The sequence below is a fragment of the Malus sylvestris genome, chromosome 3 (genome assembly GCF_916048215.2).
Source record: "Malus sylvestris chromosome 3, drMalSylv7.2, whole genome shotgun sequence".
NCBI classification, from domain to species: Eukaryota; Viridiplantae; Streptophyta; class Magnoliopsida; order Rosales; family Rosaceae; genus Malus; species Malus sylvestris.
The window spans coordinates 33,100,907-33,153,139 of NC_062262.1; the positions used below are offsets into that span (position 1 = coordinate 33,100,907).

Below are 52,233 nucleotides of genomic sequence, written 5' to 3' on the forward strand. Positions count from 1 at the left end.
ATACATGAGAGATTGTATTTAAGAGATATGCTAATAACGATGGTTGTGATGGTCTCGAGGCTTAGGAATTTCTAGCGAAAGACTTTTTGGTATGAATTACAGTCTAGTGGTATTATTCTTTACTTGTAAATAAGAGGTTTTATGTTCGATTCTCATCATAGACGAAGTTGAATCATATTATTGTGAGCCTATTGTGAGGCTTAGCCTACCCCATTTCCATTAATATAAATAATGACGTTTGTGGAATTTGATTTTCATGAATTGGAGAGCTACAATGAGTACCTTTAATAATATGAATTGACGCAAGTGCACTCACAGTAGTGGAAAGATGTTGAGATTTTGCATGACGGCGTGGATTCAAACTTCAACAATGACTAATTTAACAAAATCTATTATTTGATCCCAAAAAAAAGTAATATGAATTGACGGTTGTGCCCTCAATTCAAGGCAGCGAAAGGAAAGGATTGGGATTCCTAAGTTTTGGAGAAGTGAGATAGCGGAGGACTGGTTGCCTGCACCGAGAGAGCACGGACCTGCAGCCTGGACCCGCATTACGCAAGCCTCCGTGGGTACCGTATATAAGGCATTATCATTGCATGCAGCCACTTGCTCGAATTGCGGACCCCCCACGCCCTTTGAACGAACCACGACCCGTTTGACCCAATCTACGACGGATGCCCTCAGCCGTTGATTTCAGGCGGACTGGTGGGGAGTGGGATCCCTGCTGCCGCACCACTTTAGTGGGAACACCCGTTGACGGATGCTCTCAGCCGGCCCTAGTGGGATTTTTTTAGGGTACATAAATACATTTTAAGTACAAACACTTAAGGTCGTTTGATAGTCGTTTTGTTTTTAGTTTTTTTTTTATTTAAATATCAAATACTACAAGTTGTTTGGTAGCTACTTTTTTAATTTTTGCTGTTCAAAAAAATCAAAACTGAAAGCCAAATTTTAGAAATTAAAAAAGATAATTTTTATTTTTTTGTTTTTAGTTTTCATTAGTACGTATTCGCACGATAGTCTCGAACCCTTCCATTTGATCCTAATATGAGAAGAGAGCCACTTGGCAACGGGGTACTCTTGTGGCTCCCGAGAACGGGACGTCGTGCCAACACGTCACTAGTGGACGAATTTTGCCTTGGAAATTTGGGGGTGCCACTTGGGTGATGGCCACGTGGAGGGTGAAGGGAGATACAAGTGGAGGAGATTCCAGGTAAGGACACACATATACCGGACTGGTGACTAGAGTGGTGGAGAGAATCAAGGGGCTGGTCCGGCTGGAGCTAAAACCCAGCCATGGGACGACATAAAAGCATTGGAACTGTTAGGTGGATGAGGTGGGATATGGCAGGCGCACCGCTTCTGGGTGGTGAGAGTTCCAAACAATCGACATTCTTCCTCAAAGATGGTGGATAAGGGGCTCAAATCAGTTCACGCATATTAGTCTTCTGACACATGGGTTTGTATATTAAGATAGAGCTGTCAAACAAACACGAGAAAGACTTGTATGAAACGGAGTATTACTATATTAATATTAGAAACTTATTATACGATGTGTAACTAAGTAAATATATATATGACGATGCACACTAAGTTTGTAAGGCAAGTGACAGTATATTCGCTTTATGTAGTGTAAAGGCAAGTGACAGTATATTCGCTTTATGTAGTGTAAAAGCATTTTACGACGCATGACGAGTTTGGGAAAATTAGTAACACTATTCTTGTTTCATGTAACTCTCTCTTGATCTAGAACACAATTGAATGCAGCGGGATATATAACAACTAACAAGGAACAACGAACGATATTTCCTAAGGTAGAATTCACTAGGAAATTGAGTAAACACAAATTTTTTGAATAATAGTCGAAAGACGACGATCCTAACATCACAAAGGTGTATTTAAACATAAAAAACATAAAACCAAACCTTAGAAGGACTTAAAAGTTCAAACAGAAAACAAAATAAACAGTTAACAAACTACCAAAAATATTCATAAAACTTAAGATGGTGTTTTGGGATAGTACATGAAATAAGTTTTTTTAGCCAAAATGGTCCATAAGATTTGAATAACTCTTCACTTTGATCCTTGAGATTTGAAATCAATAGAAGTAGTCACTGAGTTTGTCCACCATCAATCATTTTGGTCATTCCATGAAAAATCTCCATTAAATAAGGCTAAAATAATAAAAATACCCTCAATTTTTGTCAAATCATTTGACCCATTGTTTATTAAATTGAGGACATTTTTTTCATTTTGGTCTTTATTTAATATAATTTTTCATTAAAGGACCAAGATGATTGATGATGGACAAACTCACGGACCACTTATATTGATTTCAAATCTCAAAGACAAAAGTGATAAGTTATGCAAATCTCAATGACCATTTTAGTTAAAAAGCCATGAAAGAACTTAGCCAAAATTGCCCTATATTATGAGCGAATCGACATATATATATATATATATATATATATATATATATATATTATAGGCCTGATTCCAATGCTGAAGCCCAAATTTGCAATCCTTAGACCATGTTGTTGGTTTTGCGCTTCTCGAGCAGCTCTTCAATCCGCTCAACCATCTATCACAATTGTTCATACATAACGGAAGGTTACTGATAGGTGGTTAGGATCTTATTTTTCAACTCACTGCGTTCTAGGTTCAAACACTTCCTCTCATGGCTGAACTTGATACTATGCTGAAATTCAAATTGATGTATTTGCTAATTTTAAGATATGAAATTAATCCCCAAATTAATTAAAATACAATTTAGAGAGGGAGAAATTAAAGGAATAATTAAGCAATTAAGCAAATTAACAAAACATGAATACAGAAAGTCAAATAAATAAATGAGGCACGATGAATGTTGATGAAGCTATTGTAAGGGAATTAAGGGGATACACTTTACTATCGATCGTCATGTGTTGTTCTACTTTCGAAGTTAACTATCTTTGTATGCTTTTTACAAGAAATTTATATAAGATCTAATATGATTGATTTATGCTAATCGAACATGAGATGCTATGCTTACAAATAATGAAAAATAATAATAAACCGCAATGCTAGTTGTTAATCCGAGGGCAACCTTTAATTGCTCAATTTTTTGGGTACTATTACATTTTATGTTTTCAGTTGTTCATGGTAGAGAATTTTTTCAATGTGTTAGAAACATGTCTTGGTACTCCAAGTGTAATAATACAATTCGTTTAATTTTTTTTTTTTAAATTTCTAACCAATTGTATTATTATACATGATGTACTGCTCGGCACACTGAAAAATCTCTCGTTCATGGTAGGAAATTCCAAGTGACCACAATCATTTGGTTATGTGCCAAATATGCTACTTTCTATGTTCAATAGCTTGCATTTTACTTAATAATTAAACAGCATATTAATTACCAATAATGTCATGATATGAGTGCCCGAACTTGAACAAAGATCATTTCGGGGTCTCTGCCCTTCCCTTAATATCTGTTCTGAATTTCATCAATTTTATCCTTTTTAAAATTCCCAAATTTAGGGTTTCGAGCAACGGTAAACTTGCTTAATTATCTGAGTAAAAAGTTAACTAAATGTTATTAAAATTATTCTCCAGGCGTTTTTGCTTAAGGTTGCAGCAATTATGTGCCTAAATACGCGCACAATATTAACACATAATATTACTATATATGGTTTACTAATTTTTTTTTTGTATCTTGGTGTTTATAAAATTGTGTACAATCTGTCGAATCGAAACACCTTGCTTAAATTAGAAGGCAAATGTAATTGTAGCTAATATGCCGTTATCTGTTTCACATATTATAATATGCTGCTGATTACTATAATTCTCTTTTTGTGTAGAACATTTGCAACTTGTTGCACTTGCTTTGCAATCTGCAACTTGTTTAAGAAAATGCCGCATGAATTTATGTAATTTTTAGTTAAGTCTAATCACAACATGCTTATTTTAGTTGTTAATTTTGTTTAGGCATGAAGGGCAATTTGAATATTATGAAAGTTTAACTTTTTTTGCCTTCTTTCTATATATATAGATGATAGATGATTAAGTTTGTGCTTATTTTAGAGTTATTCTCTAAACACGAACAAACATGTCAAAAATATTTCATTTGTACTTAATTTTCTTCAGAATTAATTTATTGACGTAATTATTTTTAAGTTCATCCCTTCTAAGTTTGAAGTCTAAAATCTGATAATTTCAATAAAAATGTATATTTTGAATAATGTTAGATAGACAAAATTTTGTAAACTAAATAACATAGAAGTTAATGATTGAATTATTACTTAAGCGTTGATAAATTGCTCTTTATTTCCTATTTGTGACATATTATTTAATTTGTAAATTTTATCTACAAATTTAACCTTCCTTGCATTATTCATATATATATATTCTATATGTATTTTTATATCTTGATTATTGTGTGCAATCTGGGGAAAAGAAGCTTATGGTCGATTATTTAGTCGATCTCGAGTGGTGAGCTTCAAGACAATTGGTCGACCAAGCTGTTGATGCTTGGATTAAAAATGGTATAACAATGTTGTTAAAACACAGCTCACTGCAAAAATCAGTGTTGGTTTAACAAAATAATTTCCTTCAAGGAGATAAGACATATAATCAGACTGCAGAGACTTATATAATATACAATCGCAACTAGGGCTGGTTCGGGTCGGGATCCCGAACCGAAACCCCAAACCCGATTCCCAAACCAAAACATTTCGGGATGGGATTTTATATCCCGAAACCGAACCAAAACTATTGGAATCCCGAAATTCGGGATTCCCGAAAGTGTTTCGGGATTTTCGGGATGGGATTTTATATCCCGAAACCGAACCAAACCACCTATATTATCACTACATATGCAGGAAAGTAACAATAAACCATAAATTCATGTGATTTTCAATAATTAATCTCGCTTAAGTGATCATTAGAGTAAAACGAGCTTGAGTTAAGAAATTAGAACGAGAACAACGGAAATTCAAAATAATCTCGCAACGGTCAAACACCCAGAAGTGAAAAGTCAAACTTTTTCCAAATATTCGTTTCATTTTCCTGCATTTTCCTATCAACCAAACACGACGCAAGCCGATTACAAATTAAATTACCGAGAGAATCGATGTAATCCCCGAGCTTCTGGCACCAGAGCATGTGCGAGTCCTCAGAGAGAGGCTCGAACACCAAGTCCTTCCTCGCCACAGCTCCTCTGTTCGCGCCACAGCAGATTCCAGCTCCGCCTTCCACAAAAGCTCTTATCCTAATCTTCGGACCTTCCGCCGCGAACCCCAGGACCTCCTTCTCGACAATCAAGCTCCGTTGAAGAAGAAGTGAGATGATTTCTTTCTCATTCTCTCTCGAGGCACAGAGATGAAGCGTTGCATGCAACTGGGAAAGCTTCTAGGCCTACTAACCTGGATTTTGGGACTCGATTGGTGTCGGATTCGAGTGTGTGAGTGAGTCGATGGAGAAGCGTCAGTCCATGGAGAAGCGGCGTGAGTCAATGGACGACGAGGACCGGCATGGATTCCTTTGTTCCAAACTTGTCCGATCAGGCTGGAGTCGACGGAGGAGTGGAGCGGCGTGAGTCAATGGAGTGATGGACGATGAGGAGCGGCGTGGATTCGACGGAGGAGTGGAGCGGGGGGACTGTGAGAGTGAGTGAGGTGAGCGGCGCCGGTGAGGTGAGCGGCGCCGGTGAGGTGAGAGAGCAAGAGCGACTGAGAGAGTCTGATGATAACCTAAGTTCTAACAAACAAATGACCTAACTATGGACGGTTGGATTTGATTTTAACAAATCCAACAGTTCAAGTAATTCCTAATTAAAAATTAAAAATAAATATATATATATATATATATATATATATAAATTATTCGGTTCGGTTCGGGATTCCCGAAAGATTTCAAAGCAGTGGCCAAATCCCAAACCGAAAATTTCGGGTCGGGATCGGTTTCGGGTACCGAATGTTTCGGGATATTTGTTTCGGGAATTTTTCGGGATAATTTCGGGACGGGATCGGGACGGTTCGGGATTTTTGGGAAAAAATTCCACCCCTAATCGCAACTCACTAGAAATGTGTAGTTTAAATGATTAAGAGTATTTATACTCGAGATTTTGTGTTCGATTTCACTTCTCCAATATCGTTTGTACGAAGAAGAAAAAAAAAAAAAACCTACACTGATCGATCAGACCAATTATTCCAAACTGGTGGCAGTTGCTGATGAGTATGGATAACATACATATTCCTTCGTTATTGGATGAACAATAATCCTTAACCAGAAAATAATTTATCTGATTGCCAAACATATATATATATATATATATATATAGGGTTTTTGAAGTTAGACCATATATGTATAATCTAATCATCACGATGATAAGTGGGGTTCCAATTATCAGGCTCTGCTGCTGCTGCCAAACCCATGTGTATTGTCTTAAGGAAAATGACCCCATGGCCTTTCCTGCTTCCTCCATGTGACCCTAATCCTATTACTCTCTCTCTCTCTCTCTCTCTCTCTCTCTCTCTCTCTCTCTCTCTCTCTCTCTCTCTCTCTCTCTCTCTCTCTCTCTCTACACATATGCATTGCTGCCTCTGAGAACTTCCACAGTTCCACATATACATTTCCATCTCTCTCTCTCTCAGCTGGTGCTTAGCTTCTTACAATTATTGTATATCACATTAAAGATAAGCATATTGCAGACCCTTTTTTTACCTTTATCTCTCCCTCTTTTCCTTTAATCCACATGCATGATGCATCTAGATCTGCATAATCCCCCTTCCTACTGTTCCACTTCTGTTGCTTCTTCCCTTTTTGTTATCAGTAAGTTCAACAAACTAACAATAAAAATTCAAGTAAATATGAAGAATTAATTGAGATTAAAAATGGTAATATGAGAAACACTAAATCACGGTCGTCACTCATACATATATATATAAAAGGGACAGAATTAACATTAGCGTGTAAATTAGAAAGGTAGAATAAGTCGCACATGAGTAACATGAGAACTCCAAAATCTCGGTCATTCATACACACAAAATAAAAATGGTTGAAATCAACCTAGTACGTAAATAAAAAAAATGTTATAATAAGTCACTCGCATATATATAACATGATGAGAAATTCTAAATTTTGTTTATTTATACATACAAAATAAATGACAGGATATTATCTCTAGCACGTGCATGCACAACTGATGTTAGCACTCGACTTATGTGGTGTGATAGGTGGACCCCTACCGTCCTTCAAGTTCCCATGTTCTAGTTATATGAAGGAAATAAATCCTCTCCGGATCTCTCCCTTCAAAGCTCAAGGATCAAGTGATATGGGCTTTTAAAATTTTGATCAAACGCTACAAATTATTATTTAATAGTTTTTACTAACTTCTCTGTTTTTAACTGTTGAATCAAATTTTAAAGGTCCTGATCACTTGATCTCTGGACTTTGGAGGAAGAGATTTGTAGAGAATCTCTTTCCTTATATGAATGTGGTAAGATAACACAGTTCCCGAACCTGAAAAGTCCCATGTTCTCTCACCGACCCCCCTCTTCTGCACACATTCTTCTTCCTCATAGGCTTAAATATTTTAATGCTTTACAAATGAAATAGTTCATATCCCCCATCTACGAAAAGAAGATAGCTAGGCATGCAGCAGGACTTCTTCTACAGCAATTATTTGATATCCCTTTATCTAAAAATATGTAGCTTGGATTGGATATATAATATTGAATATTCAACTTCCTAAAATAATAAAATATTAAAAATACCTTTGTATTAATTTAATATAATTAAATATGTCTAGTTTCAGAAGCCCCCATATGCTCTGAGATATCTGTTAGTCTGCAAATTAGTTGATTGGGGGAAATGGGGACTTGGGAATGCTGAATCAAATCATGAAACCATATGGATTTCTGACTCCCATGCACCCTCCTCTCTTTCTCTCTCTCTCTCTCTCTCTCTCTCCATTGTAGTAGTTGGACCCTCTGAGAATGCTATTGTGACATTTGTTTGGATCTTAATCTGATGTCACATTATTTAATGGATATCATGGTAGTATTTCTGCTCTACATTTACTCACCCCACACCCAGGTTTTGTATTTTTGCACCCGCAATTGAAGCAATTGAAGCAACTGATAGAGATTCTGCAAGGGAAAAAATGATTCTGGTGCTAGACTTTATTCTATAAATTTGTTAACTCTAATTTGTACACTTCAGATTATATCTGCTGATTTTGTCTGCTTTAATTTTGTGTCTTTAAGCTAACTGATTGGTGCTCTTTTGAATTTGGTGCTTTGACGTCTTGGTTGGATTTTACCTAATTAGATTGCAATCGTTACTTGGTTTATGTCATGGTTTGATTTCTATTTTGTGGTATAGCACATGATCAGTCTTCTTGGTAAAATTCAAACATGTGATATTTGATCATGTTAAGACATGTGATTATAGGGTTGGCATATTTGGCACTTAGTAGGGAAGGCTTATTAGCTAATTAAATATCTAATCCGTAATTCTTCTCATTTTAATTAAAATTCTATTTGTCAGTCTCTTCTAATCTTATGTCATCTAAGAAGAAATATGAAATACGTTTCACAAATATTCAAGACGTGAGTGCACATGTAATTATCTCCACTAATAGAAAAAAACTACTTGAGCGACTAAATTTTAGGTGACTTTGAAAACTTTAGGCAACGAAGAACTTCAACGCGTAAGATGACTTCACACGACGAACTGGACAATTCGTCGCTCAATCTCTAAGAAAAAACACGGTAAAATGAAGATTTGGTATCAATTCATCGTGCGACAAAAGTTTTCTTGTGAAAGCTGTTTACTGTAGTAGTGCCCAACATATGTATGGAAGAAGAGATTTTTTGACGTATGCAGAACAAAATCATATATTGTTATTATTCTAATAAAATTATAACACCCGTTTTTGTTTTTTATTAATTAAGATACCATAGAAATAGGATATATCAACTCTATCCCCCAGACTTATTATTATAACACAAGAAACGATAGTTTATGTAACATGTATTTTGAGTACACAAAAAAATTCTTACAACTGATTGACATATTTTTTTGTTTTTTTGTTTTAGATTATAATTTAGGGAAAGAGAAAAAAGGATAAAACCATGCACATGAAATGACGTATACCTTACATTTGCATGTTTTTGTGATAGATATTGCCTCTTATTTCTCTTTGAATCATTCATAAACATTCGGATTAAACGTCGAGATCAAGCAGTCTCCAGTAACAGCCATGCATAATTCAACACTATATATGTGTTCAATTCTCTCTATATGCATGATATGTCTGTCCATTATTAAAGACAGATTAATTTGCAAATACTGTTAAGTGTTCATCACATGTCGATAAGTAGTTGATACGTATTTGTTATCAATAATTATTGCCAATCCAGACCCAAATGAAAGTCCTACATAGGAAAAAAGAATGAGTGTATTTATACTAGAAAGAGAGAGTTATATTATTGGATTACGAAAGTATTTGTTCATATTAATTTTATGACAAGCTTGTACTTTTTTATGTTGGCAAATGTGGAATGACAAATGAATTAAAACTTCGTCGTCAAAAGTTTGATTTTCGTCGCCCAAAGACAACGATGTTTCTTTTTGCCCGACAAATGGATTTCCGTCGGGAAAACACTTTTCTGTAGTAGTATAAGAAAATTGGAGGTAAAAAGTTTCATGCATATAAGCTAGTTCATGCATGGTTAGAACCTAACAGAATGCCAATATTCAATAATTCGTAGTCCTACTCCATTATTTTCAATTTTTTTCTTCAATCTAGCAAGCCATGCATGGCTAAAAAGTTTCCTAGTGCTTTGGGATAAAGTTCAAGTCTTATTAGGCTGGCAAATCGTAAGCATGCATGTGATGCCAATTGAATAAAGCAGATAAAGTTTCAGGCTTTTATAGGTCAATTTAGTTTGCTTAATTAATTGAAAGGAAGCAATAATTTACTAGAGAGGCTTGTGTATTGTGTTGTGCCAGTGGAATGAATATTGAATGCTACTATATATACCTAGCGATCATCTTATTAGGCTGGACAATATAATTAAGCATAATTAACAATTTGGATCATCCTCCCAAGACAAGGATTAATTAGGTCGGCTATTATTTCACGAGTTCATATAACAACGGATTCCAAAATCCAAATAGGAGGACAAAGTGAAAGTGAGTGTAAAAGCGAGGAGAAATATTTTTAGTGAAGCAAACTGATCACGTCATTTGTTTGTTAGTTTTCACCAGTGTTTAGACTAAGTGTAGAATCAGTGCAGGGTTGAGTGAGAAACCAAAAGATAAGATGTCTCACTCATATGAACCCAATTCATCATCTTGTGGTATCTTCGTTTAATAGTGTTTTGTCATGTGAATTCACATTACAACATAATATTAAATCAAGATGACACAATGACAGTTAACCCATTTCATATAAGTTAGCTCAAGTTAACGGTCATTTCATTAGGTGGCTGCAGTGCATGTGTCAACTTTCACAAAAGGAAATGCAAGTTATTGTGAAGATTTGGTTGGTTGGTTTTTGCTTCCCACTTTGCTTGGGAAGTGTAGCCAATCTGCCTAAAGTAATGGGGTTTTCTCATTTCGATGTATGCTCATATGCCTTCCTATCCCTCCTTCACATGCCCTCGTACTCATCTCTCTCTCTCTCTCTCTCTCTCTCTCTCTCTCTCTCTCTCTCTCTCTCTCTCATATCAAAAAAAGTAAACCAGGCTAGGAGGAGTTCGATTCATTGAAGGAAGCAAAGAACATGGAGTCATACGGTGACAAGGGGTTAAGAAATCCTTAATATAATCAAGTATATTAAGAGTTTAATACTTGGAGTTTAGCATTCCTATGAGATGGTTGATTGTTATAATTAGTTCAAACATCAATGCATCTTTTCTTATATGTAATGATGATGCAATGTATAGGAATGAGATTTAGACTGCTTGTTTAACTGGAGTCTTTTTTTTCTTCTTTCAAACTTAGCTAATTTCATTAAATAAAATACTCATACAAGGTTAGTAAATCCAAAGACTATTCAAAACAACCAAGCAAGAGTAAAGCCCAATACAAAGGAAATACAATGAAGGAAGCCCAATAAGAGGACTCATAGCAACTCTAAAACATAACTGTAGATCTGAAAATGAACAGCAGTCGCCTCCACCCAAATAGCCACACCATCGCGAAGTCGTTGCCACCGAAATGTAGAACCAACGAACCAAGATGACGAAAGGAAAACGGAGGTGGGCGAGCCATCAGCGCTTTGACCATTTCCATAATAGTGTTAAATGCACTTCAAGAGCACTCAAAGCATGTCTCCAAATGAGATTCATGGAGAAAATGCTCAATAAGCCGAGTAGCAGGGGCCGGTGAACGGTGATTTGTGGCTGGGAACAACAATTGGAAATGAAGAAAACTTAAATCTTGGATATGAGAAGAGAATCACCATAAACTGATACAAGCTTAAGGAATTTGAAACAAAACTCAAAGAAAGATGAAACTTGGCTCAAAGAATAAAATCACCCGAAATGAAGGGTTGACAGGAAATCAAAGAGAGTAAGGTAAGAAGAAATTGCAAAAAAAAAATAAAAAAAAACTAATGAAAAGAGCTTGAAAACTTTGAGTTTTAATGATAAGGACAAAATAAATGGTAAAGTGAATAGTACCATGTTTGACTTTGCAGTGTAAAAATATGGTTTTTCGTTAAAATGAACAGTATCGTGAGTTTTTCGTTAAAACTCCCAAAAAATAAAAGTTGAGGGGTTGCAACAGATCCCACCCAAGAGGAGGGGCCCGCGGCAAAGAGCTAGGGTTTGTAAGTTAAGATGGTTGGGTAAGGGAGAGAAAAGAGAGAAAAATTATTAAACTCGAGTGTAATCAAGTTGATAGCAAATTATATATTCTTTCTTTGTTTTTATAATCATCTCCCTTTACTATACTATGGCACCAAAATCAATTTATGTTCTTAGACTCTATAGAGTCTATGATTCTAGACTTTGTGTTAGACCAAGGCAGCCTATAAATATGTTTATGGGTAAAAGACTGTTTACTACCCTTATGTTTCGTGATTTTCAATATTTAGTATATCAAATTTTTTTCGTCTCAGAGTCATACCTAAAGTGTAAATTTTGGGACAGTCTCATACATCCGTTAGTCAAACTGTTAAGTATCCCGTTAACTGTGACGTGGCGCCCATGTGAACAATGACTGGACATCACGTGTCACTCACGTGGAAATTAAAAAAAAAATATATATATATATATATAACCTTCATCTTCCCCAGATTTGGAGGAAGGGGAAGAAAAAGGAAGAAGAAGGAAGAAGGAGAAGAAGGGGAAGGAGGAAGGAAGAAGGAGAAGAAGGAGGAAGAAGAAGAAAAAAAAACCAAATCTGCAACCCAGATTCGGAGGAAGAAGAAGAAGAGGAAGGAAGAAGGAGGAAGGAGAAGGAAGAAGGAGAAGGAAGAAGGAGGAAGAAGATAAAACTAAAAAAATAAAAAAATAAAAAAAAACCTTCATCTTCCCCAGATTCGGAGGAAGATGAAGAAGAAGAAGGAGAAGGGAGAAGAAGGAAGAAGGAAGAAGGAAGAAGGAGGAAGGAAGGAAGAAGAAGAAGAAAAAAAAATGTGGATGACACGTGGTGCCTAGTCATTGTTCACATGGGCGCCACGTCACAATTAACGGCATATTTAACAGTTTCACTAACGGATGTATGAGACTGTCCCAAAATTTACACTTTAGGTATGACTCTGAGACGAAAAAAATTTGATGTACTAAATGTTGAAAACCATGAAATATGATGGTAGTAAACAGTCTTTTACCCTATGTTTATTGTAACTTGCATGTTAGTTAAACGGCAAATGACTGGTTAATAGTTTTGTATATCCAATAGTTGAGTGATGTTAATGTAACATTACTTACACATTACTCAACCGCATTAGGGTTTAGGGTTTAGTTTTTCTCTTGACATTACTCGGTTCTTTTACCAATCTAGATTTATATGTCTAAACTCTTTCTTAGAAAACGGGCAAGTGTTCAGAAAATCTCACTTTTACTCTGTTTTCTTTAGTTTTGATTTAATTTATCAGCATTGCTGGTCATTTAGGGTGTAGAATCTTCATTTAAAGCTTAGTTATTAGATTTGTAGTATTGGATTAGTGTCTTTTCTATAGGAAAAGAACAATTACAAAGAGAAGCTCCTAGGGAAAGCGAAGTTATAGAAATCTCAAAACCAAGTAGACCACGCCTCAATAGGAATAGTTTGGCAACATGACCGGTTGTCAGAAGAAGTAATTTTCTTTCAAGAGCGGCTAAGTTGTCTCTCCTTAAATCCACCATCTCATGGTTTTATCTTGTTTTCCATGTCCTCCAAAGACGGCTAAAGCTATTGAACAATTCAGGCTCTTGGGGCTTTTCTATGAGTTCGCCTCAAACATTCTTATTGCTAAAGGCCAGGCTCTTGAGGATGGAATATTGCATACTGCGTTATCAAAAGGTGATGCTCGTCTAATTATGGAAGGGGATTCCAAGTTGCTTATTGATGCAATTATGGAAGCATTTTGATTCCCTGAAACCTCAAGACCTTGGTGGCTAATATCCAGAAATTGGCTTGTCGTTTTTCTGATATTATTATTCAGCATGTCTTTCGTGAAGCAAACTTTGTGGCGGTTGCTCTCTCTAAGATAAGTCAAAATTCTTCCAAGTTTCGCATTTGGTTGGACTCTCTTCCCTCGGAGGCTTGTTTGGCTTGGTTTTGGATATTAGTGGTTCTAGTTGCCCGTGGGCCTTTGTGTTGTAATCTCTTTTTTTTTCTTACACAGAAAAAACATCAAGACAATGCCAATAGAAGATGTTTCACGCTTTGATTAATTGGGATGAGTTCAATTTGACCGCTCATACTCACAATAAAACGCTTACAAGGACTGAGAAAGGCCCAAGAACAAAAACGACGGTAGGATGAACACGAATGGTTGTGACCAAAAGCTCAGGCAACAATTGGACAGAAACCTGTAAGAATCCTATGTGGACTCAACTAGTTAGGATAAAGGAGAAGTACTAGGTTGGTAATACAAATCAAATAGAGTTTGAATACGTGTAAAGCAACATCCTATAATTGAGGAATACACTTTCAACGTGCGTTTGAAAATAAGCACTAATCACAACTGCTCCATACACGGTTTGGATTGGGTGCAACGGGTGAATAACCAACCCTCCACGATAGATGGAAGTTAGCTACCATTGCATCTATATAAAATGAATTCCCTGCTCACAGAGAAAGGGTTCTACGTTCAAAGGGTCTATCACCATTAGAATATAAAGGTCTTTAAGTGAGTAGAAGAGTTCATTAACAACCACGATAGCTTCGACAGTTATGCTGCACAAATGCATTTTCCTGAAACTACTGACATGGTACTACTATTGCTGCTCTGACAGGTTTGTCTTCGACCCTTATGTCTGATTGTGGTCTAGGGTTAATGTTAGAATAGGATTTGTTCCAACATTTGGTATCAGAGCCAACTTAACATGCCCTAGATCCATTGTATAGTTATACTGCATGATTCTGACAGATAGACATTCCGCCCTCCACATTCGTGTACAACCACTTTCATATCTGAGATGGATTGATCAGTAGTAACATCAAAAGAATAGGATTTACCATAACCATAAACAAGATATATAGAATCTGCCTTCAAATTGAACAACATTTGGTCCCGTGGATAACAAGGTTCTCAAAACCCAAATAAATTTGGGAAGACATCAACGAAATCACTAATAAATCCAGATCATTGGGGTTGTAGTGACAGCGTAAAGGGTGTGTATATCCTTTGCAGTCAAACGCTATGACTTGCAAACAAGGATAAATTATTTTAGTGACTCCAATCTCTCCACAACTAAATTAATGCTTTCTAGGCAACGCATCCGAATCTCGGTCCGTAGATTCCCTTAGCAATAGGGTGGGATGGGAGTTGCTCTTTTGGTTTTATTTGACATGGTACTAAATTACTTTAGTTATTGCTGGGTTCTTATTTGTTGATAACTATATCACTTTGAGTTTTACCTTTTTTGCTTCTATACTAACAATTTGGTTTGCAATAAATGTTAAGAACAATTAAGAGCATTGTTCGATTACAGTAAAGGAAGAATATTTGTGGTTAAAACTCATGAAATGTTCACATTCTTTTCCAAAGAAGGGGATGTATAAATTGTTGGTAGTTTTAATCAGTGTATGGCATCATATAGATCAGGCCATATTCCTATCCAAAGACTTGTAATAATTGCATGATAAGATCCTTGAATGATGGCTATACAATGAAGGTCAATGGCAGTTTATATCTCTTGCCCAAAGGTGTGATATAAACATGCATTTAACAATCACTAATGGTTTTTCAAGTTTTTCATGTCTTCGACAGCCAAAATTTTTATTCACGACAGGAAAAAGAAAGACAAAGGCTCTTCTTGATGGTTGTAAAGGTTGCGTACATCTGAGCGCACCAGATGATGCCACACCCGCTTCCGCATTCGCTCCATCTCCAGTTCTCGATCTCCAAACTGTTGGTATTTGAGTTTACAAACTAATACCAAATATGTGGGTGATACTTCATTTGATTTGTTATTATTGTCACTGATAGTGTTAATTAGTGAGCCATAGATTTTGATATATTTGTGAGTTATTTAATTTGATTGACATCTGAATTTTGATGGAATCAACCTATCCCTATTTTGGTTTAATCTGATCCAAAACCCCTTAGTTTTCTTGTTATAAAGTTATCAATTGCTCAAAAATTGTGTGCGCGAGTAATTTAAAGGAAAATAGAAATACTTGGTATCGGATTGCAATGAATGTAATTGATTCATCTATGGGAGTAAGAACCATCCATGTTATTTCTATATGTGATCGATGCCCGACAAAACCCTTACAAAGTAGTCAGGTTGCCTTCGATTTTGAATGTCATTCCTGGAAAGAATAAGAAATTATTCTTAATTTCTTTTTACCTGTTTTGTTGATCTTACTGTGAAATAAAGCATTACGTTTATAAGCGATGGGTATTCACTTTTCATCTGTGTCTTCAATTATCGGTTGTCCAATGCCTAGCACTTAATCAAGGATTGTAATGGGTCGCTGATATGACCTTTATTTTGTTAAAGTTGTGGAATATTGCTATCCCAATCAATCCAAACTTGTTAATTATGTTATAAGGTACACAATCCAACTTAAAAGAACAACCCATGTGGTTTAATAAACAAAAGATAAGCTGAATACCTTGCAAAACACATGGAGGAGTTTTGCCTTTTGATATGCCACTGATCCTTAAATCAAATCGGGTGGTGAAGAATCATTGTATGTGCAATAGTATTGTATCAGATTTTCCAATGATTTGATTTGAGTAATTTTGAACTTGAATTTTGGTGACTCTGATTTACCTCGTATTTGATTTCCTTCTTATCATTTAGTTTGAGTCCAAATGATACAAGTATTGGCAATCATCTTTCTCAAAAGTAAAGCTACTATGAGCGATATTTGCTCTTACAGCTGTATAAGAGTCTACCTTAACACCATAGTTATGGGTCCCTAGCAAAATTATAACTTCCATTAGGCTTGTAGACTCTGAATACATTGATGAGTGGTGGTGTCACAGCAGAGGGGAACCATTGTAAGATGTCGATGGTCCTTGTTTCTTTTATGTGATTATAATTGTTTGCGATTATAATTGTTCACATTAATACTTTTCTTGATAAGTCTTATTCAGGAATGATGCCAACAGAAAATAACTAAGGCTGTAACATCTGGAACAAATTATCATGTTACTTTAACCATGGACAAATGTTTATTAAATCTTCACCAAAGCGAGATTTTATGGAAATTTTGGTCTAGGTGTTGTTCTCTGTTTGGCAACATATAGGATGGTAGAAGAGGTTACATTGCATGCTTGTGCTGAAACCATTTAGGAAGAGATGAAGCTAATTGGTGCTCTAGGCCATCCAAAAAAAAAATGGCATCTTCAATTTTCTCCTTCAGTCAACATGTTTATGCGTCTATAAGCGTATGAACAAGCATATATATATAAATATGTATGAACGAATCATGTAGTCAACTGGGTTCTCTTCAATTTCACTGATTTGTGATTTGTTAAGTTGCAATATAAATATTATGGGTTATTTGCAAATTCTAGTTTAAAACTTTTGATACATTTGAGTGAATGCTGAGGTTTTTTGGATATAGATGCATGAATTTGTCAGAGTCTTAGATGAGGTGCATTTTATGTGTGAGTTCATTGGTATCTAATCCAAAGGTAAATGAAAACGTGTGGATGAAAATTCTTGGTTTATGACGAGAAAATGATATATGTATGTGTGTATGTATATATGTATGTCTATTAAAAAAATAAAAAAAAATAAAAAAATTTAAAAAAAGGCTGAGGTTAAGTGGAATTTTCTCGAAAATAATGTTCTATTTATATTTAGGTAACTGAACTTGAATTGAGTTTAAAATGAGAAATATATGAATGGTTTGAGATGTTTCAAGTGTATTATTTTATTTTTTAAGAGAATTAAGTTGATTGTTTTCTTGTTCAAAGACTTGAAGTCTTGGTTGTTTTCGTAATCTCTTACATGACTGTTATACAATAAGGTTATACAATCCATTATCAAATGGTGGTTATTTATGTTTCTTGCCTAAAGGTGTAACATAAACATGCATGAATGATGGACATGAAAGATTTGTCTGTGAAAGAAGTGAGAAAAGGGTCGGTGTTGATTGAGCACGTTGATACGAAACTGATGTTAGCTGATCTTTTGACAAAACCACTGGTTTTGGGAAATTTCAAGGAACATGTCGCAAACATGGGTGTGCATGATGATTTTGGTTTTGAGTAATTAGTATTGTTTATGTTGATTACATGACTAGAAAAAGTTATCTTGATTTATGCTGTTTTCTTTGCATTGTGTCTGTAATTAGATTTTGACTGGTAGGCTCTTGCGAATCATAAATTGTCAAAACATTTTGGGACGGAAATTATACCTGTGTAAAGGTCCTCTTCAAAGCTTTGTCTATTACCAACTGGGGCGAGCTAGTTATATTTCTTATTAGGTGGTAAAGTTTTGACCGTGAACCATTATGTAGAAATAGAATCCATGGAGCTGGATGCTGCTTTTGTCTTTTGCTTGTTCACAAAATGGAAGTTTTAGGGCACAACAGTAATGCATATTGGAGTGGGAATCTATTCCTAAGGATGGATTAGGTGATGCGTTGACCAGTAGAAGAAAAACTCCTCGGCCAAACAAATGCTTGTTTTCATTGTGTCTCAGAGAAATTTATTCGTAAAGTGGAACCGTTGGTTTGTTGAAATGTGCTAGTAGAGGAAACCAATGCTTGTTTTCACTATGTCTTGTGTCACTACAAGATTTTAGTTTATTTTCTTTCAAGCTTATTTTTTACAATGTTTATGTTAATTCAGAATTTGTGATGTGCAATTAAATGACTAATCATTGTTCCAAAGAGCATATTGGTTAAGTCTGTTATGTAGGGAGCTTATAAGGTTAATGTCCAGTGGTTGAAGATGAAAACTTGGAAGTTCAATCTATGAAGGTACACTGGGTAAATGTGTGGGAGGAAATAAATGTGATATGAGTTGGAAATTACTTGCTTGGAATGTGTATGAAATGTATATCAATTGCATCATACGGTATGATTTTGAGAATTGTGATTCCAGGGTGCATGCAGTATCATTACATGCATTGTTTTCTGGAGTTCAAGTCTCAAACGATTACTGGTAGATGCGTATAAGATGTTGGTTGCGTAAGAAACTCAAGGTGATCACTAAGGAATGATTTGTCATGGACATGTTGCTTCATACCATAACTAGTTAACGTCCATGTGGGAGAATGTAAGAATCCTATGTGGACTCAACTAGTTAGGATAAAGGAGAAGTAATAGGTTGGTAATACAAATCAAATAGAGTTACGTGTAAAGCTACATCCTATAATTGAGGAATACACTTTCAACGTGCGTTTGAAAATAAGCACTAATCATAACTGCTCCATACACGGTTTGGATTAGGTGCAACGGGTGAATAACCAACCCTCCACGATAGATGGAAGTTGGCTACCATTGCATCTATATAAAATGAATTCCCTGCTCACAGAGAAAGGGTTCTACGTTGAAGGGGTCTATCACCATTAGAATATAAAGGTCTCTAAGTGAGTAGAAGAGTTCGTTGACAACCACGATGGCTTCGACAGTTATGCTGCACAAATGCATTTTCCTGAAACTACTGATATGGTACTACTATTGCTGCTCTGACAGGTTTGTCGTTGACCCTTATGTCTGATTGTGGTCTAGGGTTAATGTTAGAATAGGATTTGTTCCAACATACCATCCTCATCAATTTTATGTTAGACAAAAGGATATTCTAATATACTCTAATGTAAAGAAAAAAGAGACTCAAACTTAAGGGCGGAAGGGCAGATACCCTACCCTAATAACTGACATAGCTTGAATATGCATGATAAACACAATATTTTTAGCCTCTTACACACTTCTACTTACTCATGTCCATTTGTTCTATTTGATTTATTCAATTTAATGATGAAAAATTAAGAGGAATAAGTGCAAAATGAATTTATTGTACGGAAACTTCATATGAAGTTAATCAATGGTCAATTCTACATTCAATACGGTCAACAATGGTGCTATCGGCCCCTAGCATGTGCAACATTGAAGTAATTTAAACCCTGTTCGGCAACCATGGTAACAATTGTTTGATTGCATCAGATGATTCAGATCATCAGATTATCCAGCAGGGACAATAAATGATACTTCCATTTATGGTTATCTCGATACCACTTTGTGTTTTAACAGAGCAAAACCGATGCTGCTAGCTGCTACCTTGAATCGAGGTTTGCCACATGAATTTCAGGAAGCAAATGGCTATCCTATGCACGGTTGAAAGTGGAGCTGCAATGGTGGTTGGAGGGTCCAATGGCAGCCTCCATCGCAGGGCCGGCAATGTGCATGGACGGTGCGGCTCCAACTTCTGGGGTCATTCGTCATAAACCACCATAGACCCTATTCGAACATGTTTATGGTATATATAAATTGAGATTCTGCTCAAAGTAATTGAACGACAAGCAAAAAATCGTCTGCTATTTATCCAACTCCACACACACACACACACATATATATACAGAAAAACAAGCAACAAAGCAAACTTAAACACATGAAATAAGTCCATCATAATTCAACAAGCTATATCTTACTTGTTCTTCAATTATGATGAGATAGCAACTACTAAGATAACTTAGAAAACAAATATCATCCAAAAAACTTGTTAATAAATCAACTATAATGTAGTCTAGGAATTGGTGTCGGCCAACATCGATGTGAAAATTGAAACGATCTGTAATTATTGGGACTTTGCGGCTCCGTTCTCCATAGCCAAGTTTTTGTACGAACGTTGCATAGTAAAATATCATGCTTACGATGCAGATATAAAACATCCCCATCGTTTGGATCACCAACCAGCATCCCAGTCCAAGACCACTTCTCTTCCTTTAGCCATTTCGCTATCGCTGGATTATCTTTTGGAACCATTTCTTCCCAGGAAACCGTTTTTATCAAACACCACTCCATCAGTTTGACTCCATTAATATCACCCTGCTGTTTTTCTACTTCTTTCCACTCCCAAATAAACAAATTTTCGCCGGACTCATCTTGAAGGAACAGCCGCAGACGCCCTCGACACACCCCTAGAGTATAAGAACATAATGCGTCCATAATGTATGGGGAATCACCAAATTCAATGAAACGACATAATTCGTTGTCGTCAACAAATTTAGCAGTAGCACGGATTGTGCTGTTCATGTTGTTGAATGGATCAAACCCGAAAAGCCTGCCATTGTGGTCCATCCAATACAACATTCCATCTAAAGCAATACACGGGTGATGGACACAGATGAACTTAGAGCCTGGGGAGCATAATATAACTATCTCTCTCCATTCACCAGTCTCAGACGAGAACATCTCAACTGTGAATGAGCTTAGGTCGTCACATTTTTGAGGGATTCGCACAACCCTGTACCTGTACTCGGTATTAAATTTGACTGTAGTGCAGCCATCTTCGGTAGGGTTATAGTAAGGATTGTCACATATGAGCCCCGCGCGTACTGTTAAGTCATGAACTCGTGGGGGAGGAGGAAGCTTTATCGACTGCTTGGTGTACGGATTGCAGATACAGTAATCACGCTCATATCTACGCTCAAAACTGCGGACTCGACAGCACAAGATTAAATCGTTATGCGTCGCTACCACACGTTGCATCCAAGGGAATAAACTTAGAGAACATTGCCCCCAAGGGAAAGAAATCTCGCGTGTTTTGAACTCGTCCGAAATCGACCTCACGGTATATAATAATACATCCCTAAGGACCTGTGTGCTGATATCTAACAATATCGTATCTGAATCAGTATGTCCTTGTTGACGTACAAAGCGGTGAATAAAAGATGGATCGGAGATGACAGAGAACCATTGCTTGGACACGCAGTTGCATTGAATAACAATTTTATATGGAAGTCGACAAAGAATTTCAACCAAGAGATGATGAGGAAGATCGTCAATATACATGATTAATTTTGGTGGTGGTTTTATCAAGATATGGGGTTTAATTTACTGCCAACATGTAAAAGTCGACCAGGCAAAAATATGATCTGCGTATATATATTAGAAGAATTCATATCCCTAACCTTTTTTGGTTTCTTTAGATTTCTTGTTCCTCAAGTTAAAATCCCTTTAAAATCCCCTTGGCTTATGGACTCCTCGTTTCTTTGTGGTAATATATAATCTACATATCGGTTCTTTTTTTTTTTTTTTTTTTTTTTTTTTTTTTTTTTTTTTTAGGGACGGGGTAGGCTTAGCCTCACAATGGGCTATCAATAATTTAATGTGGTTCAAATTCGCCATTGACAAGAATCGAGCCTAAGATCACTCACTTCCAAGTGAAGAGGAATACCACTAGACTATATACTAAGTGACACATATCAGTTAGTTGATAAGAAAGAAAAAAGAATTTGTACAGAAAACAAATGGCTAAAGCTACCTACACACCCTATTTATTTATGTTATTTGAATTTTTTCAATTCATTCGATTCGATGGTCAGAAATTGAGAAGGGTGTGTGAAAGATTAAAAAAACACTAGACAATTCAGACCAGTCAAATTGAATCGGACAGTTCCTATTGACCCACCTCACACAAAGGCTCCGAGAGTTCACGCAAACCAAAACCCGGATTTCCTGTATCTTAAACTCGAAACAGTAAAATCGGAGAGAATCCAACTTCTGTGGATAGCACCACCCAAACAAATTTCCATCCATGCAGGCCAACTCCCTTGCTGCTGATGATGATGCAATGTATAGGAGACTGCTTATTTAGCTGGAGTCCCCTTTTTCTTTTTCTTTTTTTCCTTTTTTTTTTTTCAAACATAGCTAACTTCATAAATAAAATACTCATACAAATTTAGAAAATCCAAAGGCAATCAAAACAACCAAGTAAGAGTACAACCCAATACAAAAGAAATACATGGAAACAAGCCTAATAAGAGGACTCACAACAACTCTAAAACATAAGACCATCTCGAACCCTTGGCTTAAAACCTAAATTTTTATCCAGAAAATTTAGGTTTTAACCCAGAAGCAACTTTTCTGCTCCAACCCTCCTAGCTTAAAACTTTTAGCCCCAGATTATTAAACAACGAAGCTAGGCTTTTTTTTTTTTTTTTTTTTTGAAAAGTAACTTTTAAAAAATTATTATGTAGACTATCCTAATTTAATTTTATGAACATTTTAACTTTAAAATATTTAGATTTCGATAAACATTGAAAAATCACTAAACCAACACCATAAAACTCATGAAACACTATAGAAAGAATATTAAACACATGATAGAGATGTATATTAACCGTTGGATTTAATTTTGAGTCGTTAGATTTTTTTTACCGTTAGATTTGATTATATTAGATCTTAACCGTTGAATTCAATAAATTTAAAAAATTAAAAATTAAACCTTAAATCAATTAAATATGGACTGTTCGATACCAACAACCCATTTAAACGTATGCCATTAGATTACATAAAAGAGCCATTAGGCTCATCAATGAAATAGGCAAGTGGACGACAAACCCACGTCGGTGGGTACTCAAGCTGCAGCACATGGCGAGCTCCCCTTCGTGCGCACGTTGAACTTAGGCGTTTGGCTTTCAAAACCGGACTTCCACTCACACAAGTGGGCCACACCACTAACCCAAACTCAAATCTTGGCCGAGTTTGGCTTTTTATTTTTATTTTTTAACACTTAACCGCATTTTAGCACAAGAGTTGGAATAGTTGGGGGGGGGAATAGAAGGGAAATTTTAAGACTTACTTCAAGGGTTGGAGTTGATCTAAATCTGTAAATCTGAAAATGGACAGCAGTCGCCTCCACCCAAATAGTTGCACCATCGTCGTCGCCAATGTGAAGTAGAACCAACGAACCATCTCCCCTTACTATACTGTAGTACCAAAATCAATTTATATTCTTAGACTCTAGACTCTACGATTCTAGACTTTGTGTAAGACCAAGACAGTCTATATATTTATTGTAACATGCATGTTACGCTACTACAAAATTGGCTTAATGTGTCAGAGTGTGGTAATGATTTTATACGATTAGTGTCAGATAAAATATTTCCGACCACATGTTAAAATAGTGTCGGATAACAAAGCATTGATGTCGGATATAACCGACATTAGTTCAATACTTTCTGACATGACTACTGCAGTGGGCCCTTACTCCACCAAATTTATTTTTTAAAATTTTAACAAATACTGACGGATGTAGCCGACATAAATACGTGATATAATATTATATTATTTTTGAAATTTTTTATACCAAATCCTGGCAGATATAGTCGACATCAATAACTAATATAACATTATATTATTTTCAAATTTTTAAAACCAATCCGACATGATTATATTTAAAAAAAAATCATGCTTTGTTAATCACATTCAAAAGCAACAGCAGAAGCACACCACCGTCACCATTAGGCTGGGAAGAGGGTCAATTTAATATATTCGTTAAACTGGTTAATATTTAAGAAAAAAGAGGAAAGGGAAAATGAAAGATGCTTCCAACATCTTTCCCACAAAACATGAAAGCCACACGGGTAGCAGGCATACGCAACACGTATGATGAAGGGCAAAATGGTCAATTCACTATAAATCCTATCAAAATCAGAAAACGTTAAGAAAATGAGGGCCAAATTCGTCCGCACACTATAGATCAATAGTAACCCAAAAACTGGGTTTTAGTATATATAATTTAATTTATAACATAAATATTTATTTGTGTTAATACTTAATATATTTTTTCACTATAATTGTTATGAAGATGTACACTGAGAGTTTATTTTATACTTCCCTTAATTGTAACATAATATTATGTGGTATCCATTAGTGTAAATATATTAAATAAAAGATCGAATTCATTCATTGTATTCTTATAGGGCCGATGATTGTAGCTGTAAAAAATCAGCAATAATGGAGATAAAATAACCATTAAATTGTGATTTTTTTGTTTAACATTGAAATTTTTTGTTTCGTTACCTAATCTCATAAAGTTCATTTTTTGTGATTTTTGATGTATGTGATCTCATAGTATATACAAATGAGTTTGACGGTTGGATCGTTGAAACTAGTTACGTACAATGCATATCCTGTCAAATTGATAGATTTAACAAACACTTAAAGAGTTTATTTTATACTTCTATTAAGTATAACATAAGATTCTGTGGTATCCACTAGTATAAATTTTTTAAACTGAAGATCGAATTTGTTCATTGTATTCTTTCAGGGTCGAGGAGTGTAGCTATAAAAAAAACATCAAAATCAGAGCTAAAACAACCGTTAAATCGTGATTTTTCATTCCTATGAACTTATGTGATGATATCTAACAATATCGAATCTGAATCGGTATGTCCTTGTTGACGTACAAAGTGGCGAATAAAAGATGGATCGAACATGACAGAGAACCATTGCTTGGACACGCACTTGCATTGAAGAACAATTTTATAAACAAGTCGACAAAGAATTTCAACCAAGAGATGATGAGGAAGATCGTCTATATACATTTTGGTGGTGGTTTTATGGGGTTTAATTTACAGCCAACATGTAAAGTCGACCATTCGAAGTCGAAGACATGATCTGTGTATACTTTTTTTGGTTTCTTTAGATTACTTGTTCCTCAAGTTAAATCCCCCTTGGCTTATGGACTCCTTGTTTCTTTGTGCTAAGAATAATGTATCACTATCACACAAGGAAACCGTCTCCTTAATATTAAGCTGTATATAATCATAATTCAATAAGAAATAAAAGAGAATTTGTTTTCCAAATGGCTAGTGCTTGCACTATCCACACACCTTGTTTATTTATGTTATTTGATTTTCTTCAGTTCATTCGATCCAACTGCTGGAAATTAAGACGGGTGTGGAAGATAAAAGAGCACCAAACAATCCGGACCAATCAAATTGAGTCCGACAACCCACATTAACTTGTTCTACTGACTCACCTCACACAAAGACTCCGATCTCTCTTTCACACATAGTAAGGACCCATATTTTCTGGACTTAGACTTCAAACAGTAAAATTCAGAGAGAATCCAAATACTGTGGATAGCACCACCCAAACAAATTTCCATCCATGTAGGCCAACTCCCTTGCTCCTGATGATGATTTGGCAGTTGTTCTACATTGATGGAAATTTATGATAGCTATCAACCTTCAGAGAGTTAACGTGGGCTTACACATCGAAATGGTGGGAAAATTTTGGGCTAAGAAAGGCCCAAGAAACAAGCCCAAATTCTGATCGTAGGATGAACATGGACGAGGGTTGGGATTAAAAGCCTTGACAATATCAAAGGAGAAGCCGAATTCATCCTTTTTTTTTTAACAAAGCGATATTGTAACTTACTATATTTAAAAAAAAAGACAAAAAAGTTTAAGAGATCACTGAAGAAGCGAAACTAGTGAATTTAATGTACAAACTTCATATGAAGTCAATGGTCAATTCTGCTTTCAATATGGTTAACGATGGTGCTAGCTATAGCCTGTCCTGTAAACCATGGCAACAAATGTTAGATTGCATCAGATTCAAATCATCAGAGTATCCCGCAGCTGCAACTTTGTGAATCCTGCGGCCCTTCGAACCATCGATCCCATACCAGATTTACGGGTCCAATTGTTCTGCAACCAGAATAAATCAAGATGGAGCATTAGAAATTTAGAGATTGTAGCAAGCCAATTGTATTATTGCCAAGTGAAGAGATTGGTTATGGAACAAACACTGGGAGTAGAGGATCCGGCCTGCCTTCGATGTAGGGCAGCAACCTATGGAATATTAACAAAAAAAGAGCATTGCTCATCACTTTCGATCGAGTTTATCAGATTTATCATGTTAGGAACTTAAGACTTGGGACCGGATACTTTATATATGGCTCCTACTTTCGATCGAGTTTATCAGATTTCTCATGTTAGGAACTTAAGACTTGGGACAGGATACTTTATATATCGTACTCATACTTACTCTGAACATATGGTTGAAACATTTTCGGTTCTTTCGAGCTCTTCCAACTCCTCCTGGATATGCAAAGAAATAAAGAAACATCAAAATGAGATTGACTGACTCACACAACTATGACCTTCTGTAGTACTTTAAATATGATAAAAATGCAGATAATATAATGTCAATCGACACAAGTTTGAATGTGCATCAAAGTTACAAAGGTTGCATTAACTAAAAGAAGGAGAATTAAAAGACTATATATAGACAACATTAAACACGAATACGAAAAAAACTCATCTACCTCATGTGCAGAATAAATGTAAAACGCGTATCTGTTAAATTAAAAGCTGTGAAATACAGTTTATTCAAGTAATTAATCACAGAGAGCACTTAATCTGTCTAAAGGGGTGTAGCTATGGTCCATGGACGAGAAAGACTGTTTTCTGCTTATATATCGATGCCAAATTTAGCACTGTTTCGCATAAGCTACGTGTATAGAAATCTATGGAGAAATGCTCAATTGTTACAACAAAACCTAGAACAATGCAAGGGATATGGAACATAAGAAATTCCACAAGAGAAATAAAACAAGCAGAGCGGACAATTCATATGCATATACAATTCAAGCAACTTTGTGATTTTCCCCTAAAACAAGTTATATCTAGTGAGTTCACATGCAGTGTGATTTTCCCCTACAACAGCTCTTAATCCACCAATATGAAAGAGAGCAACTTTCTGTTTACCATGATGATAAATCTACTTAAGAATTAAGCTACATTTTTCAGTTTTCAAGTCAAATGTGTTGTTGACCAAGTCTGCAGCCAATTTGCTAACCTCACCAGTTGTAGAAAATCATCACCTCTCCATTAACAATTTCCCTAAATTAATACCAAAAAACAGTGAGAGAAATTGCATCCCTAAATCCCAAATTTCCCACAAAAGTGGAACTTCTCAATGTTTTGACCACTCAAATGTCAAGATTTTAGAGAGACGGACCAGCGACCCGTTCCAGTTCTTACATTCTTCAACACCAAAGCCCCAATCACAATATGCAGTAAAACCCATTTTCCAAAACCTAGAAAACTTTTCTTCCTCATATAACCAATGCCAAGAAAACATGTCTTGGCAAAAATAACCCTCATCCCATTTTCTTTCACCTTTCCCTTTTTCTGTAAAGAAAGTTACTTTCTTGACCTTAACACCCAAAGCTGCAAACTTTATTAACACAAAACTAGAATTGCAACGTCAAAAGGGCAAAAATAAGAAGTGGGAAATGTTTTACAAGAATTTTCCCGGGAAACGAACAGCATTCAGAGAAAACAAGCAAGTGGGAAAACGAAAAAGAAGAAACCTCCAAGAATTTGAGTTCTTGCTCGAGGCGGCTGAGTTCGGCGAGAATCCGATGCCTTCCTCTGTTATCAGTGGAGCCTCCTCCTCCGACTGAACCAACCGGAGCTACCAGCTGCTGCGCCTGTTCGTCCACAGACGACGCCGTATCGGACGCCATTCTTCTCCGCCAGCTCACGCACACATTACAAACCCATGTAATATATCAGCACACAGATCTGGTGGGTGGTGTTTCGGAGAGTTGGGTGAAGAAAAAGAGAATTTTCGTACAAGTTCGACTTTTCTTTATCTCTATCGACTTAATATTTTCAAGCAACAAGCTTACACCAAAAACGGAAAAGAAAAAACAAAAATAAATATCAAGACTTTTTGGCTTCATTTTGCTTTCCCACTTCCTAGTTTGTCCCTTGGGAGATAAAACATTCGTAACGGTATTTTAAATTAAGTCCGTATTATCAGAACGATATTTTAAATTAATTACATATTGTTATAACGGTATTTTAAATGAATAATGTATGTTACTAAGTAACTCTTTTGTGATATAAATGAAATCCGATGTGTACATCATTAATATTGTTCAACTAATATTATGTTAAAACTCTGATAATATTTGTATTTGAAAAAGAAAAATGAATTATGCACAAGCATTAATTCCCTAGAAAAAAAATACTTCATATAAATAATATGAGATTTGTATTATTATGTTATTATTTATTGCAGTGGCGGATCTAGAATTTGAACTTTAGAGATCTCAATGTTACATACAAGTTTTTTTAAAAGGGAACAGAGCACCAAGCGAGCAAAAAGATAATCAGTTTATTCATTTGGCGGGTTTGTTGTGCATATGTCACAGATATCGATATATTCTGAAATAATCTGATGAGTGATAATGTGATATAGAGATAATTTGGAGTTATGTCGACGTACCTGTCGAGATATACCTACCATGCATTACATCAAAAATTAGTAAGCATAAAAAGGACTCGTACCAATATTCGAAAGGTCATCGGAAGACCTTTACATGTATATTTTCGGACTCCTATATTTCCAGCCGCTCCTTATTTATTGTATTGTGATGCATACTACTTACCCCATGAATAGACACGAACACGACACAAATGTATATAAGTAAACCCGCATGACCTAACTTCCACGGACTAAAGGAGTTTGGAAGGTAAGCCGTTTTCTTCATTCATTTCATACCATAAATAATGAACGAGGTTGAAGACTCGTGGAAAGAGTGTTTCTGTTGATTATTCTTCATTAGTATTTAATCCCTGTTTTAAACTAGATAATGTGTTTCAAGTGGCACAACAACAGCAGTTAAGATGCGGCTTTGGCTTTATTAAAAAGTGTTTTTTCTTTGTGTTGGCTAGATCCCACTTGCCTTTGGGTGTCTGTCTCTTTCTGGTTGTTCATGTACTGTGTAGGTATCTTATATGTTTCAAATGAGGATCGAGAATCTCCGAGATTCATGAATTGTGTCTATTTATCATATATTAAACAGTTAATTTTTATTTTAATTTGTTTTATTTTAAATTAAACACAAACAGTACCTGACGAAAACTGACCGTACGATATACGATGAACAAATATAATTCATGGATTCCCGGAATCCTCACAAAGAAGATCTAGAGAAAATCTTGATTCCTATGTTTATGCTTGTATACATGCCACGTGTTTTAAAAATAACTAAAATTAAAATAAATTACGAGATGTGGATTGGATTTACCAAAAGCTCGAGTGTGCAACGGAAAATGCTAGGAGGACTTTGTTCATAATATTTTTTAATAAAATAATGTGCAGTTAACAGTTAGATTTCATTCAGTGGTTTGAACAAAAAAATCTAATTATCAGCTGCCCCATCATTGTGGCCTACAAATATAGTCTAGAAAAATGATCTCTCTAGTATCACTTGGGTGCAAAAAAGGGTTTTGAGGGCCAAGACTTTTGAGCTAAATGCTTTTAGAGACAATATTAAGGGAACTCTTTTAAAAGTAGGACTCTCCATTGACTCTATACCAGCTCACAATTTAACGTCAATTCTCGTGTCAATATTATAAAATATTATGTCATAAACATGAGATGACAGATGGTCCATAGAGAGTTTCGCGCTTTGAGAGAGTCTCCTTAACATTTCTCAAAAAAGAAAGAAAGTAAAGCTTTTCATTTCAACTTCCAATCACAATAACAAACTAGTTTGTCCATATTTTTCAGTTCTTATTACATTAGATTAGGAGTATATTACGTTTCTTGCAAGAAACACAACCAAATTTATAAAAAAAAAAATAAAAAAAAAAAAAAAAAGCATATCAACTTCATGGCTCAGCTTTAGGCACCTTCACAGGAAACTCTTCCATTACATAAACTAAGTTATGCTTGGAGCCATCATACTTTCACTAGTACAAAAAACACTTTGCGCGACGCGGGTCCTTCGTCGTGTAAAGTCAAAAAAATGTCGCGGAAAAATTAGCCCAACAAACTTTCGTCGCGCACCAACCGTCACGCAAGGGCAGTGACAGAAGGGTTTGCGTGACGCAGGTGGTCTCAACGTCGCGCAAAGTGTCTTTGTTAGTGAGTTTATCATTTTGATAGGGTACGCATTGTATAAAACTAATTTCAACGATCCAATCGTCAAAATTGTTTGTATATGCCTCAAGATCGCATAAGCAAAAAATTGCAAAAAACAAACATTAAAATATCAAGTAAAGGGACAAAACTTTTCAACGGTTATAAACGAAAAATCACGATTAACGGTTATTTTAACTCCGATTTTGATGATTTTTTACAGCTACACTCTTGGATCCTATATGAATACAAGGAACTGATCCGATCATCAATTTAAAACATTTACACAAGTGGATACCACAAAATCTTATGTTATACTTGATGAAAGTATAAATAAAATATAAGTGTTAGGGAATCTATCGTTTTAATGGGATACGCATTGTACAAAACTAGTTTCAACGATCCAACCGTCAAACTTGTTTGTATATGCTTCGAGATTGCATAGGCCAAAAATGGCAGAAAACAAACCTTCAGAGATCAAGTAATAGGACAAAACTTTTTGACGGTTATAAACAAAAAAATCATGATTTAACGGTTATTTTAACTCCGATTGTGATGATTTTTTACAGCTACACTCATGGATCCTATATGAATACAAGGAACTAATCCGATTGTCACTTTACAATATTTACACAAGTGGATACCACAAAATCTTATGTTATACTTGATGAAAGTATAAATAAAATATAAGTGTTAGAGAATCTATCGTTTTAATGGGATACGCATTGTACAAAACTAGTTTCAACGATCCAACCGTCAAACTTGTTTGTATATGCTTCGAGATCGCATACGCCAAAAATGAAAAAAAACAGACCTTTAGAGATAAAGTAACGGGACAAAAATTTTCGACAGTTATAAACGAAAAAATCACAATTTAACGGTTATTTTAACTCTGATTGTGATGATTTTTTACAGCTACACTCTTGGATCCTATATGAATACAAGAAACTAATTCAATCGTCAATTTAAAACATTTACACAAGCAGATACCACAAAAGAAAAAGGCAATGCAAGAACCCCAAAAGAAAAGCAAAAGAAAAAAAAAACACTTTGCGCGACTCATGTCGACCTATGTCTTCCACAGTTTTAACTTCTTGTTTACCCCTTCCACTCCTGCCTTAAAATTATTGTTTAAGGACCTATATGATGAGATCACATATTCTAAATCGTAAAGGGTAGAGACTACACCTAAAATGATTAGGGAATCGATCCTTTTAATGGGATACGCATTGTACGAAACTAGTTTCAACGATCCAACCAACAAACTTGTTTGTATATGCTTCGAGATCGTATACGCCAAAAATGGCAAACAACAGACCTTTAGAGATTAAGTAACGGGATAAAACTTTTCGATGGTTATAAGCGAAAAAATCACGATTTAACGGTTATTTTAACTCTGATTGTGATGATTTTTTACAACTACACTCTTGGATCCTATATGAATACAATGAACTAATTGGATCGTCAATTTAAAATATTTACACAAGTAGATACCACAAAAGAAAAGCAAAAGGAAAAAAAAACACTTTGCGCAACATAGGTCCACATGCGTCGCGCAAAATAGCTTTGCGCGACGCATGTGGACTTACGTCGCGCAAAGTGTTGTTTTTTTTGTTTTTTTCTAAGTTCCACAGTTTTAACTTCTTGTTTACCCATTCCACTCCTGCCTTGAAATTATTGTTTAAGGACCTATATGATGAGACCACGTATTCTAAATCATACACATGTGTTCCTACGTCACGCAAAGTTTTTTTTTTGTTTTTTGTTTTTATTTTTTGTTTTTTCTATGTTCCACAGTTTTAACTTCTTGTTTACCCCTTCCACTCCTGCCTTAAAATTACTGTTTAAGGACCTATATGATGAGACCACGTATTCTAAATCGTAAAAGGTAGAGACTACACCTAAAATGATTACTAACCACGTAATAGAATAATGGTTTGACAAAGCTGTAAACTGGCTTATTCTCTAAATCTCTAACATTCTAGTTTCCTCTTCCCAATTTGGTGAGAAATGAAATCTATCCATTTTTTAGCACACATCAATCTATCCCTAAATTAGAACAAGTTAACTGAGCAGCTTGCAGTTTCTTAGCTTTTGTTTCCCTAAACCTATCAAAATCCTTCTTACTCCTAGTCATTCATTCTACTCATTCAATTGTTTAAAACCAAAACTCAACTTGTTAAAAATAAGCATTGACAAAGATAATTAAAGAAAAAACATAAATACAAAAAAATAAAAAAATCCAAACATAAATGTAATCAATAAATAGTTAATTAATTAATCAAATAAATACAATACTTGAAGGTGATGATGGCGAGGGTTGAGAGATATGGAAAGTTTGAAAGAGAGAGGTTGAATGTGAAGAAAAAGGCCCTTGTGTGTGGTTATTTTAGAAAAAAAAAAGTCGTCGACTTTGCGCAACGCCACATACGTTGCGCAAAACAGCTTTGCGCGACGCAGGTTCAACTACGTCGCACAAAGTGGGATGGTTCAGCACCAAAATTTTGGGCGACGCTAAACACAAAACGTCGCGCAAATAGCCTTTGCGTTACGCAAAGTTGTTTTGTGCGACGTAGGTGTACCTTCATTGAGCCAAATAGCTTTTCGCAACGCAAGCCTTCGTCGCGCAAAGTGTCGTCGCACAAAGGCTATTTGCGCGACATTTTATGTTTAGCGTCGTCGCGCAAAGGCTATTTGCGCGACAAAATTTTCTGCGTCGCGCAAGTTTCCGTCCCTTTGCGCAACAAAATTTTCTGCGTCGCGCAAACATGTTTTTGTACTAGTGTTCTCTCTATGTTCCCACATTACATAGGCCTTCTCTCCATGGATGGCGTCGTCACCGACCTGCAACTGCTCTCCATTGAGCCTGAGCGGAATGAATTGCCTCAGAAGCAAATGATGCTAGTGATGATCACATTGACAGCAACCACAAACCCTAGTCCTAGGAATTGGCTTCTCATTTGCTTAAACCCTGCATTAACTTGGCCACTATGGATTCCATAGGCAAGGCCAATGTAGTGTTGCCAATTTTCGGTTAAGAAGAATATACGGCAGAGCTTTGGGTGGGCAAAGAAGTCGGCAAGGATGCCTCCTAGGCTTCCGGCCACGGCGTGGGTGTGGAACACGACCATGGTTGTTAGTGTATAAATTGATGAACTAATTAGTGAAGATTATAAGTTTTCATTAGCGTTATGCCTCAGCTCATAGGCTGAGTTTGTGTGTTAAAATGTAATGTGTTGGTTAAGTCTAATAGGGCTTAACATTGGACATATGTCTTAATCTTAGTGTAGGATGTAAAGGATGGCTGAGATTGAATTTAGGTATTTTAAATTAATTACGTATTGTCATAACGGTATTTTAAATGAATAATGTAATAATGTATGTTACTGAGTAACTCATTTGTGATATAAGCGAAATTCAATGTGTACATCATTAATATGTTCAACTAATATTATGTTAAAACTCTGATAATATTTCTATTTGAAAAAGAAAAATGAATTATGCACAAGCATTAATTCCCTAGAAAAAAAATATTTCATATGAATAGTACGAGATTTGTATTATTATGCTATTATTTATTGCAGTGGCGGATCTAGAATGTGAACCTTAGAGATCTCATTGTTAAATACAAGGTTTTTTAAAAGGGAACAGAGCACCAAGCAAGCAAAAAGATAATCAGTTTATTCATTTGGCGGGTTTGTTGTGCATATGTCACATATATCGATATATTCCGAAACAATCTGATGAGTGATAATGTGATATAGAGATAATTTGGAGTGATGTCTATGTACTTGTCGAGATATACCTAGCATGCATTACATAAAAAATTAGTAAGCACAAAAGGGACTCGTACCAATATTCGAAAGGTCATCGGAAGACCTTTACATGTATATTTTCGGACCCCCATATTTCCACCCGCCCCTTATTTATTATATTGTGATGCATACTACTTGCCTCATGAACAGACACGAACACGACACAAATGTTTATAAGTAAACCCGCATGACCTAACTTCCATGGACTAATGGAGTTCGGAAGGTATGTCGTTTTCTTCATTTATTTCATACCATAAACAATGAACAAGTTTGAAGACTCATGGAAAGAGTGTTTTTGTTGATTATTCTTCATTAGTATTTAATCCCTGTTTTAAACTAGATAAATGTGTTTCAAGTGGCACAACAACAGCAGCTAAGATGCGGCTCTGGCTTTATTAAAAAGTGCTTTTTCTTTGTGTTGGCTAGATCCCACTTGCCTTTGGGTGTCTGCTTTTTCATGTACTGAGTAGGCATCTTCTATGTTTCGAGTGAGGATAGAGAATCTCTGAGATTTATGAATTGTGTCTATTTATTATACAATATGTGGTCAGTTTTTATTTTAAATTGAACACAAATATTACCTGACGAAAATTGACCGCAAGATATACGATAAACAAATATAATTTAACGGATTCCTGAAATCCTTACAAAGAGAATCCGGAAAATCCTGATTCTTATGTTTCTACTTATATACATGCCACGTATTTTAAAAATAACTAAAGTTAAAATAAACTACCAATTGTAGGCTGGATTTACCAAAAGCTGTGTGCAACAGAAAATGCTCGGAGGACTTTTTTTGTTGATAATATTTTTTAATAAAATAATGTGCGGTTAACAGTTAGATTTCATTTAGTGGTTTGAACAAAAAAATCTAACCATCAGCCTCCACATTGCCTACAAATATTGTCTAGAAAAATGATCCGTCTAGTATGGAGAGTGGATGTTTGAGCTAAATGTTGTTAGATCCATCGTCATGGAGAGTGGATCATCTATGTTTTATATGTACATGCCCATCTCTTCCTAACACGAGGCCTTTTGGGAGCTCACTAGCTTTGAGTTCTATCGGAACTATGAAGTTAAGCGAGTTTGGGCCAAAGCATTCCTAGGATGGGTGACCCACTGGGAAGTTCTCGTGTGAGTTCTCAGAAACAAAATCGTGATGGCATAGTGGGGGTCCAAAGCGAACAATATCGTGCTACCGCAGAGTCGAGCCCAGGATGTGGTAGAGCCCAGGTTAGGATGTGACAAATGCTTTTAGAGAAATGTTAAGAGAACTTTCTTAAAAGTATAACTCTTTATTGACTTTATGTCGGCTCACACTTTAATGTTAATTTTCATGCCAATATTATAAAATATTATGTCATAAACATGAGGTGGCAGATGGTTTATAGGGAGTCTTGCGCTTTGAGAGAGTCCCTAAGCATTTCTCAAAAAAGAAAGAAAGTAGAGCTTTTCATTTCAGCTTCCAATCACAATAACAAACTAGTTTGTCCATATTTTTCAGTTCTTATTACATTATATTAGGAGTATATTATGTTTCTTGCAAAAGAAACACACAACCAAAATTAAAATTTAAAAAAAAAATGGCATATCAACTTCATGGCTCAGCTTTAGGCGCCTTCACAGGAAACTCTTCCATTCCATAAACTGAGTTATGCTTGGAGCCATCATACTTCTCTCCATCTCCCCACACTGCATAGGCCTCCTCTCCGTGGATGGCGTCGTCACTGACCTGCAACTGCTCGCTGTTGAGCCTGAGCGGAATGAATTGCCTCAAGAACATGCAAATGATGCTAGTGATGATCACATTGACAACAACCACAAACCCTAGTCCTAGGAATTGGATTCCCATTTGCTTAAACCATGCACTGACTTGGCCACTATGGATTCCATAGGCAAGGCCACTGTAGTGTTGCCAATTTGCGGTTAAGAAGAATATACGGCAGAGCTTCGGGTGCACAAAGAAGCCGGCAAGGATGCCTCCTAGGCTTCCGGCCATGGCGTGGGTGTGGAACACGGCCATGGTGTCATCTACATGACTTAGGATGCTGATTTTCTTGTGGAGAGTGTACCATGGGATGCTTCCTGACATCATTCCCATGATGATTGCTGCCCAACATTGTACCACTCCTATACTCAAAAAATTATATGACACAATTAAGTGATCATGTACAACTGAAATAAAAACGGCATACCAGTTATGTAATATGACATGACAATTTACGATTGCACCAAGAAATGCATCATTTTGAGTAGGCATGATTAGAGATGGAGGTATGAACTGGCTGAATAGTTCAAATTGGCAGCATGATATTTGATTCGGCTTTCAAATTAAAGCAAGAGAAATGAAATCTCATATTTATCTGTGAACTTTTGATTGGGCCCAAAATAATATTATTGGGCCAAGCGTAGGTTCATGTTCGGCCCAAGGCTTTTCCAAACATACTATGGGCCATCCAGTGGTCATAAGTCGCCCCATCAGGTCGATCGAGTCCTATTTCAAGAAGGATTGGACTGGATAAGAGCGAGTGGGTTGAGTCCTAGTATGAAAAGGAGTTTTGATGGAATAAGGATGCTGAGATTTGAGAAGTGAATGCGGCTGAGTAAAGAGTTTGGTTCAAAGTCCTAATGGAGGTAGGATTGGCCGAGATGTGGTTAGATTAGGATAAAGAATCTTAATCCAAGTATAGTTCTGGTTCGGCCATGATAAGGTTGGCTCCTATAAATACGAGACGATACACATCGAGAAAGGGCTCCAACTCAACACACAAACTGCCTTGCGCAAAATATCGCTCTACGCGAAACCTCTTAACAACCTTGAGATTTTTATTTTCTTTTTCACCAACACATCTTCAGTTTGGATAAACAGCATTGTGAATGCAACCGGCGAACACCTTCAGTTTGGATAAACAACACTGTTGCCGTAGAATCAGCCGACCGCAGAGCACCTTCAGTTTGTATAAATAGCACTGCGTCGAGGTCGACTGATTATCTATCCAAGTCTCGGTCGAGAAGGATTTTCGGATCCTTGTTGGCAGAGTTCATCTCATTAGCCTTCTCGGCAAATTGAGGTGTTACAGATTACTGGGCTCGGCGCATTGACGTCGAGTGTTAGAAAGTTCTTAAAGTACTTCCTGGAAGAAGCACGTAACTGGCGCTTCTTACAGAAAACACTTTAAGTGTTTTTGAAATCTAAAAATATTTTCTTTAAAAGCGCTTTCAGTTATTTTAAAAGCACATCCAAACGAACCCTTAGTATTAGCAACGTTACATTTGATATATTTATATTTATGACTAAATTTTGTATCATATATTTTGATTTTTAGTTTGTACCCATTTTAATTTGCAACCTTTTTTTGTTAATTGTGCCAATTTTCTATTTAGTTTTAGTTTGTACCCATATATTAATTTCTTTTTTTGTCCATATTTTTCAAACTTTTATTTTTACTCATATTTTTTTGACCTTTTATTTGTATCCATAATTTATTTATAATGTACCCATTTGTCTTTAAAAATGTACCACTTTGTTATATGTAAACTATACCCATTGTCTTTTTTATATATGAAATGTACCCATTATATAAAACGTATCACCTTTTTTTGTATAAAATGTACCAACTTTTTGTTTGTAAAATGTATCGTATAAAAATTACTAAATTTTATATGTAAAATTTCATTAATATAAGTAATGACAAATCATGGGTTTTATTTTTATTTAAGTATAATTTTTTTTTTAATATTTTCAACAAATTATGGAATTTATTTAAAATCTCATTAATATAAATAACTAAAAATATCAAATTTTAATTTAAAAATTATAATAACCTTCATATAAATGCATTATTGCATTAATTTCAAGGACTTCAATAAAAAACCGAAAACCAACAAAGTTTCAATAAAAAAACATTGACAAATAGGGACCGCATTTAAAGTTACCCTAAGTGTAATAATGTTGATATGTCTTATTTTTAGAATATAATAATATACAAAAAAAATTATTATAATTTGAATGAAATAATAACATTGTGTTGATGTGTTTCAGATACACCTAAACGTTACTGTAAAACTAAGGTCTCGAGACTTGGAATCATGACACTGGCGCCATTCAATAATACTTATCACTTTCAATCCAATATATAACATGTGTACTTAAATGAAACAAAATTTTGAATTATTTTGATTCTTATTTTTTTTGCATTTACTAAAATATGGTGTTTAAATTATTCCACTAAATGACTTCCTTTGTACTTTACTAACACATAGGAAATTATACCAATTGTAAGTTACATGTTCAAATTCGTAATTTAATACTTAAAAAAAACAAGAATAAAACCAGTTTGAGACTAATTTGATGTAGATAAGATGACGAAATAAATTGAAGATCAAGTTAAAAGGTGTAAATCGGGCAGCAAGTGAAACAAATGAAAGGAGCACATTTTTGGGCATGCCAACAAACTTTAGTGTTACATGGTTTAAAAAAAATAAAAAATAAAAAAGACCTATACAATTAGATCCCACCAAAAGTGGTCCATTACATTTATCAGAAACTTTTAAGGGAAGGAATTCCCTTTTTTTTTTTTTTTATAAAAATGGAGATTAGGTGTGGGATCCACACCACATCAAACTTTAACGATTCGAATTATTTATTTTTCAAGTTGCACCTCATAGATCATCCTTGCAAAATATTAGCCAAATCGAAAATGTTTAAGACATCTAATTGGGTTCAAGGAAATTAACGAATACTTTGTTATACAAGAAACAATGAAATTTTATCTTGATAATTAAATAGGCAAATGGTTTCGGATTGAATTGAATTTTCGTAAGGATGATATATGAATTGAGACTTATAAAATAGACGGTTTGGATCGTTGAAATTCGATGTGAAGTGGACCCCACTCCTAATCCCAATTTTTTGAAAAAAATAGAAATCCCTTTACATAAAGAGCCTAATCATCCTACAACTGCTGGCAGAATTGATATGGGATGGAGTACCATGCAAGAGCATCACATCTTGCAGCAAGAGATCGATTTTGCATTGCTCACTACAACTCCAAAAGTGAAACGACTAAGACATGATTTTCGTTTTTTGCATGAATAAGTTTTAGTTGATGGTTTTTCTTTTGGGATATAAACGATATTAGAAGAGTGAATAATTGAACAAGAGATTTCGAATGTAAAAGTGAATGCACGTTTTAGTTGTTATTTTTTATTTTTTATATAAATGATGCTTTACAATAAATTGTCTAATTTATTTGGAAGGAACTTCGAATTTGGCAGCAAAGAGAGAAGCACACTTCTCTAACTAATTTGGTTAAACTTAAAGCATAATTTAACTTCAATTTTAATTAAGCTAGCTAAAACATTGTACTCCATCATTTGCACTCGTCCTGAATTCTGCTCATCGTAATATAAAGTAAAATTAATTTAATGTAGACAATCATTTGTCTTAATAAAAAGTTTTGGAATTTTAATGTGGCCTTCAAAAATATGAATTAAACAAATATAAAGAAGAGAAGAGAGTAAAGTAAATTATAGCAATTGTCCTTCAACTTTGACTTAATTGGAGCAATGATCCATCAACGAAAAATTCATTACAAATGGTCACTCAACTCATCAAAACGTGCAACCATGGTCCCTCAACTAAAAATTCACTACCAATGGTCCCTCAACTTTAATCCAACTAAAGAAATTGTGCCTCAACTTTTAATCCAACTAGAGAAATGGTGCCTCAACTTTCATTTAATTAGAGAAATGGTTCTTGAACTTTAATTTAATTGTAGCAATGGTACTTCCAACATAACTCATTTTGAGAAAATTCTGACGACATTGACGAAAAGAATCATAATTACATGTTTTGATGAGTTGACAGACTAATGGTAATAAATTTTTAGTTGAGAAACTATTATTTTAATTTAATTAAAATTGGTGACCATTACTACAATTTCCTCGAATATGATCATGTTGCCGTCGCTGCAAGTAGCACCACAAGAACGCTGCGTCACAGTTCACTCGCAAGCATTTTGTTCGTATCCCTCCTCGCCAGAACCTGTGGTGCTCCTTCAACCCTCAGAGAAAAGCTTCTCCCTCTCAAGCTCAAAGCTCCCTCAACCAGTAAGCTCTCTCTCTCTCTCTCTACTGTAAAATTTCCATTTCAAGAGAGAGAGAGATAAGTGAACAGAGCAGCTTTAAAACCCCAGAAAACTGCTACCATTTGCATGCGGAATTTTGAATTTCCATTGATGTTGTTCAGTTAACTGGAAACCCGAGTGAAAGTCAGTAGCTTTTCTATCTGGGTTCTTTCTAAATTATCAAATCATGGTCTCTGCAATGCTCAATGGGGCTGAGAATCTCACTCTTATCAGAGCAATAACCCCAAATGTGTAAAGTTTTCACGTGTCGGATCTTCACGGGAAGCAGTTTCTGAAAACGGGTTTTGCTTCAACCGCAAGAATACCCAAATCTTGCGCTAGAATCAATGTGCCCAGATGCAGCAGCAGCATCTCAGCTCCTCGGCCAGCTTCCCAGCCGAGGTTTATTCAGCACAAGAAGGAGGCTTTCTGGTTCTACAGATTCCTCTCAATTGTGTATGATCATGTTATAAACCCCGGGCATTGGACTGAGGACATGAGGGACGAGGCGCTTGAGCCGGCGGAGCTCACTGATCGGAGAATGATTGTGGTGGATGTTGGTGGCGGCACAGGGTTCACCACTCTGGGGATTGTGAAGCATGTGGATGCCAAGAATGTCACCATTCTTGACCAGTCACCTCACCAGCTTGCCAAGGCGAAACAGAAGGAGCCCTTGAAGGAGTGCAAGATTATTGAGGGTGATGCTGAGGACCTCCCTTTTCGAACTGATTACGCTGATCGATATGTGTCTGCTGGGAGGTACATTGCACATACATACACTTTTCATTTGTTGTGCTTTTCCAGCTTTGCTTGATCTTCAAGTTGCAAATTTGTTATGTAATGTGTTGATTTTGTGTCTATTTAAGGGCTGGAAAGTAGTCTCTGCCTATTAGGATGCTATTATACCCAAACGTGGGTTAGTCTAATTGGCTAAGACGGTGTTTAAATCCCCATCCTCGTAGGTTTGAGTAGTTCAGAATGTCGCCTTGTCAAAAAAGAATGCTATTACTCGATTGGAGCACGAACACCATGTTTGATTTTCAAATGCATTCTTCATTTGTATGATTGAACTCAAATATGTGGTAAAAATGTGCAGGATGGTATTCGCTTTTAGCTCATGTTGAATTTTGACACACACATGCTAACTTTTGTTGTCTTTCTAATGGGACTGTATGATTGCATTTTCTCAGCATCGAGTACTGGCCAGACCCGCAGCGTGGCATCAAGGAAGCATACAGGGTCCTAAAACTCGGAGGAAAAGCATGCGTAATTGGTCCTGTGTACCCAACATTTTGGTTATCTCGTTTCTTTGCCGATGTATGGATGCTTTTCCCAAAGGAGGAAGAGTACATTGAGTGGTTCCAGAAGGCTGGGTTTAAAGATGTCCAGCTGAAAAGAATTGGCCCAAAATGGTATCGTGGGGTTCGCCGCCATGGATTGATCATGGGATGTTCTGTAACAGGCGTTAAACCTGCATCCGGGGATTCGCCCTTACAGGTATTTTCTTCTGGAGAACTCTGGTTGACCTGTTTCTTGATGGTTAATGCTCTTCCATGTTTGATTTCTTATCAGTTTAGCATTTAGAGTTGATTGAGATTCAAGCACTTCGATGAAACGAGTGGATTCTAATTGTGTAGTAGTTCGATTAGTGTATACATTGGCCATGCTACTACTGTTTATAGAAACGGAGAAACGTTATGATTTCCCGTATAAATCGTCGAAGTTCCGGTCACTATAGATCATTGAACTCGAATGCTATTGCTGTCAATTCCAAGAGCAGACGGTGGCTTTACAATTTTGTTCTTGTTTTATGATGTGTGGTGGTTCCTTTTAATCCTATGTTCTATCTTATTTACTCTTCATCTGTCGTTGTGTTTCGATGCAGCTTGGTCCGAAAGCAGAGGACGTGACAAAGCCGGTAAATCGGTGGTCGTTCTTCGTGCGGTTCATGTTGGGTGTCATGGCAGCAACATACTACGTGCTGGTGCCTATATACATGTGGATCAAAGATCAAATTGTACCCAAGGGCCAACCAATCTGAGAGAGAGAGTTGATGCCTTTCTGGTTTTACTACTGGTACGAGTAGGCAGGCATAGTTGTCGTTGTGTATGCATACAGGACGAGACAGAATTGTCGATGATCGCCATCGCTAATGAAATCCCATCAGATTTTCAATTGTAATTAAAGCTTTGTTTAGTCTCTTGAACAACTGCGCGAAAAAAAAATAACAGAATCAAAATCCCCACGCATCATCCTATAACAAAGTCGATTACTTTCAGATTACATTGCAAAGCAAACGCAAAATCTAACAAGACAGATACGCGTAGAATGCCGATGGATCCCTTCTGCGTAGATGTACATGAACTCAAGATGCCACTAGTACTGTGCCGGAACCAAGAAAAAGATTTAAGGACTGATATCGTCGTATGAAACCAACCCCCTTTGAGCAGGCGGGGAGCTTGATCTTGACCTGCTCGGAGACCTAGGAGTTCTATTACGACGCTTAGGAGTAGCATCTGGAGATATGGAATAAGAGGGCCTTGGGCTCCTTGACCTAGACTTAAGCCTACCTCTGTCTGGAGATTGCTGATCACCAATTCGGGGTCCAAGGCGGGATTTTAGTCTATCACTTACAGGAGGTCGATCGACCGGACTCAGACTACGGCTGTGGCTGCGGTCCCTATTACGGCCACGATAAGCACCAGGACTGCGGGAAATGCTCCTACTTCGACTTCTCCTGCTCCTGTATCTATATATACAAAAAAAAAAAACAATCAACAGCATGATACATTCGTGTCTCAATGTGCCATAAAAAAATAACACGTAACTTAAAAGAACAGATGACAAATCCAATCAAATGCAGGAGCAAAATACAGAAAAACTAGAATTCTGGTTAATTAAAGTGAAATTTGACAAGATCCTCTTCCAGTATTTGAAATCACCAGGTGATATAAGATGATGTGCTTCGTTCCCTAGTCATCAAAATTTCAAAAATTTATTACTATTAATTTCATCCACTGGGCTTCATGTATTGATGGATAGGATAAATGCTTCTGATTTATAAGAAGCATTACAATTTATCTTTCTCTGAGAGGACTCTGGGATGGTGCCACATATTTTTCCTTATTCAGTAATGGGTTTTAAATAAAATGAGTCTAGCTCTCTGCATGTGTATAAACAAAAGAAAAAAGACATGTCGGTCTACCATGATCGAAATGTTTGTATTTCTTTCGTCTCTAACAGAAAGATCATTTATGCTCTGACTTTACTTTTTCTCACCTCATATGTTTTGTGTATGCAATGGCTCACCTCATATGTTTTGTGTATGCAATGGCTCACCTCATATGTTTTGTGTATGCAATGGCTAAGCATGCTTTCAGGCTTGAGAGAGAGAGAGAGAGAGAGAGAGAGAGAGATACACAATGGCTAAGCATATGCTTTCAGGCTTGAGAGAGAGAGAGAGAGAGAGAGAGAGAGAGAGAGAGAGAGAGAGAGAGAACCTGGGAGGGCTTCCACCTTTTGGTGGGCTTCGCAAACGTCTACGAGGTGAGCGCTCAGAAAAATTTCTATAGCTTGAGTACCTTCAGACATGCAAAAGATAATTCATTTTAAGCTCATACTTTCTTACTCATAATTCACTAACATGATACTGAGATTACCTATCACGGTTACTTCTATAAGTGTCTCTTCCATTATTACGATAGGAATTACGGAGTGAACGCTCTGGAGATGGAGTACGGTAACGACGTGCAAAGGCAAAGCGGTCAGTGAAGCCACGTCCTTTTCTAACGCGCTTTGAATTTCCATTTGGTGAAGTGCTTCTTGATAAACCCCCTTCATGATTGGTGGTAGAAGGTTCAGGAGCTATGCGGACAGGGCTACGCGATGGACTCCTAGCTCTGTTTTTCTCGCCAGTACTCCTCGGAGGACTTCCACTAGGAATTCTATCAGGACTTGGGCTTGGCCTGCTCCTAGGGCTGTTTCTTGACCTCCTTTTGCGAGTTGGACTTCTGATGATAAAATATTCACAGAAATTGTCAAGCAATCAAAGAAGTATCAGCTGTACATGAACCAGTCTAAATAAACCCAAGGCAGTAAAAAGGACAGAAGAAAAGCAAGTCAACAGTAGAAACCTAGAGATGTTTGAGTCATCTGAGTCGGAGTTCTGATTAGCAGTTTTAGCTTCTGCATTATGCCCGTTGTTGAAAGGTGCATCATTCTTTGGAGATAATTCACCTTCTTCTTGGGATGCGTTGCCCTCAGTTTTCTTCCTACCATGATTATGCCTCTGTTCAACAACAATTTTTTTCACTAGAGGGGGTTCTTTTCCCACGTCTGGAACATCACAACAACCCACAAGTTCAAAAATGCATTATTAGATGAAGTAAAGCTACTTAAGACTTTTCCATCTTGCACAAGCAGGCGTGCACACATAAATGTTAATAACAAATATCTTGTAATAATATAGATGAGATACCATTGGTTGGAAGTTTTTTTTCTGCATGCTTTAAGTTGCTGGTTTTACGAGAAGAAACATGACGACCATCTTTATCATCATCAGAACTGCTTCTGCCGCTTCTAGAAATCTCACTTTCTGTGTCACTTGAACTTTCCGATCTCCTGAAAACAAGGTCATAATAAACATGCATGGAAAATAAAAGGAGGCCCAGGCAGAAAACAGAAAAAAGAAGTGGCAGTTAAAGTAACTAGGAAACATACCGTTTTGACTTGCGCCTTGATCGTTTGGAATACCGCCCGCTCTTCCTCTTTTTTTTCCCATCTCTTCTTTTCCTTGAACGCTGGTGCTTACCTTTTTTAACAGATTTCCTCTTCCTGCGCCTTCCATCACTAGACGAACTTGAGTCAGATAAAGAAGAATCAGAATCAGAATCAGAATCTGAAGAATCCGACTCAGACTCTGAGCTGTGGGAGTCAGATGAATAATATCTTCTTCTCTTAGTTCTTTCCTTCAAGGATTTGTTACGCCTTCCTCTAGCTTCCTCATCAGAACTATCCTCAGAGGATGGAACCTTTCCTGATTTCCTCTTTTTACCTGGACAAAAAACTGATCATATATGCTCCCAAAATAAAGTATTTACAAGGCAGATAATTCTTGTGTCTGTACTTATATATGCACACATTACCTTTCTCTTTCTCTTTCTCTGTTGCAACAGGGATTTTAATTTCTGAGAATTCACCACAATCCACAATTTTCACGGTTTCTAAAGGTTTTCCATCAGCAGTTCCCACTTTCTCAATTTTCTCAACTACATCCATTCCCTTCACAACTTTTCCAAAAACAACATGTTTCCTGACAAAGATAATGACTAAATCATTTTAAAATTATAAAACAACCCTACATAAAACATTGTCTCTTAAAGTGGTGAACAATGGAAATGAAGAAGATCTATGGCTGTAGGTAATGAGTATGAATAGCATCTCACATAAACGTACGAATAAAAAAGCAATTTAAATTACCCATCCAAATGAGGCTGGCGCCTGAAGATTATAAAGAACTGGGAACCATTTGTGTTTGGACCCGCATTTGCCATGGACAGAAGACCAGGTCTATCATGCTTCAATTTAAAATTTTCATCTGCAAGGGGAATGAAAATTATGACCACAACTAAATCGTTATGACGCATGCAAGTTCCTACACGCGCAAGAAAAAAAAATCTACCTGCAAACTTTCCTCCATAAATACTTTCTCCACCAGTGCCTGCAAACCAATCAAAGGTCGATCCTTACACGTCTGGGCATGAATTTACAAGTAAAACATAAAATTTGCATTCATCAAACAAATAATTGATTTACAGGAAGAAATTCATACCATTTCCATTTGAAAAATCACCGCCCTGTATAAAAGAGAGACGAGGTTATGACATATTAATACTTACAAGATAAATAAATAATTCAGCCCTAAATCATAGAGAGAAACGAGCGAAAAAGGTTGTCATCTCTACCTCCAACAACATCATCCCCACATCTACACAATTAAAAATTTAAGGTATTTCAAATACAAGCTTTGCATTTGCAACGCAAGAATAGGTATTGACATTGCAAAGTTTATGTACTGGCCATTTAAAAGAAGAAAATGAACATTCAGGAAAGCCGAAGTCAATAAGAGACATAAGACACAACTGTTCCATGCAACAGAGTGATTTGTCCTTTCAGGAAGATAAGTAATATTTGATGATGACGGTTCACTAGAAAAGAGGCAACATACCTGGGCCATAAATCCTTTTATTACTCGATGAAATGTTGATCCTTTGTAATGGAGAAGTTTTCCTGTAGACTTTCCAATGCCCTTCTCACCTATAACAGAAGACAGCATAAAATGTCACATTATAGGTCATTTAACCGATGACGAATGTAGGCAGAAGAAATTTGTTACCAAGAAAAACAAAAAACATGGAATTGAATACTATAACCAGATTTACACATCCAATAAAGGTAACAATAGATGGGTTTACGAACTGATTTATTTCAGCAACACCAATGTGGTTCCAATGCTCACCAATCCTATATCTGATATGTTTTCATATTTTTTCTTTCCAGACATATCTACAATAAAACCAAATCTACCTTCCTCAAACTTTTAAAGAATCAAAACTGGATACATATCCAACAAACACAACAATCAAATTATACTAAAAATAAAAATCCACTTTCCCATATACCTGTACAGAGAGCCCTGAAATTCTCTGCCGTCTTAGGAACAACATCAGCAAAAAGCTGCAAATTTTCAGGAGAAACAAGTTTAGCATAACTCTATTATATCAAAATGCAAGCTAAAAGTTTCCTTTTGAAACAGGTAAAGCAAACTACAAAATCCAACAAGGGAGAGTGTCACGATTTTTACGCACCTCAATAACAATTTGTTCCACAGGGTCCCTATCAATTGATACATCTAAGAAGACGCAAGGGTTCTTTTTCTTGCTCATATCTTCCTGTCTCAAGAACATCAGAGTAAGAGAAGTAAATAAACACATACCGTTTTACAGTGTAAGCCTGCGTAACAATCAAGCATAGATAAAAGTAAAATCTACATACTATTTAGCTCAAGAAAGTTTCTTTGCATGTAATTCAGCAAAAATACACAAATTGAAGGAATTTTTTTTGAACAAGATATAGCGAAACAGTAAGCACAGATAGAAAAAAAAAAGCAATCAGCGAAGATGAGAACCCTAGAAATCGGAAAAAGGAAATGCAGGGTTCTATTTAGTTCCAAGGGTTTGGCAACGATCTTGATATTGATCCTTTTCCATGCCGAACCCACAATTCGGATTCCGCTCCATGGTTTTCCATCGGCATTACATTCGAATGCCAAACGTGCCCCAATATCACAAACTACTCCAAGTTTAGTTCTTTCAGCTCATCATCAGAACCAAAATCTACATACCCTCAAGGGGAATCGCAAAACCCAAAACCTAAAGGTCCAATTACGAATCTTACCAACCTGAAAACCCCAATTCTAAACTCTCGGATTGCATCCGTTACTGTGAAACAGAGTGTTGCAGTACAGGAATTGTAAATCTGTAGGTGAAAGCTCGTGTGAGAAATTGAAAAGTACCTGTTGGTTGAGCTCGACTCGGACTGAGTGAACTCGGTTCCGGATACTGAAACAAAATACGGCGGCGGCGACGAGCGAGGAGAGAGTGAAAAGACGATGCCTTGCCGCTGCTTTGCTGTTTCTGGTGCTTCCGCTAAAACCCCCGAGAGAGATCTTACGATTCTTACTTATCTTGGTCTGAGCGGAAATCGCCCGCTACGCGGTTCATGGTTTTGCGGTAGATCTCTACGCTTTATTTTCTCACTGAAACTAAATTAATTAAAAATTCCTAAACTTTATTTCTCTCCTCTAACCAAGAAACAAAAGTTGCAAGGGGAGTGGTTAAATTATGATTTTAAAGGATTGTATATATTTTTTATGTGTCATATTCTTGGTCACTGCAAATCCTTAATAAAAAAAAGGATAAAAGATTGTTTACAATCCTCATGTTTCGTAGTTTTCAACATTTAGTACATCAAATTTTTTTCGTCTCAGATTCATACCTAAAGTGTAAATTTTGGGACAGTCTCATACATCCGTTAGTCAAACTGTTAAGTTTTCTGTTAACTGTGACGTAGCGCACTGATTGGACGCCACGTGTCATCCGAGTTTTTTTTTTTTTCTTTCTTTTCTTTTCTTCTTCCTTCTTCTTCTTCTTCTTCTTCCTCCGACTGCAACTTTCTTTTCTTTTTTTTTTCTTCCTCCTTCTCCTTCTTCCTTCCTTCCTCATTCCTTCCCTTTCTTCCCCTTCTTCCTTCTTCTTCCTTCTCATTCTCCTTCTTCTTCCTCCGAATCTGGGGAAGCTTTTTTTTTTTTCTTCTTCTTCCTTCTCTTTCCTCCTTCTTCCTTCTTCTTATTCTTCTTCCTTCTTCTTCTTCTTCTTCTTCTTCCTCCGAATCTGCCCAGATTCAGTTTTTTTTTTTCTTCCACCTTGTTCTCCTTCTTCCTTCCCTTTCTTCTCCTTCTTCCTTCCCCTTCTTCGTGCTTCTTCTTCTTCCTCCGAATCTGGGGGAAGATGAAAGTTTTTTTTTTTTTTGTTTGAGGAAGAAGAAGAAGAAGGAGGAGGAAGGAAGGAGGAGGAAAAAGGGGAAGGAAGAAGGAGAAGGAGGAAGAAAAAAAAATGTTGCAGTCGGAGGAAGAAGAAGGAGGAAGAAGAAGAAAGAAAAAAAAAAACAAACTTCCCCAGATTTCGGAGGAAGAAGAAGAAGAATGAGAAGGAAGAAGAAAAAGAAAAGAAAGTTGCAGTCGGAGGAAGAAGAAGAAGAAGAAGAAGAAGAAGAAGAAGAAGAAGAAGAAGAAGAAGAAGAAGAAGAAGAAGAAGAAGAAGAAGAAGAAGAAGAAGAAGAAGAAGAAGAAGAAGAAGAAGAAGAAGAAGAAGAAGAAGAAGAAGAAGGAAGAAGAAAAGAAAGAAAAAAGAAAAGAAAAAAAAACTGGGATGACACGTAGCGCCCAGTCAGTGCGCCACGTCACAGTTAACAGAAAACTTAACAGTTTGACTAACGGATGTATGAGACTGTCCCAAAATTTACACTTTAGGTATGAATCTGAGACGAAAAAAACTTGATGTACTAAATGTTGAAAACCACGAAACATGAGGGTAGTAAACAATCTTTTACCCTAAAAAAAATAACAAAATTATGTGGAAATCCATCCAAATCTATAAACAAAATTCATAAAAATCCCCAAAAATCCTTATAAAATCCCCAGAATTCTACAAATCCAATCAAATCCATGAATTCAAAAAGTCTTTTCAAATCTTCCCAAATCCAAATTTGACTACACTTTAATTCGTTTTGGGGTCAAGTCTCATCTATTTTCTCCCATTTTCCTTTCTATTGTGCATTAAGATACACTATGTAAAATGTGAGCAACAATATTCAACAACTGTATGGTGATACGCTACACATTAGACGTAATTGATCTTCGAATCATGAACTTAACAAAATCTTAACCTTGAAGACTTTGTTACTGAAATTTGTTTAGTTGCCATTGTTAACAATTAGGGAGACTTTGGATGCAAATTTTAACTACCAATATTATTTGATTGAAATCTTGTTGGTTTTTTATTATTTTTTTTATCAAAGTCTCTAGCATTAATGTAATAATGTATTTCTATGTAGCTAAATTCGACACCCCGAGTCCATTTTTTTTGCATCCATTTAGTAAAATTTCAAAGTTTTAACGTAGTTAACCGCCTCGGCGACACAGTTGACTTTTGGGGTTGACCATTGACTTTTCGTTGACTTTTTACGAAAATTACCTGGGACCCTTCTTAGCGTATTTCGACGTCCTGATTCTAAATCTGCACTCCGTTTTCCCAAATTTAATCGTCTTAGTTGAGTTTTTCTAACGGGTCCCAATATTATGCTTAGGTGCGATTACTATCGGAGATTTCGGCTTTACTAGTTCGAACGGTTGTGACCTCGTAAGTATATGTGAGTGGATCTTTTCTTTTACATAGTATATATGTTTGTTTAGTTTCCATTTATATATTTGATAAAGAACCTTCCACATTACACTTAGATTAGATTAATGTTTATAAGAATTAGCATATTAACGAAATTTATGAAATTATGCTACGTCATACGAGATGCACATGTATGCGTATTATTATTGATGCCTTATTTGTATTTACGATCATGAATAACAATGCATTGATTAGAATTATCTAATTATCAATTTACCGTGGCATGATCTTATTTACGTTATCTATTCATCGTTGCTGCACCGATGTTAATACTCGCTTGGGGCCAAGGCCAGTCTTTCACTTGTATGTTTACATCGCACCGTATGCTCACTATGGATCCATTGTAGGTGTCAGTCCTGTCGTAGATTACTATAGACAATTAGGACTCGTATGTGATACGCATAACGCTAGTCTTCACGTGATTGTAATATTATAGCTTAATTCATTATTACACCTAGTTTTGTTCATATCAGAATATATCTGCACGAACTCGTGTGTTAGCATATATTGATGAACACCCTACATGATATGTTTGTTTATGCAAGATTATGTGATTTTCGGATGTTAGATGTTTATTTACGAAATATTGTGACGTATTGAATTCTTGAGATATTGTAGGTTATGGTAAGTATTTTCATATTAAACATAGTATGTATATTTTGGAAACTATATTTGTTTACGGCAAAAGGTTATTACGTTTTGAAAAGATTTTTACAAAACTTTAGTTTTATGCCCACTCACCTTTTTTTTTTCGCCCCTCCAAGTTTTAGTAGCTAAGTTTTCGTATCAACGAGGATTCCTAACAAATCTGTGTATTGGAGGTTACCTTCGATGGTATAATTCTCATTCTACTTTTATTGTACTTTACTTATACTCTAGCATCACATGTAAAATGAGTCCATTCCCGCTCACATGCACACTCTTCCATTTAAGCACTTCTAGGTTTAAATTTACTCACATTTTTCACATCACTACACTTTATGGCTTCGTCACCTTCTTGGTGTCGACCGTCACAGTTCGATTCAGAGTCCAGGTGGACATTCCGGTTCAGGGTGTGTCAAATAAATAAATACATTTACAATTAAAAAATTGAAAGTCTTTTTATAAAAAAAAATTAATGGGTACAAATTAATATATATATATATTTTGGAAATGTTTTGAATTGAAAATTAATTAGAAGTTTAAGAAGGGTGTGAGTGTTAAAACACTAAATTAATTACTAATTTTTATTTAAAGAAAAATATGTAACTAACTTGTAAACTCATTAATACATTAATGCTAGAAACTTAGTTTAAAATTTGAAAACTAATAAGACCTCAGTCAATGAACAAGAGACTAGATACTAATTTTTCTTAAGAATTATGTATCATTTCGTGATTAACTTGTTAGCCTGCAACGTATTGGACTTTGATGTAATCACTATATCTTAACCATTTATCAATATACCACTTCCACTTACTCTTTAATTAAAAATTCTTTCTAACGTAAGCGCTTATAACCATTAATGGCATGTTTACCAACCAGGACTGGAATGAAATGAAAGGGAATCATTCCCGATTGAAAGGATTCCAGTGTTTACTCAACATTTTGGGAATGAAAAAATGGTGGGGTCCACCATAAAATAGGAATTCAATTCCAGAATGTGGAGGAATTGGATTACTGAAATGGAGGTGGTAATCCTACTCCGGATGAAAGCCTCCATCAAGAATCATACTTTCCTACCCAAAATACCCTTAAAATACTTCAGCACCCAGCCCTCCATCT

The 52,233-nt window shown here is 36.0% G+C and overlaps 5 protein-coding genes across 8 annotated transcripts; 1 reads left to right on the forward strand and 4 right to left on the reverse strand.

The window, feature by feature from the left end:
- Positions 1–14,533: 14,533 nt before the first annotated feature.
- Positions 14,534–21,321, reverse strand: LOC126617205 (uncharacterized). Its single transcript, XM_050285239.1, has 2 exons — positions 20,484–21,321; positions 14,534–14,616 (listed from the first exon to the last, which is right to left on the reverse strand). Exons 1-2 carry the CDS (start codon positions 21,319–21,321, stop codon positions 14,534–14,536), a joined length of 921 nt encoding a protein of 306 aa, XP_050141196.1.
- Positions 21,322–26,027: 4,706 nt separating this feature from the next.
- LOC126614295 (guanine nucleotide-binding protein subunit gamma 1-like) lies at positions 26,028–28,262 on the reverse strand. Of its 2 annotated transcripts, XM_050281880.1 has the most exons (4): positions 27,944–28,255; positions 26,614–26,666; positions 26,373–26,417; positions 26,028–26,273 (listed from the first exon to the last, which is right to left on the reverse strand). In XM_050281880.1, the coding sequence occupies exons 1-4, from the start codon at positions 28,097–28,099 to the stop codon at positions 26,189–26,191; spliced, it is 339 nt and encodes a 112-aa protein (XP_050137837.1). In that variant the 5' UTR covers positions 28,100–28,255; the 3' UTR covers positions 26,028–26,188. The 2 variants fall into 2 exon arrangements, with proteins under 2 accessions (XP_050137837.1, XP_050137838.1); XM_050281881.1 differs by lacking the exon at positions 26,373–26,417 and having other exon boundaries at positions 27,944–28,262.
- A 7,657-nt stretch (positions 28,263–35,919) lies between these two features.
- On the reverse strand, positions 35,920–36,414 carry LOC126617206 (ammonium transporter 2 member 4-like). The gene has a single exon (XM_050285240.1). The coding sequence runs from the start codon at positions 36,412–36,414 to the stop codon at positions 35,920–35,922; it is 495 nt and encodes a 164-aa protein (XP_050141197.1).
- A 3,860-nt stretch (positions 36,415–40,274) lies between these two features.
- Positions 40,275–42,636, forward strand: LOC126617207 (2-methyl-6-phytyl-1,4-hydroquinone methyltransferase, chloroplastic-like). The gene is made up of 5 exons (XM_050285241.1): positions 40,275–40,433; positions 40,573–40,598; positions 40,709–41,209; positions 41,641–41,970; positions 42,141–42,636. Coding segments are annotated over exons 1-5 (1,017 nt in total). The 3' UTR covers positions 42,142–42,636.
- LOC126615939 (peptidyl-prolyl cis-trans isomerase CYP63-like) lies at positions 42,581–48,259 on the reverse strand. Of its 3 annotated transcripts, none has more exons than XM_050283868.1 (14): positions 48,024–48,259; positions 47,317–47,404; positions 47,131–47,185; positions 46,677–46,765; positions 46,281–46,305; positions 46,131–46,169; positions 45,929–46,046; positions 45,595–45,761; positions 45,170–45,515; positions 44,928–45,070; positions 44,584–44,785; positions 44,110–44,460; positions 43,951–44,031; positions 42,581–43,199 (listed from the first exon to the last, which is right to left on the reverse strand). In XM_050283868.1, exons 2-14 carry the CDS (start codon positions 47,392–47,394, stop codon positions 42,857–42,859), a joined length of 2,037 nt encoding a protein of 678 aa, XP_050139825.1. In that variant the 5' UTR covers positions 47,395–47,404; positions 48,024–48,259; the 3' UTR covers positions 42,581–42,856. The 3 variants fall into 3 exon arrangements, with proteins under 3 accessions (XP_050139825.1, XP_050139824.1, XP_050139827.1); XM_050283867.1 differs by having other exon boundaries at positions 47,317–47,400; positions 48,024–48,258; XM_050283870.1 differs by having other exon boundaries at positions 45,170–45,503; positions 47,317–47,400; positions 48,024–48,257.
- Between the last annotated feature and the right edge of the window lie 3,974 nt (positions 48,260–52,233).

What these genes read in the sequence shown, in the direction of transcription:
- LOC126617205 (XM_050285239.1), bottom strand. Translation starts at nt 21,321, where the DNA reads ATGCAACGTGTGGTAGCGACGCATAACGATTTAATCTTGTGCTGTCGA. An exon ending in GGATGTTTTATATCTGCATC is followed by an intron (nt 14,617 to 20,483) that starts GTAAGCATGATA and finishes AATCCATCTCAG; the next exon opens with ATATGAAAGTGGTTGTACAC.
- LOC126614295 (XM_050281880.1), bottom strand. Translation starts at nt 28,099, where the DNA reads ATGGCGTCCGATACGGCGTCGTCTGTGGACGAACAGGCGCAGCAGCTG. An exon ending in AAGAACTCAAATTCTTGGAG is followed by an intron (nt 26,667 to 27,943) that starts GTTTCTTCTTTT and finishes TTGCATATCCAG; the next exon opens with GAGGAGTTGGAAGAGCTCGA. An exon ending in GTTTCAACCATATGTTCAGA is followed by an intron (nt 26,418 to 26,613) that starts GTAAGTATGAGT and finishes AATATTCCATAG; the next exon opens with GTTGCTGCCCTACATCGAAG.
- LOC126617206 (XM_050285240.1), bottom strand. Translation starts at nt 36,414, where the DNA reads ATGTCAGGAAGCATCCCATGGTACACTCTCCACAAGAAAATCAGCATC.
- LOC126617207 (XM_050285241.1), top strand. Translation starts at nt 40,275, where the DNA reads ATGATCATGTTGCCGTCGCTGCAAGTAGCACCACAAGAACGCTGCGTC. An exon ending in GGAAACCCGAGTGAAAGTCA is followed by an intron (nt 40,599 to 40,708) that starts GTAGCTTTTCTA and finishes AAATGTGTAAAG; the next exon opens with TTTTCACGTGTCGGATCTTC. An exon ending in CGATATGTGTCTGCTGGGAG is followed by an intron (nt 41,210 to 41,640) that starts GTACATTGCACA and finishes GCATTTTCTCAG; the next exon opens with CATCGAGTACTGGCCAGACC.
- LOC126615939 (XM_050283868.1), bottom strand. Translation starts at nt 47,394, where the DNA reads ATGAGCAAGAAAAAGAACCCTTGCGTCTTCTTAGATGTATCAATTGAT. An exon ending in AGAGAAAGAGAAAGAGAAAG is followed by an intron (nt 45,516 to 45,594) that starts GTAATGTGTGCA and finishes ATATATGATCAG; the next exon opens with TTTTTTGTCCAGGTAAAAAG. An exon ending in TCAAGGCGCAAGTCAAAACG is followed by an intron (nt 45,071 to 45,169) that starts GTATGTTTCCTA and finishes CCTTGTTTTCAG; the next exon opens with GAGATCGGAAAGTTCAAGTG.